The sequence below is a fragment of the Gopherus flavomarginatus genome, chromosome 3 (assembly GCF_025201925.1).
Source record: "Gopherus flavomarginatus isolate rGopFla2 chromosome 3, rGopFla2.mat.asm, whole genome shotgun sequence".
In the NCBI taxonomy this organism is placed as follows: Eukaryota; Metazoa; Chordata; order Testudines; family Testudinidae; genus Gopherus; species Gopherus flavomarginatus.
The window spans coordinates 118,308,159-118,380,247 of record NC_066619.1 but is presented as its reverse complement, the minus strand read 5'-3'; the positions used below and the strand labels follow the sequence as shown (position 1 = coordinate 118,380,247).

The window sequence follows — 72,089 nt, the reverse complement described above, 5'->3', positions numbered from 1 at the left end:
CACTGGCCCTACTCAGTAATGCCCTGGAACGAAGAGAGTGCCCTGAATGTCAATCTGTCTGCTGGTGGTGATGATGCTACTCAGAAGGGGTGGGGTCAAACTGCAATTACCTCCCGCAGCTCGGATAGGGCCCTGGGAGTGGAAAGGAATCCTTTGGACAAGAAAGAGAGTGGAGCAGGGAAGCCTTAGAAAAGTTGTTGCTCTGCACCTATTTTTCCGCTGTGGCCCCTAGCTGCCAACTCTATGGTCCCAGCTCAGCTGCAGCACTGACAAAAGAGAACATCTGCTGCACTGTTTTGTGAGGCAGAGGCCATGTTCCAGCTCTGGCCCTTCCTTTTCTTCCACTGGGGAGCAGAAGAGGGTATAATTCAACCTAAGCAACAGTTATCTTGCTTCTTTCTGTTAACGTTTGTGTGAGAAAGGAAACTGTGATTTATATTCCAGGATTGGTTTCAGGTTTAAGCCATCTTCCTCCTCTTCTTCTTCTTCTTTCTTTTTTTTTCCTCTGCTTCCATGTGTGACATTTTTTGATTGAACCCAGGCCAGTGAATGATTGTGTCACTGCCTGACCTGCAATTCCATGTGCCTTAAAATCTATGTTGTTACAACTCATAGCCTGGAGATCAACAGCCAGCATAGAAGCGTGTAGGTAACGCTCTGGCGTTCACCACCACTTTTTGTTTGCAGAGCAGCCCCAGCACTTTTTCCTTAGTCCTGAAATTCTTCAAACTGTCTCCCTGCAGCATCCAGCCCTCTCCTGGAACACTGATAGAAGTTAAGTTTGTTACTCCTTTAAAGAAACAGAAACAGCAGCTCGTTATCCTGACTGGTGTTAACCATCACTTCAGTTCAACCAAAGCACGAAGCTGGCTTAGATAAAAGGTAAAGCAAGTTTATTCAATCAAAAAGAGAGGTTTCAAGTGATACTAAGTATAAGGAACAAAGATAAAAATGGTTACAAGCAAACAAAAGTAAAAACACACTTCCACGTTTAAAACTTAATTTCAGCAAGTTACAATTTTTGTCTAACTTTCTTTCTTAAACTTAGTTCAGAGATGCCAACCCCCTTTGTTGAAGGACCCAACACTCTGATTTCAAGAGCTCCAGTCTCTTGAATCCCAAAGTGATGGACAGCTAGGGGGTTCTCCCTTCTTTTTATAGTTCAGTACATCTTTTAGAAATATGTTATTTGAAATGTATGCCCAGACACTTGGTTTCTACATGCCATCTGGGGTATAGATTCCATGCTCTCTTCTCTCCTGCTTGATAACTATTTACCTATGTGTAAATTTTATTTCCGTTATCTCTGCCTGATGACCAGACTAGTCAGACATGCAAATACACATTGCTTTGGATAGGGCAGACTGGTTTTATGCATTGCTTGCCAAACATGTTAAGACTTAATTCTAGCACAGATTTATAACTTTGTGCACATCCTGTACATGCACCACACAATGATTTTTGGGGCCAGCATGTTACCAGTTTGTATACAATACAGATTGTGACAACAGTGTGTTAGGTGTAGTGAGTATTGCAGGCCTGAAAATAATTGCTAACTGAGTAGTGAAGACTAATGACACCTGTGTCACACTCTGGTCTCAGCCCAAACTTAAAAGTCAAAGCTAAGAGTTTTCTTTTGTTAAAATTTGGTGAAATTCTTCAGGGTAGCATATTTTGGATCCATTCCTAAAGAAAGTAAAGCTCCCATTGAAGTCATATGATGATGATGTGGAAGTGAATTCCTTTTTGGAAATAGTTCACAGTCTGAAAACATATGAGGATCATTGCTACAGTACATAGACTAGTTTACAGCTTTTGACTCTGTACTGTAACCTCACCTACACCATTTACTCCAAAATTGACATCACAGTCCATCACTTCTAAAAGTCAGTGTACCATCCTTCATGTAAAGTGTTAAGATTCCTCTCTAGACTAATATTGCCAGAGGTTAAATGACATTAGTGTTGAAGTTTGTGACTGTGTAATATGCTGGTATAATCCTCAGGACATACCCTAATGGTAGTCATAGTTCTCTGAATAATTCCACCATGCTATAAGTATAAAAATCTTTGATAGAAAATTGTATTTTAGTGTGAATAATTGAAAATACCTCAAGAAGAGGGAGAGGATGCACAACACATTCAGACTAAATATATACACCCTAAGGTATAGTCTACAATGGACTGGTTTTTTTTTAAAATGTACTCTTTTTTCTTAATGATTTTTAGGAATGTTATAAAAATATTGTCCCATAGCATCTAGGCATGTGACATGAATTTAAAAATAAAGCAACATCTTATGTTGTACTGTCCACAACACAGAGAGACAAAGCATCCCCATGGTCATTTTCTTATCGTATGTACAACATGCCTCTGGTGGCACGTAACCAGGATTCATCAGCAAATTTGGTCCACCTGTTGGATCATTTGTTTTCCCAGTTTGGGACAGGTACAGACCAAAAGTGTGAAGTGAATGTTGATCCGTGCCCTCCATTCCTCTAGTTGAAACATCCTCTACCCCAGTTATCATAATACCATGAAAACTTCCCATGGATATGGATAGAGATTTCTCTAATAATATTAGAGAGGGAAATACTGTTGGGAATTTTTTATAATAGAAGACTTGAATCACCCCAACTATAGTTTGAAAATAAATGCTACTAATTCTGGTAGAGTCCAGTTACTTCTGCATATGATAGATATGTTTTCTTCATCAGCGCATCACTGAACCAATAATAGGTGACAGAATTTTAGACTTGGTTTTGGTAAGCAGTAAGGACATCCTAGAAGAGCTGGTTATAGGAAATAAACAATGCAGTGTGAATGGGCAGTATAATTCTAGGCATGTCCCAAAAACTAAATGAATACTTTTGCCTTGATTTTCAATAAGGATGACAGTATGGGATGTGGGCATGAAGGCAGGACGGCTGATGGGAATGAGTGTATAGATATGGAAATTTCCACATCTGAGGTGAAAGAAAAACTTCATTACATATTAGCACTCAAATCGGGGAGACCAGCTAATTTCCATCTCAGAAGATTGAAAGAATTGGCATGGAAAATTCCTTGTCTGATAGATAGATGTATTATAAATGTTTGCTATTTGGTGGTATTTGACTGGAGAATAAATAACATCAAACATATTTATAAAAGGGTGGGGAAAAGTGATCCAGGCAATTACAGACCTCATAGTCTGATTTCAGTCCTATGCAAGCCTTTAGAACAAATTTTGAAGTACAGAATAGTTCAATTTGTGGAGGAAAATGGAAAAGAGGATGTAATGCAAAATGGGTTTACCAAAGGTAGATCGTACCAGACTAACCTGATTTCCTTCTGTGAGAAAATAACTGATTTTTGTTAAGATAAAGGAAATGCAGTAGATCTAATATAATTGGATTTGAGTAAAGAATTTGGCATGGTACTAGATGGAAAATGATTACTTAAATTAGAGAAGATGGCAATTAGTAAAAAAAATTCCTAAGGTGGAGAGGGAATTGGTTAAATGGGAGAAGGCAACAGGTTGTGCTGAAAGGTGAAGTGTTGGACTAGAGGGAGGTTACTAGTGGAATTCCTCAAGAAATGGTTTTAGAACCAATCTTATTCAGTATTTCTATGAATGACCTTGACACACACAGTTGGAGAGTGCTAATGAAATTTGCTGATGATCCAATGTTGGGAGGCAGCGTCAATACAGAGGAGGATTGGGATATTATACAGGAAGATCTGGATGACCTTGAAGACTTGAGTGACAGAAATGGGATAAAATTCAATAGTACAAAGGGCAAGGTCATGCACTTAAGGTTTAATTACTATAATTTTTGGTACAAGCTGGGGGCTCATCAGTTGGAAGCAACACAGGAGGTGAGAGCTTTGTGTGTGTGTGTGTGGGTTGGTCACTGGACGACTGGATGAGTATGAGCCAGAAATATGATGCAGTTATGAAAAAGGCAAATGACATCCTAGGATATATTCAATTAGGTGTTTCTGGTAGAAATAGAATGTATTAATGCTATTGTAAAAAACACTGGTAAAACAATTCTGGTCACCCGTGTGCAAGAAAGGTTAATTGAGATTGGAACAAATGCAGAGAAGAGTGAAAAAGATGTTCAGGGGAATGGAGGTATGGTGGATTGGATCACAGAAACCCACTTGGGACTGCCAACTGAAGTGCTGAGACTATCTCTGAGCCCATTTTCCCTGACAGCTTGGGACTTCCGAACCCTGCCTGGTTGTGCCAGACACGCTTTCCTGTTGCAACCGCAGCCCCAGGTCTGAACCACGTGCCTCAAAAGCTGCAGGCTAAACTGAAAACAGCTTAAGAAGTGCTCCTGTCTTCAGCACTCAGATGCCCACTTCCTATGGGGTCCAAACCCCAAATAAATCTGTTTTACTCATAAATTGTTCATCCTCTATAACACTGATAGATATAGACAGCTGTTTGCTCCCCTGCTCCCCGGTATTAATACAGACTCTGGGTTAACTAGTAAGTAAAAAGTGATTTTATTAAATACAAAAGTAGGAGTTCAGTGATTCCAAGTAATATCAGACAGAGCAAAGTGAATTACCAAGCAAAATAAAATAAAACACGCAAGTCTAAACCTAATACAGTAAGAAAGTGATTACAGATGAAATCTCTCCCTCAGAGATGTTCCAGTAAGCTTCTTTTACAGACTAGCCTCGTTCTAGTCCAGGTACAGCAATCACTCGCACCCCTGTGGTTACTGTCCTTTGTTAACAATTTCTTTCAGGGATCCTTTGGGGATGGAGAGGCTATCTCCTGAGCCAGCTGAAAACAAAATGGAGGAGTCTCCCAGGGACTTAAATAGATTTTTTTTCTTGTGGGTGAAGACCCCTTCCTCTCTCCTATGCAGAATCCAGCTACAAGATGGAGTTTTGGAGTCACATGGGCAAGTCACATGTCCATGCATGACTCAGAACTTCACAGGTGGCGGTCATTGCTCACATGCTACATGGATTGGAGTCTTCCAAGGTCCCATTGTCCATTAACTATTTTTGATTGGGCACTTATCTTGCAAATTCCTTTCTTAAGAAGCTGACCAAATGTCTTACAAAGGCTACTTAAAATCAAACAAGTGCACAGCCAATATTCATAACTTCGAATACAAAAATGATACATACATACAAATAGGATGAATATATTCAGTAGATAATAACCTTTGCAGAGATATGTTACATGGCATATGTAGCATAAAACATGTTCCAGTTATGTCATATATACATTCATAAGCATATTTCCATAAAGCACTATGGGGTGCAACATTACAGGAGGGACTATCTCCATCCTTAAAGGTTTTTAAGGCCCATCTTGACAAAGCCCTGGCTGGGATGATTTAGTTGGGGTTGGTCCTGCTTTGAGCGGGGGGTTGGACTAGATGACCTCCTGAGGTCTCTTCCAACCCTAATCTTCTATGATTCTATTTTATGAGAGGAGATTGGAATAACTTGACTTGTTTAGCCCAGTGAAAAGAAGGCTGAGCAGGGATATGATTGTTCTCTATAAATACATCAGGGTGGGTAAACACCAGGAAGAGCTATTTAAAGTAGAGGCCAGTGTTAGCAAGGTCAAATGAGTATAAACTGTCCACGAACAAATTCAGGCTGGAAGTTAGAAGGTTTCTAACCATTGGAGGAGTGTTGTTCTGAAACAGACTTACAATAGGTTCCTTCTGGGTTATATTTTATGTTCCTAAAGGCTCGTGTTTCAGGGCTTCAGTTAGTCACCTCCAGCAGCTTGGAAGGAATTTCTCCTGCCCTCTCAATGTATTCTGGGTAGTTTTGGGATCTCCTTCCTCTGAAGCATCAGAGATGGCCATGGCTGGAGATGGGGCACGGGACTGGGTGGCCAGCTCTCTGTGGTGGCACTGAAAATTCTTTCTTTGACCTGCTTTGTTGGCTGGCTCTTACTCCCATATTCAGGTCTGATTGACCACCATATGTGGAGTTGAGAAGGAATTTTGTAATTGTTGATGACTTTTTCACCTCCCTCTGCAACCTGGAGTGTGGATGACTTATCAGGTTTATTTGGGTTTCTCATTTAATCAACTCCTTGCTATTGCAGGGTCCTCAAGGTTTGGTACTCCTTGGTCTCACCTATTCTCTGTATGTGGCACATAAGAGTTTAATTTCCTGTAGGCTGTAATATTTTCATCTAATTTCAGTTGTTGGGTTTAGTGTGCAGGTGCTGGGTCATGTTGGTGGCCTGTGGTATGCAGGAAATCAGACTAAATTATCTGGTGGTCCCTTCTCATCCTAATCACTCTGTAGTGATCCATAGCTTTACAGGCTTGATCAACAGACTTTTCTGTGTTCTAAAAGCCAGGAAACTCAGGTTCTAGCATGCTCTGAGAAGGAACAAATTTCAAAGTCCCTCATTGGTCTAGATATCAGCAGAAGACAATGGGTCTGATTTTTTTTTTTGTTGTTTGTGTCCCCACTGTCTTGCACCTTAAATAGTCACTTCTGCAAAATGGGTGTAAAGCGCTACCATTTTGATTGTCACATGTTGTATCCACTTCACTCAGTCTGGCAGGTGTAAATGATGACACAGTGTGAATGTAATCCACTGTTCAGTGTGTGTTATGCATCCATCTCAGTGCCAGCTACCAGACCTATTCCTTTAGCTCAAGCTGTAGAGGCTCTTGCTTCCAGTTCCAGAGGCCCAGTTCAGTTTCTGAAAACGATAGCTCTCCAGAGCTCAGAGATGGGGGTATGGAATGCAAGTCTGCAGGGAGCAGGATTTAGGTTATGTCTACATTAGAATGCTTACAGCACCACAGCTGTACTGATGCACCTGCAGTGCTGTAAAATCTCTCATCTAGCTGCTCTACACTGACAGGAGAGAGCTCTCTACTGTTGGCATAATTAAACCACCCTCAAAGAGCGGTGGTAGCTCTGTCAGGGGGAGAAGTTCTCCTGGTGACATAGTGATTTGCACACTACCATGTATGCTGTCATAATTTGTTACTCAGGGGTAGAATATTCACAACTCTGAGTGACATAAATTTTGCTGACATAAATGGTAATGAAGATATGGCCTAAGATCTCTTCACCAATACTTGGGACCCAGCAGGAATCAGGGTGGAAGATTTCAGTTGATTTGAATTTGGTTTTATTAATCAATCTCCCAGGAGGTTCATTGTGAAACTATCTACATGAGGGAATTGAATAGCCTGGCATAAAGGCCAGTCTTGTATTACTGGAAATTTTAGGACCGTAAGAAAGGAAGGGTGGGTAGAAATTGGTGTCATTCTGAGACTAGTGGCATAGGTAGAAACAGATGCTTCTCATGCGTTCACCATCATAAAAGAACTCTCAGACACTTAATGTAACTAAACAGTGACAAATTTACAACTTAGTTTAAAAAAGTCTGTGTACGGACTATAGAGGGCTGAATATAAAACAAAAGAAGTTGAACTAAGTGGGGAAAATGCGGGGGTTGGGGAGCGGGGATGGAGGTGAAGGCTTCAGTGATAATATACAATCCACAGGGATAAAGAAGCAATTCACTTTTCTTTCCCCACCCTCTTTGCCAACAGTAAAAGTTTTGTACCAATAGCAAGGCACATATCTGTGTGTCTTTTTGTTTGTTTTGTTTTTTTGTTCTGTTTTTGGTATCCTGTAAAGCATAAGTTACTGACCTCTTCTGGAAGAGGAATAGTAGAAAGAAGATAGTCTGCTCTATTATTACTGTTCTTGGAAACCTATATGTTAGTGATGCTATTTAAGTGTGCTTTAGTCTCATTGAGTCAGTATTTCATTCCACTGTATCACAACAAGCTACTTTACTTCTAGGGGAAACAAAAATTCAGGTCCAACTTACAGCAGTGAGCTATCAGAATGACTCTTCAGAACGAGTAATGTGAACTAAACTTACTTGTCAGGTTCATAAGCCATACATTTGCTAGGGCTGATCTGCCTATGCTTCTGTCACACAAAGATGCACTCATGGGAGCATATGGAATGAAGGATGGTGGAGAGTGCTAGTCTCTCTCATGTGCTGCTTAAACTTATTTATTCCCCACTAATTTTCTGCAGATGAATTAGAAATATTTGAGCAGCATTGTATTTCTTTTTCACCTGATGGAGACCTAAATCCCTAGGAAGATGCCCCAAGTAAGGACCTTTGTCTTCATTTTCAGCTAAAAATAAAATCCTGTTTATCTGCTCTTTCTCCTTCATGCCCGACTGGTGGTGCTGAATGTTGATCAGCCAACTCTTGATCGAATTGCAGACAGTTGTTTTGGGGATAGGGTTACCACCTGGCTGGTATTTGACCAGCCTGGCCATTTTTTTAAATAGATTTGCCAATTGCCAGAAAAACATAATTTAATCTGCTGGGGTTTTTTATGTGGGCCTAAAGATTTGCATTATTGTCGTGATACCCTGGGATATCTAATGTTAAAAGCCTGTGTCCAGCTAAAGATGCTGCAGTGTTCCCACTTCAACAGTTTAAGCAATAACAGATCAAAGCTGTTGAAAAATACAGCAGCTGTCTGCCCACCAACACACAAGCACACCGTGCATGTGTGAGAGAGAGAGGATTTGAGTCTCATGAGTGTGAGGAGACGTGAAATGTTATCCATCTTCTCTATATGCGTCATCTCTCTAGATACTATGTCAGTGGCTCTAAACCTTTTCAGACTACTGTACTCCTTCAGGAGTCTGAGTTGTCTTGTGTACCCCCAAGTTTTACCTTGTGACAAATTCCCTGGGGCACAGCCTGGGACTGTGGGACAGCTGTGCCCCTCTGAACACTCCCAGCCTGGGCTGTCTCTCACAATGCCTTGCTAGTAACAAGCAGCAACCTCTCCAGGCACTGTGATCACTCAGCAGAACAGCATGTGGAGACCCCACACCCAGCTAGATTGCATGAATGCTCCCAGAAGCACTCATGAATCACAGAGAAAGGCACCAGAGCCAAATCCCTGCCAGCTACCAGCACTGTACCTCAAGAATATACTGTCTTGCACTGCTAAATTTATTAATTGGTTCACCACTGCATCAGTGGAAAGTGGATATACACCAGCCTTTGCAAAACCTGAGCAGATTTGCCACACACTTCATACAAACTCACTGGTAAAGATAAACAGTTAAACAAATTGATTGGCTACAAAAGATAAATGTTACGTGATATTAAGTGATAGGCAAAAGTCATGAATTAGTTTTCAGAATGAAATATAACCATACAGTCTAAACTCTTAACCCTATTAAACTGGGCAACATCTAGATTAAGCAGTTTTTCTCATCTCATTGGATATTGCAGTCCATAGTATACAGAATTTGCACTTGAAATCTGGGCCAGTCCCCTCAGTTGGAGTCTTCAGACTGTACTTGTTGCTTGCAAAGATGAGTGAAGGAGAAAGGCTAACCCTGGGCCTGTGTTCAGTTTTATACCCTCAGTCCATGTGCTTGAGAAAGTACAAGTCCAGGCATGTCTGGCTGGGCATTGTTGAGTCTCCAGGCAAGTTTAAGTAATTCCCCTGACGTGGCCTCATGCAGGCGAGTCATTGAATTGTAGCTCCCTTGCTGGACAATGGTTGTTGATGGATTATTTGTCACCCTGCCCAGCTGTTGGTTACTTTCCTTGCTGTTACCTCTGGGGAGCTAATATCTGGCTGATTCCCCCCACTTACAGCATGTTTTAGTGACAACCATACAACAGAATTCTCATAGCTTCATATACATTAATTATCTACATATATGGATAGAGAAATCGGCAGATCATAACCTTCCCCTGATACCTCACGCAGCCTGCTTTATATGCAAGATCACAGTTATATACAGATGAGGAATATGGGGGTTACAGGACGCTCCCCCAAAGTATAGAATTTCACATAGTACATTTTAAAACTACTTGCTTACAAAACCAGATCTAAAAATACAAAAGTGTCACATCACACTATTACTGAAAAATTGCTTCTTACTTTCTCATTTTTACCATATAATTATAAAATCAATTGGAATATAAATATTATACTTACATTTCAGGGTATAATATATAAAGCAGTATAAAGAGGTCATTGTCTGTACGAAATTTCAGTTTGTAATGACTTCACTAGTGCTTTTTATGTTGCCTGTTGTAAAACTAAGCAAATATCGAGATGAGTTGACGTACCCCTAGGAAGAACTATGCGTATTGCCAGGGGTACACACACTCATGGTTGAGAACCACTGCAATAAATGGCTGTTGGTGGGGGGAAGGGTTAGGGTTGCAGCAGGTTTGATTTTGGTGGGGAGGGGTGCAGGTTTTTTGGCATTTCAAAGTTGATTACTCTATTTGGGGGTCATTTATCCATCACTCGATTCAGCCAGCTCATGCTTTTCCAAGTGCCACACTGCATAAACCACTTTACCTGAGTACACATGGCTATTTGCATGGTAGCACATGTAAGCTTGGTTCTACCACCATTTTAGTATATTTTATTGCTTTTACGTATGAAAGGACCAGATCAGATAACTTAGCTCCCTTGTTAGATTTGAACTTGAACTGAACCTTTTTTGACTTTCTGAAGTATTCAGATAAATGTTTCCCCTTCCCTCCCCCCATCCTGATTTGTCTGACACTGTCAAAGTACTGTCCAGTACAAAGCACTATTGTGCTAAAATAGTGTCTTCCTGCTTCTAACCATAGGGCCTAATCAAAGCTAATCAAAACCACTGGGAGTCTTTCTGTTGAGTGCAGAGGGCTTTGGATCAGGCCCATAGTCCTTCAGAGAAGTATTAACTTACAAATAATGTAATATAAACTAGTGCAAGTTTGTTAACTAAGAAAACTTTCTATTGTAAAACTGGTAATTGGTGACTACAGCTACCACAGCTTAGGTCCTTTGCTATAATACTTAAAAATCACCATAATCACATCAATGGTGTAATTGGCCACACATTAAAGGACTGTTATTACCCTTTAAAGTCTTTGTTAGAGATGTACACTGTGTGCCTTCTGATTCACTTGGCTCTGTTTTTCCCTCCTGCATTTGTCTCACGTCACTTCAGCATGCATATTTAGCAAATTTTAAAGAGTAGCAGAATATACTTTCTGTACCCTGGTGATAATGATTAGCAGATCAAACAGAATCATGACATGATTAAGAGAAAAGAACTCTCATAAGCTCATGTGGGTGAAGAAGGAGGCACAAGGATGGCTTTGAACCTAGGAGATTCCCACACAGGCAGCTGACTACATTGCTGTTTTGTCACCAGATGATCAAGGGGAAAAGAAAAATGATGGTGAGAAATTTGATGACAGCTCTTTGTCCAAGCTGCTTTTATATCAAGGTGCACTTCATAGTCTATTACATATTAAGATATAGTATTACTAGAGCTGTCAGAGACATTTAAGAATATAGACATTTTAATTTAAATGACCTTAAAGGAGTATTGTCTGCTGCTTTTTATATAATATATATAATTTAAAACATTCCATTATTTTCATACTTTTTGGTGCCCTGACCCTGTAATTAAATTTATTAAATATTTTGAATGGTTTTTTTACATTTTCAATATTGATTTCAATTTCAACACAGAATACAATGTGCACATTGCTCACTTTATATTATTATTTTTATTACCAATATATGCACTGTAAAAATGATAAACAAAAGAAATAGTATTTTTTCAATTCACCTGATACAAGTACTATAGTGCAATCTCTTTGTTGTGAAAGTGTATCTTACAAATGCAGATTTTTTTTGGTTACATAAGTGCACTCAAAAACAAAACAATGTAAAACTTCAGCGCCTACAAGTCCACTCAGTCCTATCTCTTGTTCAGCCAGTCACTAAGACTAACAAGTTTATTTACATTTACGGAAGATAATGCTGCCCGCTTTTTATTTACAATGTTACCTGGAAGTGAGAACAGGCATTCGCATGGCACTTTTATAGCCGGCATTGCAATGTATTTATGTGCCAGATATGAAGGAGAATACAAATGTTTAGCATTGCACTAAATTACTTGTAATGAGGGGAATCGAAAAATAGTATTTTTTTTTACAGTGCAAATATATATAATCAAAAATAAATATTAAGTGAATACTGTACATTTTGTATTCTGTGTTATAATTGAAATCAATGTATTTGAAAATGTAGAGGGACAAGTGGCATTCAGTCACACAAGACCAAGCAATAACAGGTCTGTGATTCCCTTAGATGTTCGGGGCTGCACTTGCTCTACACTGACTGGCTCAGCGTGTGTCTACCCTATGCCGACAGGTGCAGGTAACCTGTTGAATCCCATTCATGATGGGGATCGGAGATTGCAATTATTCCCCATGAACGAGGAATTCCCAGTAAATGCGGGTCATAAGCTCATGTTGATTAAGTCCTTGCCCTTTGTACACACCGCCTGTCGCTACTACCGATTGGATGGTTTAGTGAGGTCCTCAGATCAGTCCTGAAAATGTAGAAAACATCCAAAAGTATTTAAATAAATGGTATTAAATAATGGTATTCTATTCTTGTTTAACAGCATGATTAATCATGATTGCATTTTTTAATTGCTTGACAGCCTTAGTTCCTTAGTTTAGCCTGATTTTGGTAGTATTGTCTGTTTGCTAGAAACTGACAAGCTGCTTTTGATTTGAGTGAAACTTCCACAACTGCAATAGTGTAAATGAGATTGACTGAGAGAGGGTCATCACAAGCCTTATTCAGAAATCTCACTACACACGGATAAATATCCATTTTAGTTTTACTTTCAGACAAAAGCCACATTTTGCCTGTATCAGAAAAGAGACAATTCCATCAAAAGATTATACTTTGCAAACTGCCCTCAAATTTGTGTTTCTACTTAACTCCTTAAAAATTCATCCTTAGGCTTTAAAAGAGATCTCCCACTTTCCCCTTCTGACACTTACAATTTCACTACTGATTTCTAAGATTCCCACCCAGTCTTTGCATGAAAATCAAAAAGAAATAAAACTGAAAAGAAATGATTTAACTGTAGAGATTTCTTTAAAGTCACTTTCTACTCACTTCCCTTTAGTTCTCAAAGGAGATTCACTTAAAGGAGTTAGAGCTTTGATCACCATTCATCATATCTCCCCTGTTTTTTCTTACTCTCTACAGTTGCTTATCTGGACTAGCAACACAGTTTTTCCCCATAGGAATCATCCAGCTATGTTTCTTTAGAGCCAGAATTGCCAACAAAGGTCCTTTTTTTCCAAAGCAAATAGGCATTTTTTCCCCTCTGATTAAAAGGAGCATACTTTAAATGGCACTCCTGCACCTCTCCAATCTACAATAGGTATTCTCAAAGCTTCTGAGCAATGTCCTCATGAGAACTTAAACTCTTGCCTTACCAAATGAAAGGCTTTTAAGATATGGCCTGGTGTATCAACTGCTCCGAGACTCTCCCCTCAAGTCCTGGAGTCCCAGATTGCAGCAGTGACCAGAAACCATTTGTTTAATCTGAGTATTCATCCCTTTCACCACAACAACTTGCCATAATTATTTGGATGTGAACTTCACTGCGCGGGCCTGTTTCTAGTAAATACTAGAGCTAGGAGCATTATTTATAACAATGGATTTTGTGAATTTTGCCTCTTGTTGTCATTGTGGAATGTCCTTGAACAGACTGAATAGGTAGTGTCTCATCCCAATACAAAGCAATATGTTGTGTATATTGTGTAAATCTCTTAAGTCAAAGCAATAGATACAGTCACTAAGTGCACTTAAGGAGTTTACTGCCTTCCTGATTTTTTTTCTGTCATCCATGTATGTCTGAATCTCAGCTGCAAAGAGTGGAATTAGATCTCTATAATAGCCTGTTTGTCCAGCTGTGGGGAATCAAGCCTGTCCTCCTGATGTCTCTGTCAACTAGTGTCCATTAAACACCTTTACTAGTCTAGTCATTAGCACACAGTATGAACAAGAGAGGTAGGCATAGCCAGGGCCGGCTGTAGCCATTTTGCTGCCCCAAGCATGGCGGCACGCTGCGGGGGGCGCTCTGCCGCTTGCCGGTCCTGCGGCTCTGGTGGACCTCCAGCTGGCGTTCCTGTGGAGGGTCCACTGGTCCTGCGACTCCGGTGGAGCATCTGCAGGCGTGCCTGCGGGAGGTCCACCGGAGCCACCTGCCGCCCTCCCGGCAACCGAAAGAGCGCCCCCCCACGGCATGCCGCCTCAAGCACGTGCTTGGCGCACTGATGCCTGGAGCCGGCCCTGGGCATAGCAACTCTGAAGACAGAAAAGAGCCTGTCCAAAAACACCCTTTGGTCCCATGCAGATGCAAGGGGATAATCCTAATATAGGCACCAGCATGGTTTCATTGTCACTTCCTCACAGGCTTGCCAGTGAGAGAGGCCTCAGTAATCAAATGCACATAAATTTTTTTCACAATGCGACTGGACAAATTGGTGATCAAAACTGCGGGATTCCTTAGGACTACAGAGGAAGTGGTATTGGTATAGTCTGTTGTCACAGTGCATTAATTCAGTATAACCGTTGGGGGAGAGAGGGTTGATCTGTGGGTGACACACATTTAGAATTATTTTTTGGAGAGAGTCCATGATGATAATGGTATCATGTTGGCCGTGACTTCAGAAGGGAAAGAGCATGAGGAACATCCTGTAGAGCAGCTTAACATGGTTGGTAATGGGTTAAGAGGAAGAACTCCTCATACTTCCAGAATGTCCTCAGAGAATGTCCATATACCATCTTGTGTTTGGGAAGAAGCTGATACTAGTGCTGTAGGAAAGTCTGCGTGGACAATGGTTTCTGGAGACTGGTGATGTGCTGTGTGTATTACTCTGCATAGGCAAACAGCAAAGGTACAGACTATAATACCTGAAAAAGGCTAAAATTATGAGTGTGGGCGTATTTTTCCATTAACACTAACAGTCCCAAACCATGTAACCAGTCTGGTATATTGGTTGATAGAACAGCCTCTGTAAGCCCCTAGGAAAACACCGCAAGCACTGTCATAGTGTTATCTGTGTGCAGAAAAGGCAGCATGAGCAGCAGCATGACTCAGGGTCCACTCCACTTTTCTCATAGTTGTGCAGTGTGTCAGAACAAGTGTTCCCATTTCTGAGGTGGCCCAGCAGATGCATCAGCAGTGCCACTAGCAAAGCCTCAACTGCACCTGCGGGGCGCAATGATTTCACTGATGAGAAAGAACCTCTGTTGTACTGGCAGCTGAAGAGGGATGTTTGATTGGCTCTGGTTGATGCAGCTGTGCACCTTGGTCATCCTCCCTCGAGCATCTGCTCTGAATGCCTTACTGGCAGGTGCTGTAGTCACCAACAGGCATACTTGCATTTCCACACAAAATGTGAGAGGGCTGTTTTTCTATAAAAAATTAATCATGCAGTCTTCCAGAATATGTGGCCAATCATAGGGAAGGAGCACAAACAGCCGGGGATGAGGTGGAGGCAGGGCCGGCTCCAGGTTTTCTGCCACCCCAAGTGGCGAAGAAGACGACAGAAAAAAAAAAAAGCCGATTGGCGGCACTTTGACAGCAGCTCAATCCTTCAGTGTCAGTTCGGCGGCGGGTCCTTCACTCCCTCTCAAAAAGGAAGAGAGGGACAGAGGGACCCACCACCAAATTCCCGCCAAAGACCCGGACAAGCTGCCCCAATAGCGGATGTAGTGCTGCCCCTTTGTATTGGCCGCCCCAAGTGCCTGGTGCCGGCCCTGGGTGGAGAAACTATCAGAATATCAATAATATGTACCTCGTTCATTATGTACTCCATAGCAAAAACCTGCAGGAAATTGTCTCATTTACACAGAAAGCACCCAGTGACTGCTTTGTTCTTTGTTTCCTCTGGAGGCCATTTCAGTTCCAAGAGAGAGTGAGCCAAAGGCTACCAACATCTGTTCTCGGGAGCAGGCACTTGGCAGACAACACAGTAGACAACTTGGCAGCATATTAGTGCCAGACTGCCGTTTATTAGCACGTGCACACGCTCTCTCCCAATTGTTGTTGTTGTTGTTTCCATGGCTTTGGAAAAACTTCTTTAGAGGAAGAAAAAGATTGATTAGAAAAATACAGGAACAGAATTTCAGCATTTCTCCACTTGTACACTTGCAAAATTACATGTACATATACTTGCTCTTCTGCTTTGTTAAAAAATTCTAACTCTTGCACACCCACTTTAAATAGCATGAACCCTCCAAATTAATCCAGTTACTTGGAGTTGATTGTGAATTACACAAAATACCCTATTAAAAATCATTTGCTGTTCATAAAACTTGGAAAATGCAGTGTTGGGCATTCACATCCAAAAGGAAAAATAAATAAGTTGAAGGCTTCTGTCATGAAGGCACTAAAATGGTAAAAACAGTTCAAAAGTGATTTTAATGAACAGACAACCTTTTTTCTTTTGTTAAATTGCCTAAATAAGTTCAAGAGCTGGTAGTTGGGCAATTCCACGTGGATTTGCTTATGCAGAGCGGTGCAGTCCTATGTTACCATAAAGATCAAAACTTGTTAATTTGTGAGAAATCAGCTTAATGAGTGCATTGCTTTTTTTTTTTTTTTTTTTTGCAGACACTGAATTCCCTTTTGGAGAAATTTCCCTGTGGACTCTATTAAAACTCTGTGTATAGTAGTAATAAAAATAAGTCATTTTCTGTTCACATCTCTAACTTTGCCTTTCAGAAATGACAGAATCACAACATAGTCATCAGCTGATGGAACCTAACAGTTTTAAACAATAAATATTTTAATAAGCGTAGTAGCTCTCTCTGTAATGTAGAGATTAGATGTACTTCTCCATTCATCTAGTAAGGCTGGCTTTCTGTGTTTCAGAAGCTTAGTTCTAAGCCCTAACACTTGGTAAAAGAACACAAAAATCAATATTAATTCTGTCTGTGACTAAGTGGAAAGTAAATGTGCTGCTTATTTTCACCTATCTGAACATGACCCAAATCTCTTTGCAGGTATCAAAGAAACCTCATAGAGTGAGAATTGGACAGTGCGGTGTCTTTGTGGAGTGTTTGGTGGGTGACTTCAACTTTCTATTTCCACTTGTGGCATTTGAAATTGCTGTCAAGTTCACTGTCTGGGTAAGTGCAGTCTGAATTGGCTGTGGGTGGGACGGGAGAAGGGAAATCAACCATGTAACTTATTTTCCTACATGAGAACTGAAACAATAGAGGTTGTAAAGTGTTTCTTGTCTTAATTGCATCCTCTAATGAACTGGTGTGATTAGAAATGTTTAATCATTGCTACTTGAAGGAATTTGGTACTAGGCGACTCCATGTTGTTTAAGTAAATGTAGGAATTGAATGGAAAAAAACATTAACTAGATTTAGAAATGCATATTTATAGTCCTTAGGCATGTCTTTGTGTGTTCTACTTGTTTATCGACTATCCACAGCTGCTGAGAAGAGCACCGTATTGTCAATTAAAATTAAAAGTCCTCCTTTTTCCTCCGTTAGCCTTTATATACTATTTCAGTTATTGACTGGCATTTCCCTATCTGTGTGATAATATCTTCATTTAAAAATTATTTGATTGCAAGGAAATTGTTGTTAAACAGTAGCAAGATATAAATCACATAATATATTAACTGTTACTAATACCATCTTAGATTATAATTGAAATAATGATATCTTATTTTCCTTTTACTACTTCTGCTGTTTGCTTGCATCTCACGCATCTTAGAAAGTGAAGCTGCGTGGCAATTCTCATGCACTAGTAGAACACTGTCGTAGGTAGGGCTGTCATACTGCAGTGAGCTCTGCATGGGCAGACCCCTGCACCTGTACAGGGCTCCAGAATAGATAAGGAGTATCCATGAGGGCATAGGGGATCTACTCATGTGGCGCACGTTGGAGGATTGGGACATATATTAGCAACAGTGCAGTGGAAGATTTAGATCCCCCCTTACCCCCCGAATCTGTTCTCATTTGGATTGATTTCTTTAATTATAAAACCGTGCACTTTATATCTAATTACTTGACAGTACCCCTTTCACAACTTGTCAAATCATTAATTGATACATTTGATCAGATTCCTGTCATAGCTGGACATATATCTATTGGTGTAACCTATGTAAAACTGCATTGTATTCGAATGACACCAGTGAATTTGCAAAGTTCTTTTATTAGATGCTGGTGGTGCAATGGCTGTGTAGACAAATTGAGCAATTAACATGGATTCAGCAATAGTTTGCTCACAGCTTTGGACATTTAGAAAACTGTTATTAAGAGAACAGATTCTGGCCAGAAAGCAGAGTTGCTCTTTCTTTCATTGTCCATCCCTCCACAGGATTATTTTAAACTTCCAATTAGATGGCCGCTCAATAGAGGGAGAAGGAACTACTGGTTAACAGATTATCAAAAGGACAATAGCCACTGTAGTGTTTTCTATACTGTCAAGGTTTTTCCCCACTTTGAACTTTAGCGTCCAAAAAGCAGGGACCTGCATGATCACTTTTAAGCTTAATTACTAGCTTAAATTTGGTACACTGCCACCAGCCAAAATATAGTGTTTGGCACCCTTCCTGTTCCCCTAAAACCTTCCCTGGGGAACCCAAGACCCAAACCCCTTGGGTCTTAAAACAAGGAGAAATAAACCATTCCCCTTCCTTCCCCCCCTAGACTTTCCCCTCCCTGGGTTGCCTTGGGAAGCTATACAGATCCAAACTCCTTGGATCTTAAAACAAAGAGGAATTAACCATTCCCTTCCTTTTCCCTCCCCCCCCAATCCCTGATGAGTTTAGACTCAATCCCTTGGATTCCAAAACAAGGAAAAATCAATCAGGTTTTTAAAAAGAAAGCTTTTAATTAAATAAAGAAAAAGTAAAAATTATCTCTGTAAAATCAGGATGGTAAATGCTTACAGGGTATTCAGATTTATATAGACTAGAGGGACTTCCCCCTGCCCAGCCTGAGATTCAAAGTTACAGCAAACAGAGGTAAAAATACTTCCAGCAAAATAAACATTTACAAGTTCAGAAAACAAACATAAGACTAATCCGCTTTTCCTGGCTAGTACTTACTATTTTGAAACATGAGAGACTGATTCAGAAAGATTGGAGAAAACCTGGGTGTACATCTGGTCCCTCTTAGCCCCAAGAGCGAACAAAGAACAAAACAATCAGCACAAACAAAGACTTCCCTCCACCAAGATTTGAAAGTATCTTGTCCCCCCATTGGTCCTCTGGTCAGGTGTCAGCCAGGTTCATTGAGCTTCTTAACCCTTTACAGGTAAAAGAGACATTAACCCTTAACCATCTGTTTATGACATATACACAGAAAGCAAAACATGTACTTTCAATGTATATGACTTTTACTGTAGATTATAGAATACAACAAACCATCCAGTATAAAATATCCATGAGAGGGAGAGAGCATAGGGTAGCTCTCACCCTTTGAGATCTTCCATCTTGAATTGTCTCCAAACACTGCTCATCTAGCAAAAACACAACTTCCATTTAAGGGTGTATTTAAAAAGAACAGAAAAACTTTTCTGCCAAGAATCATAGTTAGTGCTCCATGAACCATCTCTCTTATGATGAATCAAACCCACAACTCTCTGGCTCCAATGAAATGGTGCTACTGGTAGGCAATACTGACATGTAGCTGAAGGCAGAAGCTATTCTGTGAAAGGAGCATGTATGTGCACCCACACAGTTTCCTCCCCCGTTTCAGGTTTGGACAAACCACTAAAACAGAATTTGTGGGGCTGAACTTTTCCCCCTGGATTGGGGATTAAAACCATACATAAACAGCCAAAGATACTCAAATATTTCAGGGAACCTGACCTACCTTTTGAATCTGTAACAATTTGAACCCAAGAAAAGTTTTACACACTTAGAAACAGGTATCCAAAATGCAGTGATAGATTCACTTAACCTGGTCTCTGTCCCTTTGCTTTATTTTCATGCATTATGTGGCTTCTAGGTACGAATATTGTGCTCTGTATCTGTTCAATATTAATCCAAATGAATTCACATGGTCATCAGCAGATGATAGGAATAAGCTTCTTTGCATTCTGGAAGACCACAGAGGAATGGATGGCTCGTGTAATGAGGGTTGACAGTGAAGACTGCAAACACATCCTGGAAAGCCAAACAAAAAGATCATCTTCTCTTAATTTCAGATGTAGTACATTATAATGTGACTTATCACTATTATAGTTAACCATCTGTAATAGCTCAGTCCTAATTTAACTGTATTATATATTAGCTCCTTAGTATGGTATTTAAGATCTGTAGCCAAGCACACTGCTAAAGGACAGAAATTTGTGGTAAGCTCCTTGAAAACACAGGCAAGTTTACAGTGTAACATAAACAGAGTTAGATTGTACTTGGCCATTATGTAGGGCATAAGGGCTTAAGAAGCTTCAACCTCTTTGTGTCACTCATGCAAGGGCAGAGAACTTGTAACAGTCTCTCTGAGCAGGGCCTGATTTTCTCTCTTTGCCCAGAAGGAGGCAAAGAGGAGGCAAGGTCATGGACCCAGTTCTGCCCCCTTCCAGACCAGCCTGCAGACTGGAGCCTGGTACATGAGGGAAGCAATCCATTTCTTCCTAGTGCATGGTGCAGAGTACATATACCACTCCCCCTCTCCTGGGCTTTCCTTTGAGTGGCTCTGTACTGTTCACTACATAGGACTTTGTACTTTTCACACAATACTGTCCATGGTCCTGTAGTGACAACTCACATGGTAGTTTATTCCATATACAGGATAGAGTACTGAAGTAAAGCCTCTCGCATCCCATACTGAAGCACTAATAATCACACCTGGTAACACTCCTGAAAATACCATTCTTTGTAGCACTTTGTAGTAAATGCATTGTCTATCAGAATATTGAAATCTGTGGCTGTGTTAATTAGTATGCTTGTACCTTAAAAACACAGGGCCAGATTCTGATCTCAGTTGAAAGAGAGTACATCCATAGCTGACAGCTGGTGAAGTTACTCCAGATTTACCGTACTGCTGTTTACATCAGAATTTGGCCTGCAGTACCTGCATCTACTGGGAAGGGAGGTGCCCATGAATGGTTCTAGTGCAAACACCAAACGGTTTTTGTTTTACTTTTTTAAACTCTACAGTACTTACTTTTAGTCACAGTTGAGTATATTTAAAGGGAGAGGGTTTGATTTTTATGGCTGTTCCTCTCCAGTATGGACCTTGGAATGATCGTCTCAACTTCAGTCATTTTCAGGCTAAGTTACATAATGTGTTCTACTTACAATTAACTGGAGGCTTCAAGAAGTATAGAATCCAGCTGTTGTCATCTGAGAATGAAAACTGAGGGCATAGTGGGACAATCTTTTTAAAGCCCTGACTATACTGAGAATTGGATATCTTTGACACCGCTGCTTGTCCATGACTCTGTTGCAGTGGCCAAAAGAGAGTGATGCTCATTTTGCAGGTTCCTAAAGTTAAACTTTCCAGAAGCAATGACAGGGCTTTCTCTGAAAAGAGGGTCTTTTATTTAGAATGAATTCCATTTGGTTGGTTGCCAGAACCTGGCTTTGGCACCTTTAGACTTCATTTTTACAGCATATTCAATTGTTTATCTTTCAGTTAATTTGTGGTTTTGTTTTTCGGTATCTGAGCAGTTTGCCTGAACACATGTTTTGTCACAACGGCGGCAGTAGACTTTTGGTTGTATCCATTTTTGGTAGCTTTTGTATTGTTTTCTATAATATTGTTGGATCCAACTGGCCTTTGTTTTTGAGAAGCCTTTGAGGGGAGAGGTGACTTATTTCAGTTCATCTATTAAAATATCTAAGAAACATTTATGTGAATCTGAAGTCTTACCGCACCATCAGACATCCATTTCTTGGTGCATGAACAAGCTTCTGCAGTCACTGCCTATCCTGGGCCACTCTTTGAATGAATGTCCTCTTTGTTAAGTCCCATAAGTTATCCTTCTCTGAGTAGTGATCAATGGAGGATTTCTTTCAGTTGGTTCTTTTTGTGTTTTTCTCCAGCTGCTCATAGAAGATGCTCGTGCAGAAAATTGCACTTAAGTGAGAATTAGGCCCATCTTGCAAACGGACACATTAGTTTGGCTTTGTGTGTGTGACTAGTCCCATGGATTTCAGTGAGCCTCCTCACATGTGCGAAGCCAAGTTCATGAATATGTGTTTGCAGAATAGGAGCCTGACTTGGTGAGTCTTCTTTGTTTCTTTGCTAAGATAGTGGTATTGCTTTTATTATAGGTGCAGAAGAGGAGGCCATTCCAGCAGTATGAACCCTCTTCAGGCAGGGAAATGATCCAAATGCCACAACTTGGTGTCTATTTTTAGAAAGTATATACTTGCCCTCCAAAAGACAGGTGTCTGTACAACACAAAAGTGAGTAAAAGTTAACACCTAGACCTGGCCTTCACTTTTAAGAGCTTTCATTGGCCATAAAACTGAAGATTAGAAAGTTGTTTCAATTAGTAGTCTCTGTATTTTTTCAGTAACTAATTAGCAGTATGTGTTCCTTCTCCAGATAACCGGCACTAGTAGTCCATGATGTTTCTCTTTCCTTGCCAGAAATTGATTTAACCATAACGTTGTCTTGGATGTAGTTACAGTAAATTCAGAGCAATACAGTATATTCTTGGAGCACTGGCATGGTTTGTGATTGCTTGGGAGTACCATAACCATACCCAAGATGATTTTATAAGGAAATCAATTTCTAGCAAAAGTCAGTGAGCGGGGAAAAGAACAGAAAAGGGTGTAGAAAGTTTCTTGGAAGAAAACAAATTGAAAGTAAAACAGTGCTTTTTTTTTTAGAAAGGGCATCAGCTGCTAGTGTGTATAATCCTGCCTAGTAATTCTATGCTCTTGGCCTATATCATTCCAGAATTCTCAGACTCACTAAATCGACAGCAGCATGCTCTCTGGTCGACTCCAGTACTCCAGCTCCTCAAGAAGAGTAAGGGTATGTCTACACTATCCACTGGATTGGCGGGCAGCAATTGATCCAGCAGGAGTAGATTTATTGTGTCCTGTCAGTTCCTATACTCCACTACCGTGAGAGGCGCCAGTGGAGTCGATGGGGGAGCAGCAGCAGTCAACTCACCATGGTGAAGACACCATGGTGAGTAGATATAAGTACATCGACTTCAGTTACGTTATTCATGCAGCTGAAGTTGCGTAACTTAGATCAATTCTCCCCCCACCCGTGTAGACCAGGCCTAAGGTAAGTCGGCCAGAGAGTGTGTCCCATAGGTGCAGTGCAGTGAAGACACCAGAGTAAATTGACCTAAGCTACACTGACTCCAGCTATGTTGTTCATGCAGCTGGAGTAGTGTAACTTAGGTCGACTTACCTTGATAGTGAAGATAAGCCCTGAGTTGCAAATGTCAGAACCTACCACAGAATCCTCCAGAGGCAGAAACAAAATCTGGAACACTGAGGGCATTAGTGATTCACTACCTCTCTTAGTACAGAATATGTAATTTTATGCAGTGGAAATCTGAGTATGCTGAAAAAACAAAACAAGTGTTTGCACAGAGTTCTACTGGCTCCATCTGTGTGTGTACTGGAGCTGAGTGTTCCTATTAGAGTGGATGGAATGGTATTGTGGCCCCAGAACATGACAGGAATTCAGAAGCTCTGTATTCTGTTCCCAGCTGTGTCACAGACTTCCTTTGAATTTGAGCAAGGTGCTTTGTCTGTATGTTAGTTTCTCCAACTGTAGAAAGGGATTATACCTGCCTGCCTTGGGAGGGTGTTGTCAGGCTTAATTTCATTCATCTTTGTAAAGCAATTTGAAATCTTTGGGCAGAAGGTACTATAGACAATGCAAAATATTACTGTTAAGGAGGCAGAGGAGATGCATTTGTTCCTGTTAGGCCTGAATTTCATGAAGCCTTCTATTGTGTGACATGAGGCATCAGGGTAGTCATTTCCACACCCATGTACTTTTCAAACTTGAGTTTGATCATTTGAAAATCAGAATATTTGAGGGTAATATGCTCCCCGCCCCTCTTCACCCCACATTAACCACAATGCTTGAGCACAGGGTGTGCACTGAAGAAGATACAATGGACCACTTTATTTTATGTGTATAGATCAGGCAGGTGCTATTGTGACTATAGGGGATGGGGAAGTGGAACTCTTCCCAAAATAGGATCTCTAACACACTCAGCAGATGGCCTGTGAAAAATCTGATCGATTAAGGATTATTTGTAGAAATGATTTGGGCCAAATCTAACTCCTGTGGAAGTCAATAGTCTTTTAAAAATTGTATGAAGTGAGAATTAGATTGGGTCTATTGGTGAATATTTTCAGATAATGAATACAGTAAAGAAAACTGTATGGTGTGATTGGCAATTCACCAACTAAAGATTATTCCTTCATCTTTCTACTACTTTGTATCCTCTTTTTGCTGGCATTGATGGTTATATTGCTTCAATTTCATCTTGACTCTTGCCCTTTCAAAAGTATGATCGCAAGGTGGAATAGTCTTTTGATTAAGGCACATTTCAGTGGATTCAGTTCCTGGCTCTGCTAGCGATTTCTTGTTTGACCTTGAACAAACCACTTAATCAACCCATGCCTCAATTTCCCCATCTATAAAATAAAGATAGAAATACTTTGTCTTCTATCCTTTGTCTTGTCTATTAGATTGTAAACTCTTCAGGACAGGGGGACTGTCTCTTACTATGTAGATGGATGTACAATACGTACAGAGCATGGTTCCAATAAAGATTGGGACCTACTGACACTACAATAAAACAAGTGATTAATAATTTATCAAATTGGGATGACAAATCAGGCCTGATCTTTCTTTTTTGCCTTGTGTATAGCCATCGCACCTGTTCAAAGCAGGCTTGAAATATTGCCAGATAAAAACAGTAGCGTTTTACAAGCATTTTGCATAGGTACAGATGACTATTTGAGGTAAACAGCAGTATAGAATCAGAACATTATGTCCAGTAAATGAATCCACTTGATATATATGATACAGTAGATCATCCGTGATATTAACATATATAGAAACAAATACAGTAATTACATACATACATACACACACATATATATATGTATGTATGTTAATATCATGGATGATCTACTGTATGTGGAAATAACAATTTTCAACTTAGTTTCAATACCAAATTTATGAACCAGGGAACTATACACTTGTATAACAACTGAGCCATTAATGTTGGGCTCACTCAGACCCTGAGCAAACTAAACCACTGCATACCTGACAGATAAATCAATAATGCACATTTCAAGAATGGAGCCTTGACTGGGATCCTCATAATGTTCAGCCGGTGATGCAGAACATTTGAGGGGGGGGAAAGGCTTGGAAGGTACAGAAAGTCAAGGCAAAACACTTAGTAAAGTGCCTTTCGAGCAAAACATTTCAGAGCTCTTGAGTGGAATATACACCTTCCTTTAAAAAATCCTTTATCAAAGGTTCTTCATAAGCACAGCTGTGGGCCTGTACAGATTGGAAAGTGTACAGTTTCCTGTTCAAAGAAGTCAAGAAACAAGCAGGTGTATTAGTTACTGGAAATGTACATTTCTGGATGCTCTTCTCTCCTTGCAAAATTCATTTGGAGTATCTGCCAGAAGATCAGAGAGAGAATTACAAAGGGGAAGAGAGAGAATCTCCACCCTTACCCCCATCAAGCAGCTCTGCCACTGGTTGCAAGGGTCTCCTAGAGTCCACAATATTTACGTCCTTCAACCTTTGTTTCCACATCCCTTGTTTGCAGATTATTTACTTCCAGTGGACCAAACCCTGAAGTCCTTACTCAGGAAAAAATGCAGTTTAGGAATGGTCCTCTGTAATCCTAGCCACAATGCAGCAGGTATATAATTTGTAGGTGGTGGAGCAGAGAGAGATGGGTCTTCAGTTACTGGGGTTGTCTCACTTGCCTTTTTTGTAGGCTAGCACAATGATAGACTTCTTCCAGGAGCTGGGAATACAGCAGAACTGCCTGCAGTTGTTTGAAGATGGCAGTGAGTACTAGGAGATAGGGATCTTGTATTTTTCAGGAGGACATAGCAAGTGCTGTCTTATTCCTGGGACTGTATTTTTTTGTTTTAGTTTGTTTTGGTTGGTTGGTTTTTTTGTCTTCATGAGTCTGAATCGTTGCCACAGCTGTATCTTGATCTGCTATGGAACATTGCAGTAACAATGCATGGGCACAGTAGGGACCTGATTTTTGAGAAGTAGGGAGCACAGACATCTCCCACTGAAACTAAGGGAACTGAGCACCCAGAATATCTGAAAACCAGCCTCTACATCTATACATTTATGAGATAAAATGCCACAATATAAAGGTCTACCAGTACAAATTGCATTAGTCATAAGTGGCAAAAATCATCCCAAATTAGTGGTAAATTTTAAAACAAAAAAAAACCCTTCCATGTTTTAGGCGAAAGAAAACAACATTTCTTTATCTGGTTGTTTCAAAAGAAGTGGTAGTGGGAGGAGAGGGACTAAAAGAACAACAATCAGCAAACAAAATTGTACTTGGCATCAACAAACTGCAAATAGTATGCTGTCTTTGAAAATGTTTATTACTATAAAATGTAACTGAGAAGTCCCTGCATCTCTTGCTTGTTGCTCTGCTCAGAATCATAAATAATACGATCATCCCAAGCTTATGGCAATACAAATAGGAGCATGGGAAATGTCATACCAGATCAGGCCTGTGACTCACCAGTATTAGATGCTTCAGAGAAAGTTGCAAGAAATGCTGCAATAGGCAGTTAAGGGAAAATCAGCCCATAGGGCAAGTTTCTTCCTAACTCCTCCAGTTAGTATTTTACTTGCGGCCTTTAGGATTTACATCTCTCCCTCTTTGTTCTGGGGGCATTTTTATGATTCCTCCCATTCTTACCATTAATGTTCTCACTAGTCACGCAAATGTCGACTCCACTTTTGAATCCTGTCAAATTCTTGTTATCAATGGTACCTTGTGGTAATGAGTTCCCCAGACTAATTGTGCAGTATGTGGAAAAGGGTCCTGGTTTTAAATTTGCTGCCTTTCAGATTTCATTGGCTAGCCCTTGATTCTTGTATTATAAAAGAGGATGACCTACTTTATTTACACCAATTGTCATTTTGCACACCTTTATCATCTCCTCTTATTTGTCTCAGTTTTTCTTCAGGTGGAATTTTTTCTCCCTGCTTTTCCTCATTCTCATTACTGAACTCTGAACCCTTATTTCTGCTATATCTTTCTGAGATAGGGTGGTAAGAATTGAACACAATGTTCCAGGACAAGGGGTAACACTGATATATATAATGAATATATACATGATCGATTCCATTCCTTTTCTGTTCTAACAAAGATTCTGAAGTGTGCTGTACATTCAGGTCTTCATGGAGCTGTCAACAATGATGCCAGGTCTTTTTCCTGAGAAGATGGTTAGTTTAGAACCCAATCAGGTGTATCAGCAATTCAGTGTTTTCCCTTCATTATATGCTATTTTGCATTTATCAAGAATAAATTTCATGTGCAGTTATGTTTTCCATTCACCTGGCTTTGTTAGGTCCCTCTGATATCCTTCACAGTCTTGTCCAGGCTTGGCTAACCTAAATTTTGTGTCCTACAAAGCTTGGTACCTCACTGTTTATTCCCTTGTATAGATCACTAAAAAATATTACAGATACCTGTGGCACTTCACTGTTGAACTTTCACTATGATGAAAATTCCACATTTGTTGTTAATATTTGTTTTCTTACTCTTATCTGGTCTGTGACAGTATTCTTCCTCTCACCATAACTACTTGGTTTCTTCAGTTGCCTTGAGAGACGTTATCAAAGGCTCTTTGAAAGTCCTGTATTTTATTCATATGTTGAAAGCGGACATGCCAAACCCAGGGGAAAAAATGCAGAAATTGGGCTTGTTTTTGGCTTAGTTGGCTTGAGAGTTGCTTGTTGGCTAGTTTTTGGCTTGTAGCTTGTTTGGCTTGTGGCTTGCAGCTTCTTTTTTTTGATTGGCTTCCAGCAAGCAGGGGCGGGGGGGGGGGAAGCAGGGGGATGGTAGGGAGAGAGTCGGGGATGCACAACAGGCCCACCAGAGTCCCAGACTGCACACCATGGGGATCTACTCACATAGAGTGTTGGGGTTCTTAGGGATTGGCTTGTTTTGTCCATGTTTTGAAACGGGATTAGCTTGATTTTTGGCTTATTGTGAAAGTTGGTGTGCTTATTTACCACGTGAAAGTTGGAAACTGTGATTGAAAGACTTCTAATAGAGTAATATAACATAGAGCATGTACCAAGAGGTTACAACAGTTACCTGGGTTCTTTTCTCTGTTCTAGTGCTGACTCATTGTGTCAATTGTTCCAGTTCCATTGACTTTTTCTGTACCTCTATTTACCCATCTGTAAAAATGGGTGTAAAATACTTAGGTCACGTCTACACTAGGGTTGTGTTTACCACAATAGGAATATCAGTATTTTATGCTAGCAAAACATTCCTAGTGTGGACACATCTATACTAGCAAAGCTATACTTTGACTCAGTATAACAATCCCCTCCCCTCAACAAACGAAACTAACTGTGTTGGCAGAAGTGCAGATTTGCTGGTATAACTACATTTATACTAGGGACTTCAGCCAGCACAGCTATGCCTGTCAGAAATTGTGCCCCTTAACATCCTTGACCGACATAGCTATGCGTAGCTTAGACCTGGCTTTAACCTAACTCCCAGGGATAGTATGAGCTTTACTGAATGTTTGTATAGTTCTTTGGGCTACTTTGAGGACAGGCATTTAAATAAAGTTAAGTGCAAAGTAAAATATGCTTGAGAGAGTGAATTAGATAATATCTTCCTGAGTGCATATGCAATTGTCAAACTAGAAAATCCCAATACTATAATGATTAGAGACATTAGCCTAGTTGTAAATAATGGTTAAATATTTTCCAGTACGTGTATTGGATGCCATTACCATGAAATTCAGTGATCACTGCTTGTAGTGTGCCTTGAAGGTGGGTGGGTTTCTTCCTTATTTCCATTATCCTGACTGCTGGCTGATTAGATCGGAAATGATTTAATTTTTCATTTCTTTGATGCTTTCAAAGGCAGGGAAGAATTTTGCACCTCTGTGAGTGCCACTCAGCAGCATTCAAAGAACTTTACAGCTAGTGGGAGTGTTAATTAGAGCCAATTATGAGTTCATTGACCTGCCTTGGTACCAAATTGCAGAGAGAACAACTTGTAAGGTGAGGAATTTTAGCTATGCTGCATGTGACTCATTTGGGAAGCTCACTGTTACATGAAGCTTCATGTAGCGATCAATCAAATGGGATTGATCAAGAGGGAAGGAGGGAAAGGGTTTCCCCCAATTAATCTATATAAACTACTGTTCTTCATTTTATTGACCTCAAAACCAAACTGGTTGTTAAATTAATCATTCCACTGTGACTATCCTCCCTGCAGATATTTTTGGAGGACTCCCCTTCCACTCCCTATGCTAGCAGAAGTTTTAGCGCTTCTCCCAATGGATAGCAGCAACCAGCAGATGCAAGAAAAGTACCCTATTCTTGCATTTAAAAACATTACATAACCTATTCTAGGAATTTCCATTGGGCCTCTGAAGCCTCCAAGCATGAGACCACTGGGCATTTGTAGATTATAAGTAGGGCTGTCAAGCGACTAAAATAATTAATCTTGATTAATCATGCTGCTAATAATAGAATACCATTTATATAAATATTCTGGATGTTTTCTACATTTTCAAATATACTAATTTCAAATACAACACAGAATACCAAGTGTACAGTGCTCACTTCATATTTATTTTTGATTACAAGTACTTGTACTGTATAAGAACATAAGAAATAGTATTTTTCAGTTCACTTCATACAAGTACTGTAGTGCAATCTCTTTATCCTGAAAGCGGAACTTACAAATGTAGAATTATATATCGAAAAACTCTGCATTCAAAAACACAAAACAATGTAAAACTTTAGAGCCTACAAGTCCACTCAGTCCTACTTTTTCTTCAACCAATCACTCAGACAAGATAACGCTGCCCACTTCTTGTTCACAATGGCACTGGTGTTGAGATATTTATGTGCCAAATGTGATAAAGATTCATATGTCCATTCATGCTTCAACCACCATTCCAGGGGACATGCGTCCATGCTGATGATGGGTTCTGCTCGATAACAATCCAAAGCAGTGCAGACTGACACATGTTTACTCTCGTTATCTGAATCAGATGCCACCAAGAGAAGGATGATTTTCTTTTTTGGTGGTTCAGGTTCTGTAGTGTCCACATTGGAGTGTTGCTCTTTTAAGACTTCTGAAAGCATGCTCCACACCTCATCCCTCTCAGATTTTGGAAGGCACTTCAGATTCTTAAACCTTGGGTCGAATGCTGTAGCTATGTTTAGAAATCTCACTTTGGTACCATCTTTGTGTTTTGTGAAGTCTACAGTGAAAATGTTCTTAAAATGAACATGTGCTGGATCATCAGCAAAGATTGCTATAACATGAACTATATGGCAGAATGCAGATGAAACAGAGCAGGGGACATACAATTCTCCCGCAAGGAGTTCAGTCACAAATTTAATTAACTCATTTTTTTAATGAGCATTGTCAGCATGGAAGCATGTCCTCTGGAATGGGGACTGAAGCATGACGGAGCATACAAATATTTATCATATCTGGCACATAAATACCTTGCTACTTGCAACTACAAAAGCACCATGCAAATATCTGTTCTCACTTTCCGGTGATGTAAATAAGAAGAGGGCACCATTTTCTCCTGCAAATGTTAGCAAAAGTGTTTGTCTGAGTAATTGGTTGAAGAAGAAGTAGGACTGAGTGGACTTGTAGGCTCTTAAGTTTTACATTGTTTTGTTTTTGAGTGCAGTTATGTAACAAAAAAAAAGTACATTTGTAAGTTGCACTTTCACAACAAAGAGATTGAAATGGGAGCTGCAGTTGCTCAACATCTTTGAAAATCAGGTAACTTTTATTTAGGTGCCTAAATATGAATGTAGGGAGTGTAACATTAAGCATCCAGGTTTGAAAATGACTATTAGCAGTATTTAAGAGCTGCCTGTGTCAGAATTAGTGAACACTACAAGGTTTTGATACAAGGATGAACAACAAAGGGAGCATGTCCTACAAGACTCTCTGCTTCAAATCTCGCAAGTGGGGGAAACCTAACTGGTTGGTTTAATGACAAGAGATTCCAGTGCTTCAATGTGTGTAAGGAGTAGGAAAAAACTCTCTTGTATCACATTCCACTCATCTCAGGCCCAGATAATTTTTTGGTGGTAGGTAGGAGGTTTAAAACAAGAGGCAACAGGTTTTTAAACCAAACAAAATGAAGCATTTCTTTACATAGTGCACGGACAACCTGTGGAACTCTTTGCCAGTGGATATTGAGGAGGACAAAATTATACAGGGTTCAAAAAGGAAACATACATTCATAGGTCCATCAATGGCTATTAGCCAGGATGGTCAGGGATGCAACACCATGCTCTGAGTGTCCCTAGCCTCTGTTTCCCAGGAACTGTGAGTGCACCACAGGGGTAGACCACACGATTACTGCCTATTGTGTTAATTTCTTCTGAAGCCCCTGCCAGAAGATAGGCTAGCGGGCTAGATGAACCTTTGGTCTGATCCAGTATGGCCGTTCTTATGTTCTTTTGTACATTTTAGAGATGGTTTGTGATGGAAAATGCCCTGCCTCTGGTCATGCATAACTTTTCCTGGGAAGTTACAGCCACAGTTTTCCTGGCAAAGTCAGTAGTTGTGGCTGAGCACAGAAGAGAGATGTTTCTGCTCTATGCTTCCTGAATTTTGAAAGGTGCCTCTTTGTCTCTCATAAAGTGATTCACAGTATATTTAAAAAGCAGAAGTCTCATCCTCCAAAGTAAGCAAGCAAATGCTTAATTCAGGATTTAGCACTCAGATGCTGAGCTCATAAGATGATGAGAGCAGAATTTCATGACAAAGGGAAGAGTTAAAGGATGGTGAAGCAGAGGAATAATCAGTGAAAGAAACTACCGTGATGAAATAACTACCGTAGATCCGAGACTGTGACCCTTATAATGAATAAGCTCTGAGATATTCAGGCTGAGATTTGAAGAATGAAGAAAAGGAAGGAAAGATAGGGGAAGAAAAGGAAAGAAAATCAAATACAGCAAGGTAGAGGGGTCTAAGATTATAGCAAAATTAATATTCAAATCAGCTAAGATGAATAGGTCTTTAGACTGCAGAGCTAAATACAAAGATGCTCAGTACATCCCTTCAGAGACAGATCTTTGGAAGGTGATACATAAGTTCCAATTAGAGTAAAAATGAACACTGAAGGACAAACAGACTGAGGTTTATATATATAATTGGTAGATATAAAATTAGTATTCTTTATTCAAAGGCTGTTTCAAAAAACCCCATAAAGGTTTCAGGGGAAAAAGGATTCTGCCTCAGCCGGGTCCTCAGCTGGTGAAAATTGGCATGCAACAGAACTATGCCAATTTACAGCAGCAGAGGATCTATCCCCTTGTAGGCATAGGGCATTGTAGGGTCTGTAGTTATAACAACCTTATAAACTATAGGAGCTGGATCGTGCTAGGAGGGGAAAAACCCACAAACCAAGTCAATAGCCCATGAAAGTTCAACCCAGTTCCAAGGTCCAACAGAGAGTACAGTTCAAACACTCTGTCTGTCTCAGAGGCAGCATAACAGCATCCTGCACTTGCAATGAAATGTGCAAATCTCTTTCTTTCTTTAGTGAATTTTCTCACCCGTGAATATACAAAGCTGAACAGGCCCTTAAAAATGGTTTCTTTCCTCTGTAACTCATTCATCTGCTGTCAGCCAACTTGACCTGTCAGAGTGCCTTGTGAATGATGATTTTTGTTTTCTTTCAAATTCTCTTCTTATTACTAGGATGCGAACTATGCTGAGAGAGAACAGTGAATCTCCCCATTCCAGTTCCTGTCAATGCCAGCTAATAGGTCTGAAGAGTTTACCCCTTTTGTGTTCTGTTCACTTATAACTAAACCTGGAATAGTGAAGGCACTGTCAGAATACCATAAAGACCTTTTGTATGATCATACTCCATAGCAATCAAAGATGAAAAATGTCTATTCAATCTCTAAGTCTGAGTATGATGTATTTTCCCGATGGAGGACAGATCCGCTATTTAACTGATATGCTGATGTGTCTCACTAAAATAAAACACTTGGAACTCATGAAAAATCCCCATTGACTTACCTGGCTAATAACACAGAGGTCATTGGAAGCTTTGAATAAAAAGCAGAATCAGTCCTAGACTCTTTTTGCAGAAGGTCAAGAAAAAAAATTAGATCCTTCAATGAACATCAGCTCCCTAGGTAACTGATGAAGCATTCTTTGTTTTGTCTTCTGCTCTTAACATCTCCACTGGTCTTTACTTAACTAACATAAAATTATATCAAACTTTGGGCCTGATTCTCCACTGCCTTGGACTCTGGGTAGTTATTTTCCCTTGTCTACAGTGAGTGAAAGCCACAGGTATTCTGAACTGGTAGCATTTTATACTCACTCTAAACATTTGTATGCACCTTGCACTTTGGAGAAAAAGGCCCCTTGTTATTCCAACTTGTATTTGTTTTAATTCTGTTGACTTTCAGTGGTTCTTACTTTACTCTTCAAAAGAAACTGCTTGTTTACAGACCATTGATGATAACTGAAGTCCTTTACATTACCTTGGTTTTCACTGTAAGGTGCTTTTAAGTTATCTCAGAATATGGGGTATGTGGGAGCATTTTTCCTATTCCTTTATAAAATGGTTTTCCAGGGTTTTTTTTTTTACGTTAAAGCAACAGCAATTACAAGAGTCCTCTGTATAAAACTACATGAGAAGCATTTGAGAGAAAGGGCTGAAGCTCATCAAAGCTGTATTTAGGTTTTACAGCCAATATGCTCCTTCCTGTAAAGAAGTCACATAACTGGGTGACCCTAAAGTAGTAGTGCCTGGGAGAGAATGCTATAGATAGTGATTTTACTCTGAAATTTGATAGTGTAAAAATGTCATTGGAGAATTCCTTGTTTATTGCCTTTCATTGATTTCCATATCAACAGGGCCCGGTTTACAAATGAAAAGGTATTTTTGAACCCATCCGACCTTGGAATTTCAATGTCTTACCTGGGAGTCAAGCCAGTTCCATCTGCCTCATGGATCATCGTCATTGACAAATATTCTACAGATCTGATTCATCCCCTAGCTATTCCTTGATAAGTTAAGAAGATACCTGTCCACAGCAAATAAGCTCAAGGAATAGGTACTTCCATCAGTGATAGCAGCCATACCATTCTTCCCACCTCCACCAAATCCACATGTGTGTGTTCAGGAGAACCCTCTCTGAAGATTCTATCTCCAGAGTACCAGACCCAGCTGGCCCCTCCTCCTTCTGTCATGTTTGCTAGGGAAGACAAAGCAAAAGATGGCGATCAAGCCCACGCTATGGAGCAGATACTACTTCCTCCTTCCACCTAAGGAGTGTGGCTGCATCAGTGGAAAAGATGGGTAGGGAATGCTAAGCTCCTGTCATATACCCCGAAGTTCCTTTTATAAACTCTGTGAAGCCTGATTCAGGACGAACTTTATCTTCTGATCAAATATATTGGCGAGCGAAACCCATACTAATATCCAATAATTATTATTAATATTACTAATTAATTAATCAAATTAAATTAAATTAAGTGGATAAATTACACCAACCATGTTCTTCTCCAACCTCTTCTTTCCACCTCCACTCCTTGCCTCCCCCTTCAATGGTTCTTTTCTCTTAGTACCATCCTCTCCTTCTGAAATTTACATCCAGCCCATGCCAATGTTGGCGCACACAGTGAAAACCAGGCTCTTCCATTCCTCTGTCATTTGTTGCTGCTGCTACTTCCCTTTGCTTCATGCTGTTGAGACTGAATATTCTGTCCACCCTGCTTTAAGGATTCTTCTTACACTTTCTCTTTGGCACTCTTGTTTCCTCACATCAGTTGTTTTCGACTCAACAACTTCATGTGGGAGCCTGTGTGTTGGCATCTGGAGTATGTGCCCCAAATGTATCCAGAACTTCCTTCTGATTCTGGAGGAAATGAGCTGCTGGTTCGGGATTTCTCTTATTTCTTTGGTGGTGTTGAACTCGTTCCAACCCATGCCCAGAATCTTTTTTAGGTACTTGTTTGCAAAGGCCCCTAGTTGTCTGTCTAACATTTTTAGTAGCTTTCCAGCCCTCTCAGCTGTATGTTAGCACCAAGATTACATTTGAACTGAAAAATCAGTTTTTGTTCTGGTGCTGTATATTTTTTATTTTGACACGTTGTTGAGTTTAATAAATGTTGTTGAATACCTTCCTTATCCTTAACCTTCCTTCCTTCTTGAGTTCTCCATTGGCCAGTCCGGTGCTGCCCAGGTAGAAGAACTCTTCTATTTTCTTGATATTTTTGAATTTTTAATGTGATGTTATTCCTTGACATTTGGATTTCAAGGATATTTGTTTTAGCATAACTAATTTTGAGCCCTTCTTGGCTTGAAGTTGTCTGTCTTTATTTGTAACTTTTCAGGCGTGTTGCTTAGTAGCATAACATCAGGAACATCTAGGTGATATAGGCATTTGCCTCTGCCTAGACTATACCAGTGTTGTTTTGCTAATATACTTATTCAATATCAATATCCAGTTTATGAACCCCTACTCCATAATGAAAGTGGCATTAACAAGATGTGTCCCAAGCGTAATCTTGACTACTTTGCTTATTTTCCCCAACTCTTTGTATTTTATCTGTACAGATTGTAAGCTCTTAGTGCTAGACTCTTTATATGTTCGGAAAACATCTAGCACATTTTGGTGCTGCTTTCTTATTAATATTTTAATTTTTGCATTGCATGAATTAGGCTTTTGTTCACTAATAAGTACTAGATAATTTTTGTTTATGCAAGCATGTACCCATGGAATAAAGGATCAAACTCTCATAAAGCACTGCAGTTTCTATTGGTTCTCCATTTCAGTGATGTTTCTTCTTCTGCTTCCTTACAAAATAAATAAATTTTAAAAGCATGTTTTGATGACCTTGTCTGCAAGAGATGTACAACTCTTTGTGCTGATTCTGGATAGTTGTCTTTAATCAGCTGCAGTGCACAGAATGTACAAAAGAGTGATCTTTTAGTGCCTACCGTGTTTTAAATCAGGTGTTTAGACAATATAGGTCAGATGATGAGGTGATGTCTGCCTTTCCACTGTATTCACTCCATCATCCTGTGACTTCATCCATTGCTATTGCTACTGTTGATGCCAAACAGCACATTGTGCAAGTGTGAGACTGATGTCAAGCCAGCATATTAGTGAAACTCCTCATAGTACACTATGGTCCCTTTTAATATTTCATAGGCCTATAAGTAGCTCTTAAATTATTCAAGTACATTCTTTTTCCTGAACATAATATCTCTTTTTACAAGGGTTTTGTCAAAAGAATTGAAACATGATCTTCTACAGGAAACCTGATCCTGCATTAAGATGCATGAGAAGAATTGAAATGAAACTGACAACCCTGTTTAGAGCATTGTTAATTCTCGATCTGTAACCCCAGCTGAGCTCAGAGTGGAGCTAGTGAAAAAATGTATCTTTTCTTTTTCTTTTTTTTTAAATCAGCTTTCCCAAAGCAAATTAAGAGACTGGATTTCCTGTGATAAAAGTATAAAGCTATTTATCACCTTGAAATCTGTTTCTTGTAATATTGCCTCTCTCTTTCTGCCTTGTCTTTCTGATATTAAATTATAAGCAATGTCTGCTTTGAAAGACTCTCATTTTAACTGGTGCAGACGATCCTATGGGGACAGATAATGTTTTGTGAGCTAGTGATATTTAGCCAGCTTGTTGACTTCAGTAATGTGATTTTAACAGGCAGCATAGTGAAATCATACAAAAATCCAGGACATCTATTTCTCTGTGAATCAAATATACTAACTTCGTAAGCGTGCATTATACTTAATAGGTGCTCTAGGATACAAAACATCTTATGCAGATCTTATTTAGTTGGTAAGTTAATTTTACACTGAAATATTTAGAGTAACCTATTGTAGCCATGTTAGTCTGTATCAGCAAAAAGAACGAGGAGTAATTGTGGCACCTTAGAGACTAACAAATTTACATGGGCATACGCTTTCATGGGCTAAAACCCACTTCATCAGATGCATGGAGTGGAAAATACAGTAGGAAGATATACATACACATATACACACAGAGAACATGAAAAAATGGGGGTTGCCATACCAACTCTAATGAGATTAATCAATTAAGGTGGACTATTAGCAGCAGGAGAAAAAAAAAACTTTTGTAGTGGTAATCAGGATGGCCCATTTCAAACAGTTGACAAGAAGATGTGAGTAACAGTAAGAGAAAAATTAGCACAGGGAAATAGCTTTTACTTTGTGTAATGACCCATCCACTCCCAGTCTTTATTCAAACCTAATTTAATGGTGTCCAGGTTGCAAATTAATTCCAGTTCTGCAGTTTCTCATTGGAGTCTGTTTTTGAAGGGTTTTTTTGCTGAAGAATTGTAACTTTTAGGTCTGTAATTGAGTGTCCAAGGAGGTTGAAGTGTTCTTTGACTGGTTTTTGAATGTTATAATTCTTGACGTCTGATGTGTGTCCATTTATTCTTTTGCGTAGAAACTGTGGCTTAGGTGTGAATATTTTGTCTAAAAGCTTGGAACCTCTGCAAGCTTCAAATTCCTGCTTTTCCATAGATCCTTTCTAGGGAAAGAGGGTTTGCTCCTTGCCACCATAGATTTATTTTATTAAGATCAGACAGGACCGTCGTCATAATCAAGTCTGATCATCTGCCTAATGCAGATAATAGAATTTTGCCTATGGAACAGGTAGGGAATGGGGGGCGGGGGTGATGCTACCAGCTAAACAATGTAATAATTGCTATCAAATATACCACTTGCATCAGGGCTTAGATAGGATGGTGACAGACTTTACACAATAACTTTATAATAGCTAGATATGTAGAGTGACCAGATAACAACTGTGAAAAAACAGGACAGGGTGTGTGTGTGTGTCGGGGGGGAGGGGAGGCAGGTGGCAGTGTAATAGGTGGCTATATAAGAAAAGGTCCCAAAAAACAGGACCGTCTTTTTAAAAATGGGACATCTGGTCACCCTTTATACAGGTAGTCATAAAGTGGGAGGCTTATATGAAAGTTAAGGAAATTAATTAACTTGTTTGGATCATGATCTCTGTGTGTGTCTCTCTTTCTCACTAACAGAAGTTGGTCCAATAAAAGATATTGCCTCGCCCACCTTGTCTCTTTAATATTCTTAGACTGACAGCTACAAAAACACTACATTGTATCACAGGTGTTGTAATGTTAGCAGCCAGCCGGAAAGCTCCAATTGTGTAAAAAGCTCTAAAACCATGTCACTGTTTAATTTAATATTAATTTTAAAAAATAGATCTACTGTTTTTATAATACTAGAAAGATTTGTGGCCATGGAGGAGTCAGGATTGAACACCCTTATGGAATAGAAACATATCCTTTTTATAGCTATTAATAATAATAATATTAAATTGGCATAAACCATGTTTACTGACCAGCATAATGTATCAGAAACTCAAAGCACAATTTCAGACTTCTCCCTATCAACAAGTGGAATCAATTTGATAATGTTTCCTAGTTTAGATTTTTAAAATGACATGGTTGCAATTTGAAAAGAGCTTAAGGCAGTTTTTCTCATCCAGTGGGTTGTGACACTCCCCCACTCCTCCACAATAGGGTCACGGAAGGCAATCAGAGGGGTCACAAGGCGAGGAAAATTGTATTATGGAACTAAAGCAAAGAAAATCTTTCTCCCTCACTCTCCATATACCCTTGCCCTTCAAGGTCAAGTATTCTCTGCCAACTTCTCGAAACACACAGAAAGTATATTGGATTATCATGATCATGGATATGTTTTTATCTTTTATAGTAAGACTAAGGGGGTTCCAAACTTTTTTTTTACTTTGAATAAGGGCTTGCCAGTTTGAAAACATTGAGGCTGGCCTAAGGGAAACAGGCACCCAACTATCATAGAAAATGAATGAAATTTATGTTTCTTCCTTCTTAAGTCTTCTTTGACTAGGAATGGCCATACTGGGTCAGACTAAAGTTTCATCTAGACCAGTATCCTGTCTTCCAACAGTGGCCAATGCCAGGTGCCCCAGAGGGAAAGAACAGAACAGGTAATCATCAAATGATCCATTCCCAGCTTCTAGCAAACAGGCTAGGGATACCATTCCTGCCCATCCTAGCTAATAGCCATTGATGGACCTATCATCCATGATCTTATCTAGTTATTTTTTTTAACCCTGTTATTGGCTTTGACTTCACAATATCCTCTGACTAGGAGTTCCGCAAGTTGACTGTGCTTTGTGTGAAAAAATACTTCCTTCTGTTTGTTTTAAACCTGCTGCCTATTAACTTCATTTGGTGATCCTTAGTTCTTGTGTTTATGAGAAGGAGTAAATAACACTTCCTTATTTACTTTCTCCACACCAGTCATGATTGTATAGACCTCTATAATATCCCCCCTTAGTCGTCTCTTTTCCAAGCTGAAAAGTATCACCCTTATTAATCTCTCCTCATATGGCAGCTGTCCATACCCCTAATCAAGTTTGTTGTCCTTTTCTGAACCTTTTCCAATTCCTTTTTTTTTTGAAATGAGACAACCACATCTACATGCAGTATTCAAGATGTGGGTATACCATTGATTTTTATGGAGGTAATATAATATTTTATATCTCTTTCTTAATGATTCCCAACATTCTGTTTGCTTTTTTGACTGCCGCTGCACATTGAGTGGATGTTTTCAGAGAACTATCCACAATGACTCCAAGATCTTTCTTGAGTGGTTTCAGCTAATTTAGACCCCATCATTTTATATGTATAGTTGGGATTATGTTTTCCAGTGTGCATTCCTTTGCATTTATCAACATTAAATTTCATCTGCCATTTTGTTGCCCAGTCACCCCGTTTTGTAAGATCATTTTGTAGCCCTTCGCAGTCTGCCTGGGACTTAACTTCTAGAGTAGTTTTGTATCATTTGCAGATATTGGCACCTCACTGTTTACTCTTTATTCCAGATCATTTATGAATATGTTGAATAGAACTGGTCCCGGTACAAACCACTGAGGGACACCACTATTTAGCTCTCTCCATTCTGAAAACATTTATTCCTACCCTTTGTTTCCTAGCTTTTAACCACTTACCAATCCATGAGAGGACCTTCCCCCTTATCCCATGACAGCTCACTTTGCTCAAGAGCCTTTGATGAGGAACCTTGGGTCAAAGGCTTTCTGAAAATCTAAGAACACTATATCCACTGGATCTCCCTTGTCCATATGCTTGTTGACCCCCTCAAAGAATACTAGTAGATTGGTGAGGCATGATTTCCCTTTACAAAAACCATGTTGACTCTCTTCCCCAACAATTTATGTTCATCTGTGTGCCTAACAGTTTTGTTCTTTACTATAATTTCAACCAGTTTGCCTGGTACTGAAGTCAGGCTTACCATCCTGTAATTGCTAGGATCACTTCTGGAGCCCTTTTTGAAAATTGGCATCACATTAGCTATCCTCTAGTCATTTGGTAACCATAATCTATATCTTTGCTGTAAACAGTACTGTGCAGACTAAACCATGACATAACATGTTTCCCTCGATGTATTGGGTAGATGAACCCTGCATTAGACAAGTAGGTGTTAAAGAGCAGCAATAGGCTCTTATAGCCCATCCTACCAAATGGATGAAGCACACCAGAATTGGAAGAGCAGTCTTAAAAGGGAGAAGCCCGGGGTGGGAGGGAGAAAGGGTGGACAGATCTGTAATTCTCAGCTCCAAGAGAGGGCCACAGTAAATGACCAAACTGCCTTATGCTGCCTGTGAATGCAGACCAGTACTATAGACAGCTTGTGGGACAGAGGGTCAGGTGCCACTCTGTTGCTTTAATTTTCTTTCCAGTGTTATTTTGGGAACTGGAACCAGGGGCTTAACCCCTGAAAACTTCTTGAAGAGAAGGAGGGCTGATGTAAGAAGTATCAGGACCCATGGTCCACAGGGTTCTTCGGAGCTTGGTAATCACAACCTGCCACCCAGTGACTTGCTAACAACCACTAGAGTAGGAGCTGAATGCTAATAGAGGACTCCAATCCTGGATCATGATTGGTCCCCAGCCTCCATTTAACCCAAGCACAGGAACAGGAAGCTGTCCATGCAACTGGGTGCTCCCTGCTCAAGACTGCAATATCTGCTGCTGATCTCTGACAACCTGACTCTACTTGATTCCTGGTTTGCCATCTGGGCTGTCTTAGACTCTGATCTGCTGGTATCTGATCCGGCCCAATGCCCGACTCTTGCTCTGACCACTAGGTCAGACTGCCCTCATCCAGGTCATGATGGGAAGTAGTTGAGGGAAGAAACAAGACATTGGACAAGACAGATTTTACCTGTTTGTTTACAGGTCCCTGGGCTGGAACCCTTGGTAGGGAGAGGGACTGGGTACCGCTACAGCCTCACCAAAGTGACAAGCATGAAGACACACAATGGACTGGAAGGACTATTGGGCCTGGATGTGGGCCACTGAAATGATGGAGGTCAGAGATTTGGGAATTAAAGACTGCTTCCCCCAGAAAGAGGGGAGACTCAAAGTGACCTGGCCAGGGGGCTGAATCAGAGGACAAAAGGGACCATTGGCACACCTGAATGGCTGGTTGGCCGGGCTATGGAGAGGGAAAGCCCTTGCAATTCCACACCTCGCCACAAGAGACACATCAGATGTTGAGTCACTCTTTCATGTTTAGTGACAAAGAGCTGTCCAGGAAACTGATACCTTCTTGAAAACATGCAGATGTGGGAGGGGGAAAACATTTACAAAGAAAAACATCTCAAAACAAAACTGAATATAGCTTTTTGTTAACTGGGAGCCTTTCCTTCCTGTCTATCTTTTAAATCTTGTGGAAAAAAATCCAGATGTCAAGGATGTGTTAGCTTGGAAGTACAACCGCTCACTGGTATGTGTGAATACAAGGAAATTGCCTTCCTCTGAGTTACCTGAGCTGCTAATTACCTGCCAAAAATGTGGCAGATTAAAAAAAAAAAAAAAGAAACAAAGTGCTATGGAAAGCAACTTTTTCTTTGTCAAATAGTCTTTTAGGATGTTTTTACTTGTATTCTAAATTGTCATTGCCAAGGAGTTCAGGAGAAAAAAAAATTAGAAAGCAATTGGGAAATTATTATTTTTTTTAATAGTGTTGCATTCTGATATTGGTCTACATTCAAATGTCGTGTTACTTCAATTATATGCCAGTATAGTACAAATAATACAACCCATACCAGCCAATCTGAAGTCAGTTTTCCTGGGGGGAAAGGAATAAGCTATACTGGTGCAGTTTCTTTTATACTGGTATAGCTGCATCCACAGAAGAAGTCATACTGGTGTTTAATTCTGGTTTTAAAATAAATAAAAATCACATCCCTAACTGAAACAGTTATACTACTATATAATCTGTGTAGACCAAGCCTGGGATTTTTTACATTTGAATCCTTCCAGATAGTACCTTTAATTTTGATACAGTATCAACTCACTATCAGAAATAAATAACCCACACATTCTGCTACTCTCCTGAAGGTCTTAAATGATTTATTATTTAAACTGGTCTAGAAAATAAAGTGTTGTTATAAGCTATCATCTCTGTGTGGAAAAGGAACCCGGCAATAGTTATCCCTAATAATTTTCTCATTCTTTAATAAAGTGGCACTAGGACTCAAAAGGCTGGTTTTGCAGTTTGGGGGAAACACATTTCCTACTTCTCTCAGCAGCCTGATTAAACGGGCTGTGTGTGTGTATGTGTGTGTAAGTAAAATAGTTGAGGTATAGGGGGATGGAATCCACCCAGCCAACAAGTAGCCCCTGTGTGGTTAGTTCCCTAGCTCAAAGGCTGGACTGAAGTATACAAGCCCAAGTCCCATAACTGTTATCTGTGGCCATTGGGTGTGCCATCAGACTTCTTGTACACGGCCTCGTGTTTCCCCTGACCTACCCTCAAGCCACCTCCCATGCCAACCTAATCACAGCTGGTATCTGGCTGTCTCCCCTGTACATGTGGGATGTGGAGTCATTGTTCCATCCTAACATGCCCCCATCCCAATACAATAGGTGTCCCCCTCCTAAAAGCAAAAGCCCGTGTTGAAGGCCCTACGTGGTCACAGTGAGAATGGTGCAGCTGAGGTGTTATCAGTGGGATATATGAGAGAATAAACATAGGGTGGTCTGGCCCAAGATAATAGAAAGTGCTTAGCATCTCAAAAATGTACTACAGAACCAAGCCATGTAAATCAACCTGAATCTTTTCCGGTTGTCGTGGAGAAAAAATTGTTTGTAGCAAGTAGGAGGTTAGTGGCTAGAAACAAGTGATGATTTTTAAAAACTGCAGCTATTGACCTGAATTGCCCCCTTCCAGAGTAAACTACCAGGGAGGGAGGGAGGAAATCTGTGGTACCCCCAAGTGTGATGGGGTGTATCTGGCCTTTGCAGCTCCCTACAAGAGGCTATGTGGTCCTATTACACCATGCCACAGAGAAAGTGGGTCCTCCAGGCCTGCAGAGGCCTCACAAAAGCAACCAACCAGAGCCCATCAGGCTCAGATAAAGGATCTGCAGGAACTTAGCAGGTCAGTTCCTTCCTTGCTCTTCAGGTCCCAACAAGGGTGCTCCGCTCTGGCCACAATAGCTCAAGGGATCATCTGAATTTGTTCCTGGCTGCATTTGCTTATGCAGGGTTGGCAGGGAGAGAGAGGACCTAAGAACCTCAACCCTGAGCTAAGGGTGAAGCTAAAACAGGCCAGGTAGGAACAGGACTAGGGAAGATAGAGTAAATAACTTAAATCGAGCAGTGTGTAGCTGTCAGTTATAGGATCCCTGGGTTGGAACCTAGAATAGTGAGCAGGCTTGGCCACAGTGGCATAAACCCCATGAGGGGGCAGGGCTTATTTGAGAACCTGAACAAACTTCTAGATTTAAAGAGGCCAGAGCAGAAGACCTTAGGCAAGGCAGTGGGATGGTTCATTTACTGGATTCTTTCCTATCCCAGAAGGGATTCTGTTGGACTTTGTGACTCGGCCAGAGGGTCAAGGTCAGATGGCAGCTTGCAGGAGGCAACAGAGGTTATAAAAGGATTGCAGTTCCACACCTAGCCACTTGGAGGTTCTCAAGAAATGAGGTCCCCCCCCATTACACCATGTCATTCCCATGTTGAATCCCTTCACTTGCTTCTGTTCTCTTACATCAGCAAATTGAAGGTTTGTCCTCACCTTGTCCATATGCTCACCCCAATATGTATCTATATTCTCAGTTTATCCTGCACCCCTTTTCATTGTCTACACTCAGACCTATCATAGCAGATTAATCCTCCCTCTCTGGGTTTCCACTGTGTTCTGTCTTCCCGTTTCAGCCTCTAATTTATGGTCACTGATTCTCCATTTAGTGAGTCTGCCTTATCTGTGCAATCTGCACATTGTTAGCACCTGGAACCATTTTGCTTGGTTTTGATTTGATCTTCCCATAGTTGTACATATTGATAATACTCTAATGACTTGATCATCCTTTGGTTTTAGGTGTCATTGTCTGATTGATCCAGTGGTCAGGAGGTAGTGATATTAGAGAGAACTGGATTATATTTTTGATTGTCTTGTGGTGGAGAGAGTATATGTTGCCTTCCTGGAGATGGCTCCAGGAAGTTTAATATTATCACTTCTGTTTTAACATTGGATACATAATTCTTAGCTTGTCTTCTTCCTATCACATATAAAGACATCAAATAATGTTTATGGCCTTAGAATATGCTCACAATTAACAGCTTCTGCAGTTATCAGAGGCCCCCGTTTCACATTGGTGTCTAATCACCTGCAAAAGCTGTTAATTGCTTCATATATTCTGACACCACAAACATCATTTCTCCTCTGAATGTTTTTACCTCCTGGATGGCTCTTGGGAACCTGAGAAACTTTGACAGATGGCTGTAGAAATAGAATTCCTTTTCAAAACTCAAGATTTTTTTAAACTCTGAAAATATGTCAAAAGGGCTTCCACTAATGGAAGGAAGGAATCAAAAGTGTTAAAAAGGGGATCCATGAAGTAGGACTGAGAATCTGCAATTAAAGCTGTAGTGTAGATGAGAGAATTATGTTTAAAAGATGTCCAATATCATAATCTTTGAAAGAGGATGGCCAAACAAGACCAACAAAACAGGCTAATAACCTAGATGGCATGAGAATTACTTTAGAAGTACATGTAATAACATATTGTACCATTCCTACCCCTATCTTCTCTGCTCTGGACACAGGTGCTGGTAGATATCCTAAGTCCGCAATCATTCAGTTATTTCTCTTTATGTGGCATGTGCCTTTTCCCCTCCCTCTGCCCCAAACAAACACACTTTGCTTATGTGGTTCTGGCAGTTTCTGACAGGCAAACCAAATTACATCTGAGGAGTTTTGTGAGCATTTATACCAAAGGATATTAGCTAAGGGAATGGGTACAGACCAATGGGCCGAAATGGAACTAGGGGCCTTAAGCAAATGGAACAGCAAAAGAGTGTGTGGGGGAAGATAGCACAATCCTGTCCCTCACCTACAGAGGTGCCCAAAACCACTACCCTCCAAATCCTTTACCTGATCTCTCTAATCCCCTGGAGGTGCACGTAGAGCTGAGATGCACTAGCCTGGTGGGGTGTAATGCTTGGTGGCTGCTCAATCTGGACCTCTGGCCTAGCAGGTGCTGCTCCTCAGATACTTGGCCTTCATCTGCCCTCAGGACACATGGAAGCCTCAGTCCAAAGTGCTCACCAGTAGTCCCAGTCTAGCAGTGTCCGCCACAGTCCTGTTCCCCAGGCGCTTTCACACCCACATCCAGAGTAACAGTCTTTCCTTTCTACTGAGTCCCCACCCACCACTCCTACCAAGATCCATCCCTTGATCCTCATTCTGCCCACCAGTCTGGAAGCCTCTGGCATCTTGCCCCTCTAAGCCACTGATTCTCCAAGACTTGGCTGCTTGACGTAGGTGCCATCTGCTGGCTTATGACAATAGCTTGAACAAGTTTAGAAAGAAGCTTACTTATAAATCAGGAAAAGCACAACTCAACAATGCAATACAGATCACTATCCTGATTACTTTTTCAATGGTGAGAATATTATCTAGCATAATGTTTGCAGTTTATAGCTGTTCCCCTATCTTCCTCCCAAACAAAGTGCACATGGTATTCTGAAAGAGCTACTAAATTTTATAATTTCAAGACTAAAAATACTGAGTCACTACCAGTGATAAGTTACAAAGTTCAGTTCTTTTCAAAGAATCGGTCACAGTTATGATTTCCAGTTTTTCTATGAGCTCTGTAATAGCTGTATTCACATTGTTTCTCTAGGAACATATTTTCTAGGAAAAAAATCAAATTGTTGGCAAATTGAAGCTAAGTAGGCTTATGCTTGTTCAGATTCTTGCTGTTATTTATAACACACAACAAACACAGCAAAGTAAAGATTTGGCAACAGTAGTATAGACCTATTTATTAATTGCGGGGATATATGGCTAATACTTTTGTAGCTGGTAGCAGGTGATGTTTGTGATTCAACATCCCTTTTCTGATCAGTAACAATCTATACTGATTTACACCATACCCAGTTCTATGGAAGTCAGCAGTTTTGCAGAAAATGTAAGTCAGTGCAGAACAGTGCTCTGAGAGGCCTGATTCTAATCTTATTTACACCCAGAGGCGTAGCGAGCGCCCTCCGTACCCTCCGACAGGAGGGGGCCCCGCAAGGAAGGGGACCCCTAAAAGTGGCAAAAAAAAATGTAAGGTATAACTAGGTAAGTGACATTTATTGACGCTATTGCACAATCCATGTTGGTTTTACTGACAAAACCGTGAAGTCATTATGATACATCATCATGCTGTTGGCTACATCAGTTGTCTGTCGGTCAGTTTCAAATTTTAGTTGGACCCATTCAAAGAATGTGTATTTGCGTTCATAATGGCGGTCGGCGGATAAATATTATTAATTTAGTTGTTTAGTTTTTTATCGTTTCTGCATTGTAAGGTGCCCAGACATATGTTCAGAGGGGGCCACGTTCTTTGTTGCTACGGCCCTGTTTACACCAGAGTGACTTCCTTTTTACACAGCTTCAATTCCACTGACTTCAAAAGAATGTGAGATGAGAATTAGTCTCATGCCAATTAATTTCCTGATAATGTGTCAGAAGTATAAAATAAAAAGGCTGAAAGTGTTAAAGAGCAGAAACACATGCGCACACACACCCACACCCCAGCAGAATTGCAAAGTGTTATGTTTTGTAGCAAGATGAGTTAAATTAGCGTGACAAGGCTGTTTTCAAGCTTGGGTGCCAGTTATGCATTTCAGGCACCTAAAACCTTTAAGTGACTCAGACTAGTTCTTTGATGTCTAAATTTTGAGGTGATTTTAAAAATTCCAAATAAACATTTGCCTGTTGGAAAAGTTTCACAGAATTTTTTTTCTGTGGGAAAAGATTGATTTTTATTTATTTCTTTTTATTTGGGGGCAGAATTTTCATTTGGGAAAACCTAAAAGAGATGCTTATCAGCAAATTAATCTGTCTGCCTGAAAGACCAGGCTTCTTCATGGGAGTTGTAGTTCCAGGTCTCTCATGCCCCTATTCTCTCCAATGGGCTTGCTCCCTGAATGGACTACATGCCTCATGATGCACGGTAGTTTGGTGTCTAATGGGACTCCCATGGTATATTGCAACAGCTCGGATCTACGAATTATGGATTTAGGCACCTAAGTTTTGAAAATTGTGCCCACAGCTTTGTGGCCTGAATCTGGAAAATCTGAAGTAGGTGAGTAACTTGGCTCAGATGAGCAGCTCCATTGCCATCTAAGAGACTGCTAATGTGAGTAAAGTTATTCAAGTTCTCATATCTTTTCAGGATTCCTCCTTAATCCGGCAGTTCTCCATTACAATTCTGGTATCTATCTAGATATTGAGTGTAAAACAATGTTTTGTTTACACAAACTTTTCCCCTCTATTGTGTTTTGCAGTGCAGCTAAGGGCCTGATCCTGCTGTCCTCACTCAGGATCCCTACTAACTTCAAAGTTATGCCTAAGTGAAGACTTAATGATAAATCCCCTTTATGTATCCTACAGTTATTTAAATACACACCACTAGAGACCTGCCTAACGAGATTGCTCAAGTGTGTATCTGATTCACGTTTAGTCCCTTAAAAACTGCATACATATAAAACTCTGCAAACTCATAGGTTACTTTATAAAGACCATGGGTAAGATTTACAGAAGTACTAAGCACCTAAAACTGCAAGTAAAGTAAATGAAAGCTATGGAGGCCCAATACATCAGGCCTACAGTTCTTAATTTAAACAGCTAATAAATCACATAGGGAAAATAATATCTTTTTGACTGTTCCCCCTTTCCCCTCTAATGCTATGAAATTCTGAGTCAGATATTTCTTATTCTGTTTAAAACGTAAGAGGTTCTTGAAGTTGTTTTTATGCTACTCAGTCTGCTGCCTGAAGACTCAAACAATGAATAGATCATCTCTCAAGAGGCTTATCTGGGAAAGTGATTTTTTTTTAACAGTGTATGTTTACTTGGTATATAGTGAATTTTCCTGTGCTACATGTGAGATTTTAATTTCCCCTCTTGAGATTTTTCCTGAGCAATGTCTATGGGGGAGAGTGAGGAGACTCTTGATATTACTGGAAGTGCTTGTGCCTGTTGTTAATCAGTTGCTCATCATTTCTGCAGCAAAGATTCTATGAGAGTCTGATAGGAAGAGAACTCTTTTCAAATTCCCTTTGTCCATGACAGTAGCAATGATTTTGTTCATAAATGGAATGAAAGGAATAACAGAGAGGCAGATTTAAATTTAAAAAAAAACATATTTTGCATGGTTAATGCAATTGTTACTTAGAAAGAAAATGCCCTTATTTGATCAATAATATACATGACTAAAGGTAGCTATGAGGGAGCCATAGTGTAGCTATTCCAATATCGTGGTCCATGGATCACTCACTGGTAGTTCAGGGAGAGTTGCCATGTCACATGGTGCTGTCAGCTCCTCTTTGCTCTGCCGGCATCCAGGTTCTTCACTGCAAAATTTTAAATGGGACAATGAGTGAACCAAAATATTTAAACTTGGGTGCCTAAAGTTGGCACCTAAATCCAGACTTAGGCACCTAAATAACTGTGCTGATCTTCACAAGGGTGAATGTAGGCACTGAGGTTTGAAAATTCCTAATAGTACATCTTTGAAAATAAGTTGTTACAGAAATGTGTGATTGACAGGAACATGGCCCACAAAACTCTCCTAGACATTTGGTTTGCAGCATGTACAAATCTGAGCACATCTTCCCAAGAATATATCTGTATAAACTTGAATTATGTATCAGAGCAAATTGAGATCCATGTCATTCCATTATGGATGCTTCAAAGTGATGGGAGCTGGAATGGTGGTGGTGAAGGGCCTGAGTGGAAGACCAACACAACCTGTCAAAAGAGGGATGGAGCTAGAGGTATCTGCCAGTGGAAGTGAGGAAGAATGGGAAGCAAACACTATTATTGAGAATAACTTTTTATCAAACAAACCTCACTTCATTTTTTGCTGAAATTACAGGTTTAGTTGATATAAGTTGATTTTAATATAGTTATGGCTCGTCTACGCTTACAGCACTGTGACACTCAGTGAAGATGTCACCTACGCTGACAGGAGAGTGTCTTTTATTGATGTAAGTACTCCACCTCTCTGAGAGGCTGTAGCTATGTTCACAGGAGAAGCCAGTCAACATAGCACTGTTGACACTGGGAGTTTGGTTGGTATAACTATCATTCAGGGCTGTGCATTTTCCACACCTGAGGGATGCAGTTATACCAACATAAGTTTGTAGCATAGGTTAGGGCTTAGACTTTCGTAAGGCATTTGACTTAGTGCTGCATGATATCTTGATTTTTTTTAAAATGGCACCATATAATATTAATAGAGCAGATCTTAAATGGATTAAGAACTATTTACTGACAGAACTCTCTCAAAAAGTAGTTGTCAATGGGGAGTCCTCAGTGATAGGGGATGTTTCTAGCGAGGTTCTGCAGGGATCAGTACTAGGCCTGATGCTATTCGATATTTTCATCAGGTATCTGGCAATAAATATGAAATAAGTGCTTATAATTTGCAGATGACACTAAGATTGACAGAGTGGTAAATAATGATGACAGGGTAGTCATGAGTATATGTTGGCTAGAAAAATAACCCAATGCAGTTCTTGGATACATTAAAAGATCGGCAGTGAATAGAAGTAAGGAGGTGACTTTAACTCTGTATATCCCATTGGTGAGACTGATATTAAAATATTGCAGCCAGTTCTGGTGTCCTGATTTTAAAATACATTGACAAATTGGAGAAATTGCAGAGAACAGGTGCACAAATTATTTGAGGGCTGGAGAAAATGGCTTACAGTGCACGCTTAGAGCTCAATCTGCTCAGTTTATCAAAAACAAGATTGAGAGGTTACTTGATTACAGTGTGCAAGTACTTTCATGGGGAGAAAATACCAGGTACTCTAAAGAGTTCTTTAATCTATCAGAGAAAGGTATAATAAGAAGCACTGGCTAAAAGGTAAAACCAGACTAATTCAAATAAAAGTAAGGTACAATTTAATAACGTAATGCAAGTGAAACTGGGTGAGATTCTCTGACTTGTGTTTATATTGGAAGTTAGACTAGGTGATGTCATGGTTCCTTTTGGATTTAAGATCCGACTCTATGGGAGCCACATTCGGGGGTAAGGAAAAAAGGCAGTACAAAATGGGGGTTTAAGTTTCAGATAAAAACAAATGGTTAATCTTAAATTTAGGATACATGTTTGAACTCAACTGAGTTCTGCCAAACCCTTAGAGAACTTCACCTACCACTAGAAGAAATTGAGAACTGGATTGCCCTAAGATGGTGTGATAAGCAATATAACCAAGATTTTCAAAAGCGACTAGTGGATTTGGGTGCCTCAGTTTTTTGGGTGCCCAACTTGAGACGTAAAAGGCTTGATTTTTTTCAAAAAGTGAGCACTTCTGCCCTCTTAAAAAAAAATCAATCTTCTGAGATGCGGGGCCAAAAATTTGGTTACTTTTGAAAATCAAAGTCTAAAATCTTATTGGGACTAAACAGGATTCTAAAAATCTCTTGGCACTTTGTTTCTTTGATCTTTGCATATGTTTTTGCAAAAGTTAGGGGCAAAGTTAGGTTTAGGTAGGCAGAATAAATCAGGTGTGATGAGAGGCCGTGTGATTAGTGTGTGTCCTCTCAGATGTTTCGCAGATTTGATCAAGGCTTTCATTTTTAATGTAAACTGAAGGGAAAAGCTCTTTTAATTGTATGTATTTTCTCTTCAGCATATGGATTTCACATCTGGTCTAAAATCAGTTAGTATACTTTAATAAGTGAGTAAAACTCAAGGGGAGACTTAGTGATTAAGGGATTATGTTTTTGTGGTGTTAATTAATTTGATTCTCAATATATCACCACTTCCTTGTATTTAGCATTCTTTTCTTATTGGCTGAGTATGTTTGTTAGAGATTTGCTAATAAAAAGATTATCTTCAAATCCATGCAAGCTTTTGCATTTGAGAATTGAAGGAGGTCTCTGATGGAGTGTGGATTAAAATCAGGGAAAGAAATTCTCAAGCAGGGGGCTCATGTGAGAATGTTTAGCTTCTATGAGTTGCTAGATGATTTTTAAGCAGGTATTCGGAAATGCTTGTGTAAGCAGAGTCAGGATAAGCTCTACCCTGACATCTGGTGGAAAGAATGTCAGAGAGTGTATTTGCATAGGCACGCCTACCCTATCCCAGACTGCTGAGCGGTGGGACTGCTTGGTGACAAATGACTCACCCTCAGTTGGGTGGTACTTGCTAGACAAGGGACATGGGTTCCAAAACCCAGTGAAGAGAGAGGCTGGGGACAGGTATCTGTGCCTGGTGGTGCAGTCTCCTTGTGGAGCCAGAAGCACCAGTTGCACCCCCTCCTCTCTCCACTGTGGAATGTCAGAGTTGATTTTTTTTTATTCCCTCAAGAATCTAAATACAGGTGACTGAGCTGAACTCACTTTGGGCTAATGGTGCACTAGCACTGGGGCTCCCCCACTATGAGCTGAGATCACTAAGAGTTGAAATCACAAAAAAGCTGAAATGACTGAGCTGAGAGCACTGAGCATTGTGCTAACTAGTGGGGGAGCCTGAAGATATGCTGTGGAACAGAGCAGCTGGCGGAGTGGAGCAGTTGCGGGGACGGCTGGAGCGGATCACGGGACAGCTGGTGGCAGCAGAGCGGCTGGCAGAGCGGAGTAGCTGTGGGACAGGTGGAGCGGCCCACAGAGTGAGCAGAGCCGAGCAGTTTTGCAGAGCAGCTCATGGAGCAGAGCAGCTGGTGGAGCGGAGCAGTTCCTGAGGACGGCTGGAGGAGCAGAGTGGAGCAGCTGGTAAAGCGGAGCAGTTCGTGGAGAAGGCGGAAGCAGAACCCACGGAGAGGCAGGGCAGTTGGCCCTGGACCATGTAAGGTGCCCCTTTCTACCCAGGCTGGGGGGAGGGACCTCTACAGATAGACTCTCGAACTCTGGGGTGGCATTGACCAGAGACTTTTGGGTTGTTGGACTTTGGGGTGATTGGACTTAAAACCCTAAGCGGAAAAAGGACAGTGCCAAACGTACTTGGAGGTGGGTTTTTGTTTATGGTTTGTGTTATAACTCTGTTTGTGGTGTTTCTCCAATGGGATGCCGCATTGATTCCTTCCTTTATTAAAAAAGATTTTGCTACACTCAGACTCCGTGCTTGCGAGAGGGGAAGTATTGCCTCCTAGAGGCGCCCAGGGGGGTGTGGTATGTGAGTGTCCCAGGTCACTGGGTGGGGGCTCGAGCCGGTTATGCATTGTGTTACTGAAATGGAACCCCTGGATACTGAACCCGGCCCTTGTTGCTGCCAACTAGAGGGGCAGAAGGGTTACACTTGAATTGATGGAGCAGAGTGATGATTCTGTTAATTATTCTTCAGAAGCTTTCCCAGTTACCCTTGGTGGAGTTTTGAGACCTGAAACTTGCATTGTGGGCTTAAACTCTAAGGATTCATTAGTGAATTTATTTCTGAAATGGAAGATGTATGAAAACCAAAATGAACAAAGATGATGTCTTTGAGGTTCAGGAAAACAAAACATCATGATTCATAGCAAAATCACTTACATAGGTCCAAATCCTGCAAAGAGGTCTGAGTGGACAAACCCTTATACCTTGACTCCTCTACCTGAATAAAACAGGAAAAAGTACATTTAATGCCATGAAGGTCCAATCTTGCTCACTTTGAAGTGAGTAGCAATACCTCCACTATGGACTGCTTTTTAAATTTGTTAGAGAGGGAGGCCCCCTTCAGCTGGTGTGGACTCACCTGCATAGAGGGCAAGGGATGAGATGCCAGCTGCCCTCCCTCTGGTTTTCTGCTGAGATAGACCAGCTTTAAGTCAATTTCATAGGAGTGCTGTTGAGAGGGGAGGCTGGGAGAATGTGATGAATTAGAGATGATTTTAACAAAGTTTGTTTTTCAGTTTCAGAAAATGCCAATTCTCTGAAACTGAAACTTTGTGTGGGAATGAATCAGTTTTGACAGAACTTTGGTTGGGGAGGACTTCTGAGCCAGGATGGGATTTCAGATCAAATCCTGAAAGGGAGAGACCCAGGTTGGGGCATTCACCTTGGAAGTGGGAGAGCCAGCTTTAAGTCTTTGTTTTAGCTCTTTCAGAATGAAAACTTGATGCTGCATTTCCCAGGTGAGTGCCCTAACCGCTCAGCTATAGGATAGTCTGGGCTGAGGCTCTCTCTCTCTTGCTGAAGCTATTGCGCTTGGTTTAAATAAATATTCATTGGGTCAGGGAGAGGGAGGGAGACTCTCTAGCTTGTTGGGTTAGGGTGCTCAGCTGGGACATGGAAGATGCAGTGACTTGAACTTGATTCTCCACATCCCAAATCAGTCTCCTGTTTGCCCAATTAATATGTAATTACTTATTAGGGTGACCAGACAACAAGTGTGAAGAATCGGGATGGGGGTAATAGGAGCCTATGTAAGAAAAAGACCTAAAAATTGGGACTGTCCCTATGGAATCAGGACATCTGGTCACTCTATTACTTATACAAAGTGGAACTGCTCCAACACAAAGGATTGTGAGAGAGATCAACTCAATAGCCCTGTGGCTAGGGCATTCTACGGGGTGGGGGAGAAACCCAGAGTCAAGTCCCTGTTTTCACTGGTTCAGAGCAAGGACTCTTGAATCTGGTCTCCTGCTTCACAGTTGAGTGCCCTATCTATTGTGCTTTTGGCAATTCTCGAATATGTGCATGCTCTCTCTCCTTGTGTTTTGTTGTTGTGTTGAGGGAGGGAGGGATGTGGAAAAAATTGAAAGGTTATGGTCTCTTCCTCCATAGAGAACAAGAAAAATGTTTAAAATCTCAAAAATCTTCATATGACAGAAAAGGCATTTCTTGCCAGCTCTAGAATTAATACATTGCCACCGGTCATTTCTAGTCCCACCCACTTCTTCGACAATCCCAGATCAGAGTGCAGGTTGGATCTGCTTTCCACTGCCACTCTCTTTCCCCCGGCTGGAGTTTCTGCTGCAGGGATCTCTGCTAGGGTATATAGCAATGTCATGGGGTAACTAACCACACTGGTGCCTCCTGCTGGGTGTTTTGGGAATTAACTCAGTCCCAGCAGGTGTGACCTCAGGTGGTCGTCGTGCTCCCGTCCTCGCCTCTGCCTGAAGACTTGTTACGGCTCGCTTCTCTCAGCATCTGCTTTGTGATACGGCCCTCTGGCCATGTCACCATCTGCTTTCCTGCCCTTTTGGGGGACTCCTCCACCAGGAGTCCAGCCACTCCTTGCAGCAGGTTGGTAGTCCCCAGCTGGGCCACTCCTTCAGCAGCTAGTGGCCCAGCTGGGGACTGCCAACTCCAGGCCCTGGCCCAGGGACCCTGCAAACAGCAGCTTCCTGCTGCCTCTTCCTTCCAGCTCACTGTCTCTATTCCCTGGGCCACTTCCCCACAGCCTCAGTTCCTTCTGCTCCTGCCTCTGGCTCCAGCTCCTTTTCCCAGGGTCTCGAACCTGTAAGTTCTGGCAGCCCACCAGGAGCTCTCTAGGAAGCCAGTCTTCTCCCTAGGGCTCCGTGCAGCAGATCCCCTCCATCTGGTCTGCAGCTTCCTTTTATAGGGGCCAGCTGCGCCCTGATTGGGTGGTCCAGCCATCACCCTAATTGTCTGCAGCCACTCCCCTAATTGGCTGTTTCCCCTGCAGCCACTCCTTTGGCTGCCTATGGCTCAGCCTTTCTAGGCTGGTTTTAACCTTCAGGGGAAGGCTCCACGTCACAATCAAGTTCTTCTAAATAATCACAGGGGTGAACTTATGCCAGGACTTCAATAAGAGCAGGATCAGTTCAGAGTAGATGGAGGATTTGTACTAGAAAAGAGAGCCCAAAAACAATTACAAAATTCTGGTAGAGCCCCTTCCAAGTAGCCGAGCCCCTGAATGTCTAGGGTGAAATAAGAGGGAGAAGATGTACCCTACCAAAGGCTAACGTGATAGAAGAACAAGATAATGAAAGACAAAACCCCAGAAAGAAAATCTGTATAAAACCAACTCACTTGGAAAGCTTCGTTCAAACTCAACAGCAGTATATGTGCATCTGTTTCTGGCTGTTATATTACCAACATGATATGTGGTGCAAACCAAATCTGTAGTCAAGATGATCATCAAACAAATGCCTATCTTTCTTTCCGGGGCTTATTTCTCTGTAGTACAGTAACTAAATGCCTTCAACCTCAGCTACTTAGCAGTTTATAATCTCTGGAGAAAATACTGGAGACTTCCTTCTGCATGGGTCCATAATTCTTACATTCACATAATAGCATTCATTCTGAACTGTCCCAAAGTGTTTCACAAACTTAGCAAAACAATGTAAAACTATATATGGAGATGACTATCGCAATTCAGAAGTGGAGGAAATATCTTTGGTAGGTCTCAGAATCTGTTTATCTATGGGAAGGAACATTCCTGTACGTGTCATGGGGCAGAAGGAAGGGAGCAAAGTTCTCTGTTGAAACTGGGGTGTCACTTAAGTCAGCAGAATACGATTGCCCATTTTGAGATTTGGCCAAGTTGTTACCTCTAAATCTGCAGAACAAAATATTGTGGGACTTTAATAGGACCATAGAAGGTCAGGATCTACAGTTTATATTTTGTCTGAAAGACCAATACTTCCCACATTGCATAAACATCTAGCTGCACGTGTAGGCATTAGTTCACAACCGACTCAGAGAAGATGGTGCTACCTAACATACCTATACCTCAATACCTTTTCCTGCAACACATGGAAATCTCCCATCCCAAGTATTGACCAGCCCCAACTATCCTTAGCTGGTGAGAACTGATGCAACCCAAGCTGGTTATGGTCACAGGCCTCCCTAAATCAATAAGAAATGTTATTAAACATGTTAAATAGTGGAGCAGTGAAGTGATACAGGAAGACTTTAAAAGTCTCCAGTTGCAAGCCATAACCCTTGGCACATTGCCTACACTTAATGATATAATAGCTGTATATGTTTCTCTTGTTAAACAGAATTTAGTGAGACCAATTCTATCTTCAATGAGGTATCGCAATTTTTGTTTTAGTAAAAGCAAATCAATCTCCTCCATGGAAGCTTTAGTAATTTGTGTGGTGTACAAGTTCTTGTAACAGTTTAAAAAAACATTATTAATTTTTTTTCATCTGTAGCAATATTATTACTCATTTCAGTTTTAATGGATGGAATAAAACATGCATCTGCCTCCCCCTCATAATAGTCTAGTAATTTAATTTGCCTGTCTTGTCTGAGGTATCATAGAGGTTTCTTTTGAGCATATGGAATGTAGATTTTTTTTTTAAATATATACTTTCTGTACTATAAATGAATCAGGTTTTCGGCCTGGAGTGTTCATTTGGTCTCATTAAAGGTATAGGTGTTTCTCTCACCCTTTAAAAGGTTGAAGCCTACTCTTCTTTTTGAGGTCACTGTTTTTCTGTGGTAAAGATGTTTCCCTGATGAGAAGCAGCATATATTCAGAAAGCTGCTTGGCATTGTAGCCATGTGATTTACTCTATTACTTTCAGAGATCTCCACTGCATTGTGAGCCAACACATGCCTTTTCTTAAGACACATAAATTATTCTACTTTATGTAAAATATTTCTGATAAACTTTTAACCCCTTATTAGAAACCTGTGAAATCTTTTGACTGTTATTCTTTGAGATCTTTTACTTTAGTTTAGACATTCACACTGTATATCTCTATGTTTCCTGAGAGTGATAAATCTAGATCTCAGGCCCTGGTCCTGCTGGCACTTACACACACACTTAACTTTATGTGACTAGTCCCATTGAGTTGGACAGGGCAATTCATGTATAAATGTAAAACAGATGTGTAACTGTTGGAAGGATCAGGGTCTTAGTCTTTATGACATGTTGCCAGCAGATGTTGCACACTGAAAGAGCTTGTGGGGCTGCGTTTCTGTGTATGTTTACCAGTTCACCAAAATTCAGACTGACTGACATTATGCCCCATATTCTTCATGGAGATATTGTTATGGTATGAATATGGCATATCTAAGATTTATTTTATGCAAGATGGGCCTTGTGAGATATCATTGGAAAGGTTATGATTTACTGAATATGATTATCCTATTTGTATGCATGTATCATGTCTGTATCTAAAGTTAGGAATATGGACTCTGTATCAATTACAAAAGTGTTTGCACCTGGGGAACGCCCACCAGACAAAATGCAATCGGTCTGGCTGTGGTTAGTCAATGGGCCATTAGGGAAAACAACAGAACTCTGAAGATGCTAATCTTCCACCTTCCTGGGAAGTCTTCCTGAGTATTTATGGCTGCTTTGATACTGCAGGGTCATGTGATCATGTCACTTGGTACTGGACTCCATCTTGGACTACTAGTATTTTTCCACTAAGAGGAGGTGGGGATCAAACTGGGAAACAAAGGATTCTTGCCATATGTAAATCCTATTTAAGGGAAGGAAGTGAGTAAATCAGGGTTCCTTCTTCTCTGGATCCCCGCCCAAGATGACTGCTGAAAACACCTAAAAGTGATCTAGGGAAGAAAGGACTATACCCAGGCTAGAAGGTGTCTGGCCTGTGAAATGAATACCTGGAGTTCTATACTGCAAGCAAGAGCAGTTTGTCTTCAAGAAACAAAGCAACCTGCTTAAAACAATATTTAGGCTTGCTTTGTTTGTTTGCTTTATTTGATCTTTGATCTGTTCTCTGTCCCTTTATAATCACTTAAAATCTACCATTTGTCGTTACTAAACTTGTTTTTGTTTTCTCTAAACCAGTTTGTGCAATTCACAGTGGGGGAGGAGTGCATATCTTCTTCCACATTGAGGGAGGGGGGGATTTTCATGAGCTTACGCTGTACAGTTCTCTTTGCAGCGCAAGACAATACAATTTTGAGTTTGCACCCCAGAGGGGTGTGCAATTGAGTGCTGTGCAAGTCCCAAGCTGATCTCAGTGTTTGTCTTTCTGCAGCTGGCTGTGGCCCTACCTGCATGTTTGCTGGAGGAGCTTGAGGGCCTGACTCAGCAGGGCAGTGTAAGGGAACCCAGACTGGTGGAACCAGGGGTCTCAGTGGTACATTAGGTGGCACCCTGGGAGGCGGAGAGCAACCTGTCACACTGACTTGCATGACAGTACTGTCATATGGACTGAAATCTGGCTGAAGGACTACAGTCAAAGGGTGATGAGGTGTATCACGTTGAGGATAGTGGGGCAATAGTGCAAGGATCAGTCATTCTTATTTAGCATCTCCGTAATCTCCTTGAAGGAGAGCTCAAACAGTATATCAAATTACAGGGACTAAATTGGGAGGTATTAGAGTACAAGTAGTATAGGGGGAATACTAAAAAGAACCTAGAGAGACTACAGCATGTGCAGAGGAAATAACCCAAGAAAAGTCATTTTGTAAAAATACAACTCAGTACGTTATGGTGGTGGGGAAACAACTAAGACCCAGGATGTTTGTCTATGGGGAGACTTAGTGCATGGCAAGCCCGTGTCTCAATGTACAGCGTACTAGCCTGTCATGCACTAATTGGCTCTGCCACTGTGCATTAAGAATTTTGAACTTTCAGTGCACAGTAGCAGGGTCCACAGAGCCAGTTAGTGTGTGGCAGGCTAGTGCGCTGTTGATTTATACTCTGGCTTGCCATACACTAAGTCTCTGTTGATCTAGTACATTATTTGATGGAACAGAAAAAACTGGGAGATTAGTAATTCCAAAAGAAACATAGGGATGATAAGGAAGAATCCATTCGAGTTGAGTTTGCATTGTGATACACCAGCGACAGGGAAAACTGTGTAATTCTAGCTGAATAAACAGAGACATCCTGTCATAGTGTGGTTAAGGGCCTGTAATCAGTGGGAACAGGGTTGGGTCTTTAGGATTGTAGAGATCAGGTTTAGGATGCTCCATTCCATTTTTTACACATCATTAAGAAAAAACAGTGAACAAACTGGACAGAAATCAGAGACAAGCAATACAAATGTAGGGACTGAAGGAACAAGCAAGAGAAATTAGAGCTAATAATCTACTCCTTAGCTAAGGATTTGACTCAGTGGAGCTATGATAGCTTACATTCGGATTAGACTTGACCCTAAATATTTGTGTGCTGGCTAAGAAACAGTTAAGGACATGATAATGGTCTAGAAATACAGTATACATGCTAAAGATGGAGAGAAATTATTAACTCCAGTACATGAACCCATTTTAAAAATAGTGGAATGAAATCAAGACAAAAAAATCTTTTTGGTAAAGAAAATCAAGAACATGTTAGTGATAAGCAGAGATATTAGGTTATGGAATATTCTTTCAAGGGTAGGGAGCTAAGCACCATCCTTTGGAACATCTGAAATTCAAAGTAGAATAAAAAGTTCCACATCGTCTTCTGCACTGTGCCAGACGCCAGAAACATCCTCCCTGGACTCACCCAAAAAATCCATCTTTTCAAGACTTTTTCAAGAAATTAACCAACAAATAATGGGTAGGTTGAGGGGCATTTGGATATAGTTTTCTTACAATCAAATTTTTTTTCTTAAATCTCCCTCCTCTATCCTTCAAATGTTACTTGTTTTCTGAGGCCTGAATCCAGCATGTTCCTCTTCAGTAGGGCTCTGCCCTCATGGAACAATGTGCAGGTGCATTCAAATGCAAGTTCTTCAAGGCACGTATTGCTTGTATGTGTGGACAATCCCTGGATAGTAGTCTGTGCTACCAGGCTATAAATAGATTTCTGATTTTATATTGGGTGGCACAGGTACAGCTAGATGCTATGCCTGGCTCACTAGTGCTGAGATTTGGCTTTGTATAAATCGCTCATCATGCAATTAGTGATTCCTTACATTTATTAAAAAATGTGATTTAAAATACAAGCCATATAGCCAAAACATTTTTTTGATGTTTTGCAATGTATTGAGAAAGCATGGCTTTTTATATGCCGAGACAGAAAAAGTAATGCTATCTTGTACTGTGTAATTGTATGTACTATTTTTATTTAGTTTATGAAAAAGTCCTGTAAAATTGAATAGAAAATATTTTTCCCCATAACCTTTTTGACTTATCCTGTAGAATGAAGTAGAGGGGTGTGTTCCCGCTACAGAATTCTATAGGATGGTTCACAATAAATCTATAGCAAGATTATAGTCTATTAAATTCTATTTTTTTTTTTAAGAATAATTTCCATAGAACCTTGTTAAATTTTGTAGATCCCTATTGGTTTAATTCCTATTAAATTCCATAGGGCTTTTCAATAAGCATACGTGGCTTATGAACGTTGATTTTTAAAATTCTTACCTTGCTTTTTTTTCTTATTAGTGTCTTGTGGCAATGAGTTCCACTAGTTAAGTGATAATTAACATATAATTAATAAAGCCATTTTATAATTTGAGTGAATTTGTTGCTCATGAAATTGAGTAATAGCTCTGTGTTTAAAGTGATCTCAGTGGTCCCAGCTGGTTTTTAAACTATGAAATTAAGCATAATATGTAAGATGTTGCACAGATCTGCTAATTCACCTCAATCCTGACCTGCATTAACCCTGTTGTTCCAGTCCTGCCCTGCTTAAGAGAGAAAGCTAATTATGCCAAATTGTACTAAAGATTGTGCAGTGATGTTAAAGGGTAGGAGAAGAGAAGCCAACTTGTGACATAAATTACAAGCAGAATTTGGGTCTCTTGTGAAGAGAGGCTGTTTTTCAATCCATTCTGCTCCTGAGAGTTGCCCTTCCCGGTATCAGTGTGTTTATAGGTATTAAATGCAGTATTCATATTTAACATGGCAAAATGCCTGCATAATTTTGCGCAAAGAGTTCAGATCTTTGTACTACCATTACCTGCAAGCTGAGCTCATCTTGTAAGTACAGAATGGTGCATTTTTTTTCTTTTCACTAAGCCTCTTGTTAAATAAGTGGAAATTTAACCTAAGAAAGCTCAATGAGGCTTTGGTAAAAGCATATCTTTGGTTGGAGGATTATTGTTCTTGTCTAATGAGGTAAGATTAAATCTGAGAGTTTAGAACTTCCAGTTCTGGGACTTAATTTAAAATGAATTCATCATGTTAAGGTTATTTAAGATATCTTAATTTATCTTTTATTTTAGACTAGGAAAAGGCAATACTTTACCTTTTATGTATTAACAATGTCAAATAAAATTATAATTCATCAGGTGCTTAATGGCTTGCACAGCACCATTGAGTTTAAAGCAGTTGGGTCGATCTGCAATTTTGCTATGTTTTAACGATAGTGCTGGTTAATGTATGCAGTAATCTATCATTAGGCTCTTGGCAGTGCTAACATTTGCTTTGTTTTATAAAATTGTTATATTTGCTATGGGCACTTGTGAAGTACATTAATTTAGAGTATAATGTTCACTCCTATCTTGTTTTATATAATCACAGCAAATTAAAGGACAAAATATAGCCAAAAGTAAAAACTATTACGATGCATTAACTCCACTGTCTTACTAGGCAGGCCAAATGCAAAGTCAAAGGATGTAACTTAAAACTTTCTTTACACAAATTTGATGGAGGGGGGAAAAGAGCTCTATAGATAGTGTTTAGGAGAGGCCAGACACCATGATGGTGGCCTTACTACAAACAGATGAGCAGAGGGATGGGTAGAGGTATCTAGCAATTTGAAATGTTTATACAAACTGTCCAGTCTGTTGCTTTTGTCTGGCCCACAGCTAGCCTATAATCTATCAATGTACCAGTGTTGGGTCAGGCAATATATGACCCCTGACACAGCATGTGTACACTGAGATCACTAACATTGTTAACAAAAGGTATGGTGGTGGATCAGAGCACCCTAGCCATGCAGCATCCCATAGGAAACGTTGACTCCAAACCATTAAACATGGTACTTCATGGTATATATGTAGTTTATACCTGTGTACACATACTAGACTGGAGCTCAAACCTATATGGACCAAATTATGTGCTTGTGTAAGTAAATAGGACCACCTTCCTTGGAGACAGTACCATTAATTGGTGACATGAAGCTATGCTTTTATGGAGCAAGCAGGCATGCAATTGTCTGCTTATGCCACGTTGACATCTGCCTTGTTACTTTGTGAGTGATAACATCATCTTCCTCAGAAATCTCATGCCTAGGTGTGAATGTGACATACCTAAAAGGCTGCACAAATAGTACTGAGTACTAAAATCCCATGGATGTACTGGTGACAGATTGTTTTCTCAGGAATATTTCTAAGAGCAATTGGTTTTTCAGTGTCTCTTTATACCTCATTTTAGAATGGAGGTTAACTTTATAGTACATGGAATAAAATGTATGATCAAGCTGAGTTCAGTTCTTCGCATAATTAGGAAATGGCAATAAAGTTTTGAATCTGGTGTCCAATGCATTGTGTCAGTTTTCAGATATTTGGATCTCTGGAAAAGAATCAGGTGTCATGCTCACTTAAAAAGGCCAACGTAAAATCTCAAGCCTTAGAACAAACTCTGTTTTGGTTTGTCTGTATGTTAATAGTATTATGATAAGTTTCCAAGCATCATTAAGTCAGTCCAATAAACATTAGCCTCTGAAAAGTCTAATAAATATAACTATGTGTTCACATCAAAACTTGATACTGGCACAACTGAGCTGATTTTGAATTTCATCTCAGACTAGAATGTCAGATCGAGTTCTCTTCATTGAAAAATTCCATAAGATGCATGGATCTTTTGAATGAGGTAGCAGACCCAGTTCAGAGTCTAGGTCTGCGTATGGATTTTGAATTATGAAATAATATGAAACCAAGAGGTTTTCAATGTGAAAACTAGATGAAATATCCTTGTCAATGGAGTATTCCTTTTGGGATGATTTTCAAGGTGAGTTTTTTTGTTTTGTTTTTTGTTTTGTTTTTTTGCTGGACAGGGGATGTTAACCCATGTGAATCAAAAACAGTAAATGTTCTCACATGTCTCATCAAAGCTGTGTTTCACAAAGTTCTTGTATGTTTATGTGATTGGTGAATGCTTTTCAGTCTCTGGATGCTCTGTCTGAATGGTTCACACTGATTTGAGGTAATGTAATCACAAACTATTATTTAAGCAGAAATGGTAACTGTAGAATTCTGAAGTACTAAGCCTCAGGGAGACTGAATACTAATGTAGCGGGTACTTTTACTCTTGCTCATGTGATTAAGGATCAGCTTACAGTTACTGAAGGGTACTAGAGACTAGTAAGGATAGGGGCCTTCCTCACCCTGCTTTGTCAAGGAAAATGCCAAGCTGCTGAAGGCAGATGCTCCAGTGAGAGACCAATATCTGTTTAGGCAAACCACAGATTTTTCCTGAGGAGATTTTGAGGGAATGTGATTTGGACACTTAACTATCAAAAGGGACATCTGTGGTTGTTCAGCACCTCTAAAATCAGAGTGCTTGTTTAGGTGCCTAAATGTGGATTGGGCTAGTCGTGTAAGGACTGATGAAAGCCCTCCTGATTTGGCTCACTATTATTTACTGATTGTAAAAATTACTTAATTCAGTGGTTTCTGTGTACTGGCATTGGAGTGTGCAGGGGGAAAGACCTTTGAGCTAATAGAACTCCATCCCAAGCTGGTCCCACAAAAGAGTCTCTCCCATTTGGGCTTGTCTCTGATGTGAGAAGGCTTAAATAAGCAGATGTGATTGGAAGCTGGTTTTCATTTCTCTGCTAATTAGGTATCCTAGAAGCCCACTGCCCTTCTTGGAGCTGGAGGTCTTACTGTGAGGACTCTGGGCCACGGGACCCAATACAGAGGTAAAATCCTGTGGAACAGGTGCATGTTGAAAGATGTCTTTGCAGGGAGCAATTTTAGGTGCGTGTGATGGGGTGTTCATCCCACACTGAAGAGGAAGGGGTTAATGAAGGCCTCATGGGCCTGCTACACGCTGTCTGAGAGGGGCAATGAGGGTGAGTCCTCCAAACAGACTAGGGAGGCTGTGTAGGAAGCAGCCAATCAGAGAGAAGCTGCACGGTGCAACCAGTCAGGGCCCAATGGGATCACATAAAAGGGAGCTGCAGGGAAGAACTGGGTCACTTGCTGCAGGGAGCCTAAGGAGAGAGGATTGTGTTCCTAGGGGGTGGAGGAAGGTAGCACCTTGGACAGAGCAGTTGCTGGCAGGGATTGGAGGAGCAAGAGGGACATGCTGGCTGCTGGTACTTACTGGCTGAAGACCCTGAGAAGAGGGTGAAGGTGGTGCTGGGGCTGCAAGGAAATGGCTCAGGGAATTGAAGCAGCACTGGTGAAGGAGTTTAGGAGAGGCAGCAGGAGGCTGCTATCTATAGGGTCCCTGGGTTGGGACCTGGAACAGTGGGTGGGTCCAGGTTTCTCCCACTCACCACTGGGGAAGTGGCCGAACTATAGAACTGGGAGATGCATTTCCCCCTTTCAAGGGGAAGGGGGAAAGAAGTATGCATGTTGGCATGCCTGGTGGGCCAAGTCATGAAAAGGACACTGCAGTACTTAGAGATGGTCTGCAGGCAGAGAAAGTGACAGGAGAGGTACCAACTGGCTGAGAGAGCTAATCCCAGATATTGCCAGCAGAAGCTGCCACTCTGAGTGAATCCCGTCACAGTGTGATGCTCGTATTTTGACATGGTTCTCCCTTTTATCCCCAAAGGCCCTATCGTTTGTCCTTTTCCCTTAGTAGGAGCTGAGTGCTATTTTGAACTTAAACATTAAAAGGCTTTTTTCCTCTGAAGTTGTTAAAGCACTTCACAAATATCAGTGATCAGAATCTCTCATACCCCCATAAAGAGGGCATTGTCCCAATTCACAAATGAATAAATGGAAGAACAGAAAAGTTAGTTAACTGGCATGAGCTCACAATGCATTATATGGTAATAGTGAGAAAAGAGCCAGGAGTTGTCTCCCACTTACCTGCCGCACCCACTAGACCATGCTCCCTCTAATAGAGAAAGAAATAGGATGTCCAATGTTATCTGAGGTTCCAATTAGACCTATTCTGTATCCCTCAGTCTTGTTTTACCATAGGGTTGCAGCAGCTGCCAAGACGCGCACACACCCATGCTCTTCTGATAAATCTTCACACTTCTATTTTCTGTAATGCTGTCGATTTATCAAAGCTACCAGACCATGTACAAAGCTAAAGCATAATCCTGCCGTAATAAGCATTTTACGCAAGATGGAAAAAGTGAATCTCATCTGTTTGCTTATCCTCTGGAGTAAATGTTAAGTCACTGTGGTTGTACTAATAAAAAACGTCTTATGGCGTGCAGCTTTGGTTATGACATGCTCCTCAGTATGATAGTTTTAAAGGGTAGATTTTACAGGGATAGCAGGATTCTTTCATCCAGAGTTATTTAATAATCCCATAGTAATTCAGATGTGAATTTCTAACAAGACCTTGAGCAATAAATATGACAGACAGCCTTTTTCTAAATCCAAAAATTCTGAATGTGGCTGTAGTGTTACCACAGTCCAGTGGGGGCTTGGAGTGCCAATCCAGACCAATGAGGGGTTGTCACTGCATACCCTGTAATCCTGGATGCTTCACAATGCTTTACTGCCATAGCTCCCAATCTCAGGTGCTCACAACCAGCCTACCAGGTCACACTCTGCATGTCTGTTTATAGCTACAGATCCTACCCCCACAGGCTGCCAACAACACACCAGTCACACTGTGGCCTCTACCAACCTTGGTTACAATAGATAAGATGATCCCAACCTACTTCTAGTTCCTAATTCCTCCAAAACTGCGCACCCTGCAGTGTCCAGTCCTCTCCTGGACAGTTCAGAGAAATAATAAGGTTTGTTCTTTCTGTAAAGAGAAAAACCATATCACAGCTTATTAATTTAACTGGGGGTAAAAAAAAATCGTCCTTTTAAACACAACACAGTAGTTTTATGGTAAAAAAGGAAACATATTTATTAACAAAATATACACAAGGTTATAGTATATTCAAGTATAAGGCATGAAGATATAGTTACAAGAAAATATGTTTCTATAACTCATCCTTGTTAGATTAAATATTTGCCTAAGCAAATATGTCACCTATCTTCAATTCCCAAAGACTCAACCCCCTTGGTTGAAGCACCCATCCTCCTCAGCTTCAAACGGCTCTGTTGCCTTGTGTCTGTCTAGTGATGGGTGCCAAAGATGGCTTCTGTCTTTACTTATATCTTCCAAAGTTCAATGAACTTGTTTCACACGGCAGGATGACCACATGCAGTGCTTCCCATCATCACATAAATATCTGGGACTTTTCCTCCTCTCTTGGCAGAAAATGTTCTTTCCTTTGTATGGCCGCTCACTTTAGAATATAGGATCAATGAGTATTAATAACTCTTTCTACAGTGTTAGTATGCACATATATTTTACAATGCTATTAATCACCAGTATGTTACTGGCATTCTTTAAAGACCTGACATGATACACTAATACTGGATTTAATCAGTTGATTCAATTGCTTATTTGAGATTTAGACCCCCTGACTTTAAAACTGAGATAAAGTTTCTCTGCTCTGCAGAGGTGTCGCCCCCACTCTCTTCTCCTCCCCCCGTTGTAAATACATTCTCATTACTTTCTAAATACTTTGAAGACAACAGTCCCGTGCAGCAACCACATCCCTTCGTTTAGGATGGAGTAACTCCTGTTTGACTAACACACACATTTTAAGAGTAACAGTTTCAGTTGATGTCCATAACTTTGCATCAGTTGCTTGCACCTCCATTACACAAGGATTGTAATAACTAGAGCATTATGAGTTTTCCAGTGACCCATTATCATTATATGGCACCTTTTTAGATTGCAATTATAACGATAGTTGGGGCACACTGGGCTGGTTAGTAGGGTTGCCAACTTCCTACGTGCACAAAACTGAAGGCCTTTGTCCTGCCCCTCCTCCCAGGCCCTGCCCTTGCTCACTCCATCCCCACCTCCCACTGTTGCTCATTCTCCCCACCCTCACTCACTCATTTTAACGGGGCTGGCTCAGGGGGTTGGGGTGCGAGAGGGGATGAGGGCTCTGGCTGGGGGTGTGGGCTCTGGAGTGGGGCCAGATACGAGGAGTTCAGAGTGTGGGAGGGGGCCCCGGGCTGAGGCAGGGGGCTGGGATGCAGGAGGGGATGAGGGCTCCAGCTGGGGGTGCAGGCTCTGGTGTGGGGATGGGGATGAGGGATTTGAGGCGAACGAGGGGGCTCCAGGCTGGGACCAAGGGGTTCAGAGGGTGGGAAGGGGATCATGGATCGGGCAGGGGGTTGCGGCATGGTGGGAGTGAGGGCTCTGGCTGGGGGTGTGGGCTCTGGGGTGGGGGTGAGGCCAGGGAAGAGGGGAAGAAGTGGTGCGGGGGGGTATCAGGGATGGGGCAGGGGCATGGGGTGCAGGAGAGAGTCAGGGGTACAGGCTCCAGGATGCATTTACCTCAGGCAGGACCCGGAAACAGCGGTATGTCCCCTGTCTGGCTCCTATGCAGAGTCACAGTCAGACGGCTCTGTGTGCTGCCCTTTCCATAGGTACCGCCCTGACAGTTCCCATTGACCATGGTTCCCAGCCAATGGGAGCTGTGAAGTAGTCGCTTGGGGCAGGAGCAGTGCATGGAGCCACCTGGCTGCCCCTATGCCTAGGAGCCAAATGGGAGACATGCCACTGCTTCCCAGAGCTGCACGGAGCCATGGCAGGCAAGGAGCGTAGCTTAGCTTCACTGCGCCGCCAACCAGACATTTAATGGCCCGGTCAGCAGTGCTGACTGTAGCCATCAGGGTCCCTTTTCAACCAGGCTTCCGATCGAAAACTGAACACCTGGCAACCTGACTGGTCAGGCCAGCTGAAACTCACCGCTAAGGATCAGGGTGCTCTTGCCCTCTGTCCTTGGGTCATTCTATTTGTCACAGGTGTATACTCCATGATGACAGTGACAGAGTAAAGAGGAACTGGAGAGCCCAATTAGCCCAGTCTGTGGCACCTGAACGGGAGACAGGTAATTAGATATTAGACCCAATTTGGAGAACCTGGATGGCTGCTGTGTGTTTTAAATGACAGCAAGATAATAGGGAGAGGAGAGCTATAGGAGAATCTTTTGTTCTGGGAAAGGAATTGCAAAGGGTTCTTGTATTTTCCCTGAAGGGAGAGGGAAAATACAAGATCTCCTAAAGCAGGCCTGGGAGAAGAAACTGCAAGGGAGAAGCTCTGAATGTCAACGGCTCAGGAAGAGCCAGATGTACAGGGAGACAGCAGTCTGTAATAGCACGGTGAGTCTGTGACAGTATCTCAAATGCTATGTGAATGGGGTCGCCTGAGTCATGAATCCAGATGCATCTTTTTATTTTTCTTGTATGGAAATTAATAATTTACTTTCTGCATTCCTTGTATATATAATATCTTTAATTGGTACTTGAGGCAGAAAAGAAATGTTTGCACTTTCATAGCCATACTGATTTTACAGTAACAGATGTAAAATTTGGGGTGAAATCCTGGCTTCCTTGAAGTCTGTGTCACAACTCCCATTGACTTTAATGGGGCGAGAAATTTCTTTTTTTTTTTTTTTTTTTCAATACCAGAAAAGCAAGTACATAAGACTCCACCTTGGTATCCAGCAAGTAAGAGAATTCCATTTTTACATCACCCTTTTGAGACTACAAGTACATGGCCCAATATTATTGCAATGATGTGCATGCAAATTGTGCACGATCAATTTGTGTGTGCAAACTCCAGGAATATTTGCTTAAGTATATTTCCCTTTGTCAGAGTGGAGGAACTTCAATCACTTAACTTTGGAGGAGGGGAATGATTTCAACAGGTTGGGGTTTGTAAAACTAATTTAAAAAATGCTATTGGAATTTTAGATTTAAACTTATAATGAATTAAATTTTTAAATGTTGGGATTTTTTAAATAAAATTTTTAAAATGCCGCTACTAATAGAGTATCTTATTAAAATTTTACAAAACTACTATAGGAAAAACAAAAATATTGAAAACTAAGGCCTCATCTTGCAAACACTTAAGCAAATACATGACTAATTCTGTCGGCTTCAATTTCACTACTCATGTGCTTAGAGTTAAGCCTGTGCATAAGAATTTAGAACTTCAAGGGGCTAATATTGTATTTTTATTGAAATGCTTTCTCTTAGCATAAAGTTTTTATTACTTCCAAACAAATTTTCATTGTTTAATGAGAACCTATTAAGACTTTCAACACCATACCAGTGATTGTAAATGTTTTTTATACACACAGGCCAAAAGTTTCAAAAATCAGAGCCTATAGTTAAGCTCCTATTTATGGCAGTGGGATTTGCAAAGCCATCTAAGTGAAATAGGAGCACAATTCTCATTGATTCAGATTGCGAACCCTGACATAGGAGTATAGCCTGGCCAAAGTATTTTGGCTATCTTGATTTGTGAAAGTTCAGTATGTGATGGTGGTATTAATTGCAAGTATAGCACATCTTGTTTTCTTATCAATTTTGTGTGTGTGGCATTCCCATAGTAAGAATGTTAATGAGGACTTAAGCTTGTCTTTTTTCAGCATAGATTTTATTTGTGAAGTAGAGTAGAATAGAGAGGGTTTTTTTCTTCTCAGTAGGAAAAAAAACACTAGATTAAAAACTGAAATTCTTCTAAGAGTGATCTTGTGCCCATTAAAGTAACTGGTTAAGCTCCCACTGAATTCAGTGGTGCAGGACCAGGTCCTCAAGAAACAAGTATAAAACATCCATTTTGGCAATTTCAGACTATCAATGAAAAGTAAAGAACTACCACCATGTAAACAAAAAAAAATCAGATTATTTTTTAAAATCATGATTCATATATATAAATATTTCCTACCCTAACATGTAGCTGCACACACATTAGGCATACACAATAGTTTGTGAGTAATTGCCTCTTTTTTTTTTAAAAAGTCAGACTATATAGTCCTCTTTTACAATCCTCAGAGCTGAAACCGTCTTAAACAAGACTCAGATGGGAAAAGTGGATGTGGCGGTAGTTAAAGGGAGAAGCTGTAGCATTTCAAGCACTTGCAGGGTATGCTGTTATGGTAGAACAGAGGAAGAGTATGTTACGATACTAGTCAAGCTTTTGGGATTATTTAATATTGTCCATTTATGTATCATTTTTAAAATGTATATTGAACCCACACTTTTACTAAACTGTGTTTAACAGGAGAGCAGCGGTGTTTGAAATGATTATTTATGTAGATAAACACTGAATGAAAAATTACTCTAGGATAATCGTGTTTCAGCTTGTGTAACTGTGGATTGTGCAGTTTTCACATGCTCTGTCTTGATTACTGAATACCGAATTGTGACTGTTTCGGGTAATGATGAAAGTTCAAGTGCTGCTAGAGAAATCTGAAACCCTTGTATCAAAACAGATAAGCCTCCCATTATACATTAAAATACTTGAGGCTTTTTTAAAATCAGCTACCAATTTTATGTAACACCAGATTCTTTGTTCACATTTACATTTTTTAAAAAAAGATCTATTGCGTAGACTCCACCATTACAAATCCAGCTATTTTCACAGTATGGAATCTGCAGGGGGTATTAGCCACTGCAGGGATTTCAGATTTATCAGATTTAGTATCATATTGGCTTGTTAAGGCTACTACAACAATGAAACCCTGTACAACATAAGGAAAGTTAACAATAGCTATTCAGCTTTCCTACGGAGGCCTCTGAAATCACAGCGTCCAAAGGCGTTCAGTAACGGAAGCTTGAAAGCTCCCTTTCCAGCAGGCTCTCTGACCTTTCTTTGATATTAGCTGTTTTTAATTTTTTTTTCCTTCAGTCATCTGCAGTGAGAAGGTTCATCATGAGTCTGATGTAAAGTAGAAACCTAAGGGCTGGATTGTGCCATTGGCACAGCTCAGTATAGGGATGCAGGGGATGGGGTGGAGCCTTCCTCCACATTTCTGTGGAACGCATACAGGAGAAGCATGCCCATTAACTACAACCCTTTGTAGGGTGCAGTCAGCTTCCCCTATTGCACCCAGCCTATTCCATGCATTTTCTAATTGCCACCACACAAACTCACCCTAGGCATTGGATTGTTTCCATGGCATGCATTGCTACCAGGCCAAATTCTGCCCTCAGTGACAACTATGCAGCCCCACTGGCTTGTGTAGGCTCGTACAGTTATCACTGAAAGTATAATGTAAGACCATGGGGGTGGCACAGGTGTCACTCAAGACAGAGTTAGGTCTGGGAAATTCTGTTACAATGAATATGTGATACCACAATGCCTTTTTTTACTAAGGCTCCATATAGAACCATTCTGTCCTAAATACCTGCCCATGTTCAGGTAGTCAGATGACATGATTAGCTTTTGTGTGTGGCCTCTTAAAATGATATTGGCCTGATTCATCAGAGTCTGGATTGTAACTGTTGCATTTGAGGAGGGTGGGGTTGAATAAACTTTTTGTAGAGATGTTATTAATTTTTGAAAAATCTGTTAATAAAGACGTTTACTTTGCATTTGTGGGCATATCCAAAGTGCTCGTGCAACAATAGTATAATGTGAGAAGATAGAACATCAGATAAAATGTGTGC

The 72,089-nt window shown here is 40.6% G+C and overlaps 1 long non-coding RNA gene across 1 annotated transcript; it reads right to left on the bottom strand.

Annotated features, from left to right (window-relative positions):
- Positions 1-18,021: 18,021 nt before the first annotated feature.
- Positions 18,022-49,062, bottom strand: LOC127046355 (uncharacterized). The gene is made up of 3 exons (XR_007773009.1): positions 48,992-49,062; positions 19,210-20,025; positions 18,022-18,328 (listed from the first exon to the last, which is right to left on the bottom strand). It is a non-coding gene; the product is annotated as an uncharacterized LOC127046355 (long non-coding RNA).
- Positions 49,063-72,089: the final 23,027 nt, after the last annotated feature.